Source organism: Malania oleifera, chromosome 2 (genome assembly GCF_029873635.1).
Source record: "Malania oleifera isolate guangnan ecotype guangnan chromosome 2, ASM2987363v1, whole genome shotgun sequence".
Lineage (NCBI taxonomy): Eukaryota > Viridiplantae > Streptophyta > Magnoliopsida > Santalales > Ximeniaceae > Malania > Malania oleifera.
In genome coordinates this window covers 89,028,726-89,100,814 of record NC_080418.1, presented here as the reverse complement: position 1 = coordinate 89,100,814, position 72,089 = coordinate 89,028,726, and the positions used below count along the sequence as shown (strand labels likewise).

Sequence of the window (72,089 nt, the reverse complement as noted above, 5' to 3'; positions counted from 1 at the left end):
TCAAAGGTAATGCAATAGGGGATCAATTATGAGGATGACACAACTTAAAATAAGTAATGAGTGTGTACAATACGAAACCTGGCCCTAAATCATGCAATTGCTCATAGTTACATGGACTTTGAATATTATAACATGATGATTAACCATCTGGGTCCTTCATGAAGTTCATATCCTAAGGTTAGGACCGAATGGTGTCCATGAACTAAGTTTCTCCTAGGTCTATAAAATGTGTACATGTTTTCAATTCGGCGCAATCAAATAGGATTTAACCTGCACTAATCTGTTTAATTATCTAGCAACTTAGGAAATGACATGAAGACGATTCATGTATTTTTAACTAAGGATGAAAATTAATATTCTTTTAGTTTTCACTCATCCTTTTAAAAATTATTTTGGCATGCATCATATCAAGTTGTTTTGGTGCACAATTTTGTTTTGGGAAAGTTCTGACGAAATTTTGGCAACATGTCGTCTGTAAATCGGACATTTTCCCATAAAACCTATACTTGATAGTTGGTTATTTTCAACAAATAAATCATATAAAGCATGCAACAACCTAAAAACCACTACCAGCATGCAATTCACATCACTTCATCCGCCATACAGGAGGCATTCTAGACTAAGCATTCAATCAAGTAGTATCAATTCATAAATAATAATCTATCTATTAAAGAATATAAAAACTAAAGAGCAGTGGATGGATTTGAGTTCAGTGCAGTTCTTATGAAGGCATATAGACATAAATGTTATAATATAATGAGAGCATTTTAATTTATATGACCATGAAAAATATATGATCCCCCTAAGTTATGCACTTAATCATTTTATGCCTTTTTCATCTCTAAATATTTTAGCCAAGGTACTTAAGATTTTCAATGGTTTAATCTTGGTGTTGATTGCATTAGGCTTATCGGACCAAAAGGTCACAATGAATATTAGTTAAGGTGATAAGACAATGTCTGCATTTTTTCTTATGAATCTCAATACGTGTGAGAGGCACAAGTTGGAATGGATTTTGATGTAAAATGCATATGCATAGGTTTACTTGAATTTTAAGCAATCATCTCGAGTGCAATCATATTAGTCATTCTACTTAATTTGAGGAAAATGAAGCTATATTGGTTTTCACTTGAAAGTTAAGAGCAATGTGTGAGAAGTATAGATTAAATACTTTTAAGGATTAAAATTTCTATTAAGTTTGAAGAGTATTCATTGTGAGAGGACATGATTCAAGATATAATTGAATATGTCCAACCGTTTAGGGAAAGAGCATTTATGAGTATATGAGTTTTCTTGAACAATACTCTTCAGAAAATGGAAAGTATCCTATAAATATAATAACAATTGTAAAGCAAAGATACGAACCAAGGGATAGGTGACTCTTTACCGAATATGATCATGGTATGTAAAGAGTTCCTATGCTGAAGAATGCTTCTATATAGATCAAAATTAGAGAATTTTTACATTTAAATCTCAAAGGGATTTTATTATTATAATTCGATGAACAGTTTGAATCCCTTCCAGGCTGCCTCTAATTTGATTAAGAAGGATGACTATTAATAAGCACTCGATGGAATGGGAACTTGATAATTATTAATGCTTAAGCCTAGAGTAATGACTGCTACATGTTCATGGCTTTTAACTTCAAGGATGGGTTTAGGATTAAATGATATATAGTGTGAGATGGATCCTCTAAACCACAAGTTTGAGTGATGGATAGTGTATGCTTAACTTAAGATTTTCTGAGTTAAGCAATAAGAATTATTTACCTAGCAAAGATGCCTAGTCCATTTGGAAGATATTTAGATTCTTAGTTTAACAAGATAGTATATAATGAATGTAAATATTAAGTTTTTACATTTTAAGTTGAACCACCTCCCAAGCCTTCAGTCATTACTACCCCTTATAGCTAATCCTATGCTCTAAGGAAGAATAATTATTTAATTTCAATTGGAAACCTTCCTTCCTCTTGTCTTATGGGATTAGTCTCCATAAATACCCACATCATTTCCTTATCTAAGCGTCTGGCATTTCTTGAAGAACAAGTGAGCTGAATGTGCCATTGCATTTTTCGACATAAGCAAATTTTGTATATCTGTGAAGGATCATGCATATTTGTTCTATTTTAGCTCGATGAGGCATTTTTATGATAGTGTGACTTATAATATGAACCCTTTTTGAAAATATTATTTCTTTTGACTCCTAGGGATTGATTTTGGTTATCTTTTTCATTTGTGGGTTTGAAAATCATCTCAAAATAGTCTTCAATTTTTCTTTTCAATGAAATGATTTTCAATACCTTCTTTATCTTTTTCTTCTCAAGGATAGCATGGTGTTCCTTTAAATCTTTTAATTGTTTAGCTAACCTTTTATTCTCATTTTTCAAAAATGTTTTCTGTTTATTCATCCTAACTAGAAGCTTATGTATTTTCGATAAAGCATTTTCCAATTTTTCACATGAAGGCATGCTTTCATTTATTCATTTAGCACATGATTCATCACTGGTGTTGGCCTAATAAGGCTTACAATTCTTATTTTGATGATAACAAATCAATGATGTGTTTAATATGGTCCAAATGAAAGTTTTTCAGGAAAGTGACAAAGCTCAAGTGCATAAGTAAAGCCTATGGATTACAAAGAATTCTTGAAGAACATAGTAAAGCTTATGGATTACAAAATGCATAAGGAATAAAGTTATATTGGTGAAAAGCTCAAAGAAAAGATTGAAACCACAAAGATGATGGAAGAACAAGATTGAAGATCAAAGAATTATATTCTTGAAGAACATAGTAAAACTTATGGATTACAAAGAGCATGAGGAATAAAGTTATATTGGTGAAAAACTCAAAGAAAAGATTGAAACCACAAAGATGATGGAAGAACAAGATTGAAGATCAAAGAATTATATTTTTAAAGGATGTTCTAAATGTAAGTACTTCAAAGTTAATTTTAAGTATAAAATTGGTTTGAAGCTCTTAGAAATTCAAAAATATCTTTTTATATATATACCCTAAAGAATATTTTTATAATCAATGAAAAGAAAAGTTTTTGAAAAAATTTTTTCTTTTCAAATATTGAAGGGTCACGCGACTGCCACATTAAGAAAGAGTTTTTTCAAAAAGTCAGTAGCTAGAGAGACGACTGCCACTCGAACGTTGGCATTAAATCTCTCAACGGGAAGATTTTTTAAACCACTTTTTTGGAAATAATTAATTTAAAATAATTGGAAATGATTTTTGGGAATCTTTGGGAGTAATGAATGGCTTCTAAACATCTATAAATAGCTCAAATCTTCAAAGTTTTTTTTGAACGATTAAGCAATATTCAAAGGTTTTTGAAATTAAGCAATCTTCAAGGGTTTTTCAGATCTAGCAATCTTAAAAAGGTTTTTAGATTAAGCAACCTTCAAAGGTTTTTAGATCAAGCAATCTTCAAGCATTCAAAATTCTCAAAAGATCTAAAACTCTCTTGTGTTCAAATTACTGATTTGCTACTGATTTATACTTTGAGGCAAAGTTTTCAAAAGTCAGAATCTCTCATCTTTTGAAAATTATATTGGTGATTCATTCTAAGTATTGAGCTTCAAATTCTTTTATATTTGAATTACCTTGAAGTATCATTGTGCTGATTATTGTACTAATCTACTCTGCTGTGAGAGTTTTTATTTTGTATACAAAATCTCTTTATCATCATTCTTAGATGATTCAGAGCTGGGATTACTGTTTGGAGAGGCGGGATCTAGCCTAACAGAAGGAGTGGTTGTAAACAGGTGTTGTTCCACCAGGTAACGGAACTAATATAGTGGAACCTTTTGGTGTTTTTTCCAAGGGCGAGGACGTAGGCTGTGTTGAAGCCGAACCTCGTAAAAATCTTGTGTCTTTCTCTCTATTTTACTTTATATTCTTTACTTGCTATTGTTGTATGGTTTAAAAGTGCAGGTTGCAGGTTTTTAAGTGAGAAAGAAACAAAGATACTTGATATTTAGAAATTAAATTTTGATTAATCATTTGAGGAAACCCAAAAGGGAGTACATTGGTCAATCTGCGGAAATCTTGATCAAGAGAAGTGCATACTAAAAGCTTACAGGGAAATCAAGCTCTAATATTCTTGGTTGAGTGATTGAATTACTTTGATTTCATTAATTGACTTGTGAATTTAAATTTCAGTATTTTTTAAGTGTGATTATCATTTATATATTTTGTTTTCTGGATATTAAAATCAAAAGCTTAAAAATCATTAAAATCTAAAAGAATCCAATTCACCCCCCCTCTTGGGAAGTTATTCTTTATTTCAACTGGAATTATTATAATCATTAACAAATGAATCATTGCATGCAGTAATATCATTAGAAACAATAGATGATTCATCATAAGTTATATCACAAATTTTTTTTAAGAATCATCACATGCATAATCAATAGAACTATCATTATATTCAATAGATGATTCAGAATATAATGTATCACATAATTCAGTAACAGAATCATCTACAGAGGTTGATATAAGATCATATATCTCTCTGTCTGTTAATGCAATTGTCCTATCATTTACCACTACCTGAGTGGTGGTCTCATTCTCCCAGGATTCTCCATATTTCCTTTCAAGTTCATCCTAGATTTCCCTCGCATTTTTACATGCCATAATTTCATGAAAAATATGAGAATCCAAAAAACAATATAATAATTCCATGGCATATGAATTCACATGCATTAACCTAATATCATTTTCATCCAAGGGCATACGAATTCCACTAACAATCACCTGCTAGACCATCCAATCCATTGATTTTATAAATACATTCATTCTAATTTTTAGTGGGTGTAATTGACACCACTAAATATAGGAGGCATAGAAGGTGATTGTCCCTCGCTGAATGGGGATATACCAATTTGAGTCATTGCGATCCTTTGCAAAAATACTTAAGTTTAGTGCAACGAGGCTCTGATACCAATTGTTGGAATTGATGTATTCCCAAGAGGGGGTGAATTGGGCATTTAAAATTATTTCTTCCTAGATATAACTAATCCAATTGCAGTAAACCAAAACCTAGGGTCTGTATAGAATACATACCAATTCAATAGATAAACTACTGAGCAGATATATAAGCAATTAAAGCAATCTCAGTATATAAAAAATTCAGAGCAATAAGTATTAACATACAGGTGCAAAAAGTAAATTGCAAAAAATAAAACTGACACCAGATTTGTTATCGAGGTTTTTCCAATATTGCTTAGGTCCCCATCTCAAGCTCACAAGTAAAAGGCTTCCACTAAAGCTCTCTTACGAGTGGAGTGACACCGAACACAACACCCTTTCCTTACTGGGCAAGGGAAACCCTATGTCAGATTAACAGGGCTGACCCAAACATTTAGAACACCTTACCAAGATGGTGCACCTAATTCTCTTAACCAAGTCTAAACCAATTTAGTGCTCACTTAATCGAGTCTGAGCAATTCAGGGTTATTCACAAGGCTAGTCTCCTTCTTCTGACCACCCATCGGGAATACAACAGATAATCAAATAATTTTTATGTACGGACAAATGTGCTTCTAAACTAAGATGATGATGTACAACAATATGCTCAATACACTCACGTATGATAAGGATTTATGCCCAAGTGAGATATGTGATTTTCTCAAAATTAATCCTTGAATAAAAATGAGTATAATGAGTGCTCAAATACATTATGCCCAGATAAAACTTTTTCTCCAACAATATTTTTCTAACTCACGTGCTAGAGAATCAAGGGTTTTGGCTCAAAGATATTTTTGCAAGCACAAGCAAGTGAGTCTTTGAATCTTACAATGAATGTGCAAGATTTACAAGCAAAGAAATAGTTTTTCTCCAAGGATATATATCAATAAATATATAGGGAAAAAAACTTTGATTTACTCTCAAAAAATAAGATATGAAACTTGAATAAGATATGAAAGTAAAAAGGATTTTGATTTGTAAAAAAAAAAATGCCCAAAGGATGTTTAAAATAAAGCTCTCTTGAAATATTTTTCAAAGTAATAGTAAAGAGAGGATAAATCTAAGCTTAGGAAGATGAAAAATGATATAAAAATTTGAGAATATTTTCTAACTAATCATTTTACTAATTTTGAGTTATGAGGGGGTATATACAGTTTTTACTCAAAATATAGTCGTTAGGGAGATAAAGGTCTTTTTAGAAAAAGATTAATGATTTTTAATCAAAATTAACCTCATTTACTTGCGGTAACAAATTTACCAACCCGAGAGGTTCGGTCGACTAAGGACAAAGTTCGGTCGACTGCGTTTATAAGTTTGGTTGACCAAGGTGAATTTGAACTACAAATTTGGTTGACCATCTTAGGGTGATTTTGAACCCTTCATGGGTGTTGACCAAGGCAAAGGTTGGTTGACCATTCATATAGATTCGGTCGACCAAGTCCAATTCTAATTACAAGGTTTGGTCGACCAAGTAGTTGGCATGTCCGACCCTTTATGGTTCAATTGACCTAGGAAGGTTAGCTCAAAAATAGGTCAGTCGACCAAGTCAAGTCAACTTGTTGACTTTTCCAAGGTTTGGTCGACCGAGATGATTAATATTGAAACTGGTCGGTTAACTAAGCTCAGTATCTTCCTCAGTTTAAGCCCTAATTTGACCCTAAAGCTATTCCAAAAATTTTTATAAGTTTTAAGTAATTTTGAAAAGTTTTTAGGCAAAGGGTTTGGTCGACTAAGACTTTTTAATTAAGCCCAAAAATCTAACATCGGTACACTTTCGGTCGACCGAAGCCTATCTATGGTATTTTGATTCCCCTATGGTCAAACTATGGCCTTTGAGCATAAACCTATCATACATGATATGCAAATATTACAGTCCATTATTACAAACCCAAAAAACAAAATGCATTTTACAATAAGAATAAATGTCGTCAGTCTTCTTGCTCATGTGACTGCATGGAATGAGCCAAATACATATAATCTCAGAGTTTCTTCTGGCTTCCAATTCCCTTGATTTTATGTGTGTTGAAATTTAGACATGTTCACATACTTAAATACAAATAAGATACTAGTGCGTTGTCAGCATTAAAACAGAGATTGGATTTAAAAAGTCAACATTCTACCAGTTGTAGTACCTAATGGAAACTCCATCTTGGAATGATCTTGGCGGGACAAACAAGAATTCAACCTTCACTACAAAAAAATAGGTTTTTAGTGACGAAAGTATTAGTGAGGTTTAAAAATCGTCACTAATAGTGTTGTATTAGTCACGATTTTTAAGAACCGTCATTAATAGTGTAATCATTAGTGACGGTTTTAGTAGCCGTCACTAATACAAAACTATTAGTGACGGTTTAGAACTGTCACTAATACTTTCGTCACTAAAAACTGCGTGGTAAACAATTTTTGCGCGAAAATTTTTTTTGAAAAATATTAGTGACGATTCTATGGTATTAGTGACGGACTAAATTTGTCACTAAAAGTCACTTATTAGTGACGATTAACAAACCGTCACTACTAATATTTATGAATATATAAAAAAAATTTAGTTAAGGGTATTAGTGACGGATCTCCCAATCCGTCACTAATAATGGTGTATTAGTGACGGTTTTGAAACTGTCACTACTAGTGCTTTTATTTTAAAAATATAAAAAAATTTAGTTAAGGGTATTAGTGACAGATTGGGAGATTCGTCACTAATAAGAGGATATTAGTGATGATTTTGAAACCGTCACTACTAGTTTTTTAATTTAAAAAATATAAAATAAAATTAGTTAAAGGTATTAGTGACGGTTTTGAAACAGTCACTAATAGTTCTTTTATTTAAAAAATATAAAATAAATTTAGTTTAGGGTATTAGTGACGAATTTGACAACCGTCACTAATAAAAAAATTTAAGTTCAGAGTATTAGTGACGAATTTGTAAATTTGTCACTATTGACCCCTTATTAGTGACGGATTGACAACCGTCACTAATACTTCCTGTTTTGAAAAAATTAAAAATTTTAAGTTTAAAGTATTAGTGGCGAATTTATAAATTCGTCACTATTTGCCCCTTATTAGTGACAAATTTGAGAAACGTCACTAATAATTCCTTTTTTAAAAAAAAAAATAAAAAAAAATTCAATTTAGAGTATTAGTGATGATGTTGTAAATTCCTCACTAATGAGGGACCAATAGTGACAAATTTTTAGATTCGTCACTAATACTTTCTTTTTAAAAATAAAAAATAAAAAAAATTAAGTTTAGAACCTTATTAGTGACGAATTTCTATATTCGTCACTACAAGAGCATTATTAGTGACAAATTTTGGACTGTCACTAATGCTTTGTTATTTATAAAAAAAACTAGACAGAGAGTAGTAGTGATGGTTTTGAAACCGTCACTAATGCCCAAAAACCCTTATTTCTTTCCACGGGATATTTTCCCACGCTTTCCCCTCTTTCTCTAGCTGGCCTCTTCCCCTTCGCCTCTCTCGCTGCTCTCAGCCGCAAGCCACCACTTTCCCATGCTTTCCCTCCTTCTCCAGCTCCTCCTCTTCCCCTCCTGCTCCTATGATCCTCTCTCCCTACTCTCGGCTAGAAGCCACCACTTTCCCACGCTTTCCCTCCTGGTCCAGCTCCTCCTTTTCTCCTCCTGCTTCCGCGATCCTCTCCCCCAGTCTACCCTTGTTCTCGCCCATAAGCCACTGCCTGCGAATCGCCATAGGCCGTCGCTCGGTTCCCCTGTGCCAAAAGTGACCATCTGTGAGTCACCAGATCGAGGTCATCGCCTGATTCCCCTCCATCATAAGTTGTCGCCTGACTCCCCTCCGCCGCAAACCAGTGCTTGTGAGCCGCAAGCCACACCCAGCAAGTTGTTGGAGTCCGTTGCTCTTCTCTGTAAGCTTCTCTTTCTTTGTATCTGTGCATTTGTCAATTTCTAGATTTTTATCAATTTTTGGAGTTTATATCATCGAACGTATATAGATAAATCATTTTATGCCATGTGTTTGGGTCCTAAATTTAAAATTTCATAAGCTTAGATAAAATTAATATTACATATTTTATGTTATATTTTAATTAAATTCACACAATAAATTCAAAGTTAAAAATTCAAGGAATTCATTATTTGTTGGTCTCAATTATTTGTTTATTGCTTGCAAGTAGGAGTCTAAGGTCATGTATGAGCTTGTTGTAGGGATTGATAGTTATCATTAAAAAGGGTATTATAGTGGTAAGTTGTTACCTACAAGTAGGGTCTAATGCAATTAACAATATGTTCCTTTTGCGTATGCACTTGTTAAGGGTGAAACCACGCAAACTTTGACTTGGTTCTTGATATTATTTAAGTGATGCTTCAAGTAAGAAGAAAAAATTAAATTGTAGTATTTAGTTAAATAAAGTCACCTACCACCAAAGCTAACTCTCATTCAAGTATCTTTGGGCATGCTGTTATTTTTATTGTGCAATTCCAAGAATTATGAGAATAGATGAAAGATTTTGGCTTAAATAGTTTAAATACTCTTCCTTCCAAATTAGGGAGAAAGGGACTGTAATGTTTAGGGCCAGGCCAACTCAACTTTATCTCTAGAACATATTTGTACCTTGAGAAAAAAATGTATGAATTCGAACAAACAAGTAATTGTGTGTGTTGGAGCTTAAGTTCTAACACCACCAACTCAAACCATCATTCACTAGGAATATCATTGAAGAGTCATTGTCAAGCCCTATAACATCAATGTAGAACACATAGATCACTTGGGGACATTCAAGGCACTAATGGTTCCATGAATCCCCAAGAAAAACTACATACATAGCATGCTACAACCTTGAAGAAATCTGCCAAATATAGTGTTCTAGCCTAAAGGCATCCTTGGTATGTTATTTTCACGCAATTCAGTGCTTTGTCTATTAACATTTTTATTAGCAATTAGAGGTTGTGGAAAACTCCACTAGCTTTGTGGAAATTAGGGGAAAATAAGTAAAAGGAGTATGTTACGTGTTCCAATTTTAAGGTGTGTGAAGTCCTAAACTTTGGCCATGGTGGCCATTACAACACTAAAAACATGTTGTGACCATCTAATTTAGCTTTTCTCTCTCTCCAAAAAAAAAAACTCCCAAAGTCAATGTTTAAGCTTTTGGGGCATAAAAATGATCATTGTAACATTAAGGAGACAATGCAAACCAAACCTTAAATGCCCCTTTCACACTTAAATTTCAAGTCAAAATATATGGACCAGAAAATTAAATAACAACTCACTTTATCAAATCTGAGAATGGGATTACAATCTCTAAAGATTTCTTTATAAAAAAGTATCTTTTGATCCTTCTCTTGTCAAGAAAATCTAGAAAGTACTTTATCAATGGTCAAGCCAATTTGCTTAATTGGGTTAGTGTTGTAACAAGATATTGTTGGAAGAGGTAGTATAAGCATACAAAAAAGTAGCTTTAGTAGATAATGTTGCTACTCCCTTTATCACAAAACTTTTGTAACAACACTTATACATATTATGAAGATGGGTATAAGACATATAAGTGATTGGCTTTAGTGCAAATAAGAAATTTTTAGTTGTATGCCATCAAAGCCAATTAGCTCCATAACACTTTTTTTTCTTGTATTTTCCCACATTATAATTAATAAAGGCAAGTTAATTACTCATTCCAAATAAATATCATATTTATTACATGAATAAGTCAATAAAATCTACATTGAGAATATAAGTTTTTGAAAAATCGACAATATGATACTTCTCAATACTTAATTTTTAAAGTATTCTTAGCCATTGGATTGTGAATTAAGCATTGAAAATCTAGAAAGACTTGAGTATGTCCTATCTGTCTTATAGGGTTACTTGTTAAAGAGTACGGTAAGCACAAACACGTTAAGGATATAAAAATTTAGTTACATTATCTACCAATTAGATATTCTCTTTAATAGTTATATGAGCAATCATTAAACTTTAGTATTCATTTTTTTTTTTTTTTGGGTATTTAAGCTTCTTACACATTTCGATTATATGATCAATATGTTATTTGAGATTGCCCTTCCAATGAAATTGGTTGAATTTCCAAGGTTCATATCTCTAATATCCCTTGTTGATACGCACTGTCTGTGGCCTAGAGTGCAAGAGAGACCTTTAAAGGGACCATCGTATTAAGATTGTACTGTGTTTTTGTTATCATGTCTTACAATTACTGAACACATCATGGAGCAACCAAAGTGAAGTGATCCTCGTGAGAAGATTTTGGGACATCCATGAGAAGCGTTTGAAACATCCTTCTTTTCCTTCGGTTGGACTGATATGCTAGGAATAAATTTCTATGGGTACGTAGGGTCCTAGTTTGACTTGTTCATAAACAATGCAATTATATGATATTTGTCTTTGACTTGGTCAAAATAATGATCTTTCTTTCCATTTCTACTATCTTATCTTTTTTAAGTAGCAAAGCTAATCACCATAACAAGCATGACGTGAGCTAGTGGGTGGGTATTAATCCGAATGAATAGGATCTCCTCCCTTTCTCCAACACACACAATTACTTTTATTTCATGTTTCACATTGTATTTAATTGTAGTATTTTACTTCAAGGTGATGGAATAATGCTATTTTATTGTGTTTAGTTCTATTGCTTGTGAAATTCTACTATTCCTCTATTTATATTTATATTTCTTGTACAATTCTACTAGTTTTTAGTATTTTGGCATTTCACTTTGGTGCGATATTCCCTTTTTGGATTTAGTAAAAATGAAAGCTATTCTCCATTCTAACTATTTTATATAAAAAATCCTTAAAAAAGGAAATGAGTTTACACCACTTTGAAAAAAAAATGTCATTTTAAGTCATCCATTGCATTAGATAAAATTGATCGTTCTTACACATATTATTAAAAAACAAATGCGTACATGCAATGCATAGATAAGTCTTATATTCCTCAAAACCAAAGCCTGAAATTGTAGACCCTTGCATGTTTTTTTTTTTTTTTTTTCAACTTCATGTATTCATTGAAGCTTAGACTCGTCCAAAGACGGTTACTATACATTCATTCCTAATCGTACATGTGAGACAAATCAATTGTTATATTTCAATTGATTATTAGTCATACTGTGTTGACTAATAATCACTTGAACGTGTTAATTATTTGTTTCACTTACGATTAGTAATTTTTGTATTTCAACCATTCTTGGATTGTCCAATGTGGACAATTCAGGAAGTTGTATTTACATTGTTGTCATCGTTCATGCTTTGTCAATTGCCATTATATATTTCAATCGCGTCTCTACTTGTGTTCTCTGGGTGCATAGTGGGGTGTCATGACAATTTGTTAGTGATGGAAAACTAGAAAAATTTTCACTTCCCCCATCTCCTGTACTTGGAGAGCCATGGGGAGATGCTGCTGAAATTTATAACGACTATGACGAAGGAATTTGAGCGATTGATTGTAATGTAAATGCAACATTCCTGAATGCGATAGGATCCGTACCCTTTAAAGTATGATGGTTGATAATAGGATTCACAATGCATGCATGATAAACATTATGAGAATATAATGAACACCATTTACTTGAACATATTATAGGGTAATTAATGAACATGGATAAGAGTTGGATGAACGCTCGAGGTAGGTTTTTTCCAAAATACGTGAAAGGGGTACATGATTTCATAGAGTTCGCGCGTCCTCGTGCAGAAAAAACCAGTAGAATAAGGTGTCCTTGCAAGAAATGCCAAAACATAACATTCAAACACATTGATCTAATCCATTCACATTTGTTAGGCTTTGGAATGGAGAAAAGGTACACAAGATGGGTGTTACACGGTGAAGATTACGCAGTTCAGAGCGATAATGATGACGATGAAGATGAGGGGGAAAATATAGTAGGTGGTGATACACGTTCAGAAGGGTTAATCGAAATGTTAGGTGACTTGCAAAGGGGGATTGCAGTGGACACGGGAGATGTCAATGTGTCGCATACTGGTGATGAAACTACTTCAGCGGGTACCATACCTTGCGATCCTAGTACGTTGAATCAACTCGGTAAACCATTTGTTAATCTCAAGAGGGACGCACAGGTGCCCCTATATCCAAACTGTAAAAATTTCTCAAAATTAGAGTTTCTGATAAAGTGACTCACTCATAAAAAATGAGCAGCTCGGAAGCCATCCCAAGTATAGGAGTTATGTCGTGTAATACTCAGCCCAAGGGCTAGATCGTCTCCTTAAGGAATGCATTTTATCTCAAATTTTACGTTCGTACAATCGAAAATAAAAATGCACTGAACTCAGTTCAGATTCGGGATCTCAAAGGTGTTTGATTTTACTTTTGACAAATTAAATAACATGCGAATTAAAACTCTAAACCTAGTATGCACTGAAATTGAGAGCAAAAATGGAAACTCTAATCTACTCAAGAAAACAATGAAACACGCGTTAATCAAAGATGGCAACCTAGAACATGGAATCAAAAATGCGCAATGAAAACTCAATCAAACACTCACGCGTGCAATAAAAACCGAACCTTTAACAAAACTACGAAATTGAAGTAAGCACCATAATTTAAACGCAAACATGAACTCACGAGAATTTAAAATATGCAAACAATAATGGAACACGATAAAAACACAAACTTTAATAAAATAGACCCTAACTAAATCGAATTTTGACAAAATGATTACTTTTTTAGAAAAATCCAACTAAGTTAAATTCTTTAAACAAAAACACTCTTTTTCTTTCTTTCTTTTTTATTTATATATTTATTTATTTCAGAACTAAACTGGATTTAATTAAGAAGGCTTAATTAAAATAACCATCAATTAGATAAACAAAGAAATTAATTCAACAAGAATGAAGTACCTAACAATATTCAACTAAAAAAAAAAACTCAAATAACATTAAAAAAAAACTAAACTTTCTTCAATATTCAAAGACTCGAAGAAAATTAAATAAAAGAAAGAAAGAAAGTAAAAGAGAGAGAGAGAGAGAGAGAGAGAGAGAGAGAGAGAGAGAGAGAGAGAGAGAGAGAGAGAGAGAGAGAGAGAGAGAGAGAGAGCAGGGGCTGCTGTGGAGGATCCTCTCGAGTTGATTTTGTTGGTGGCTATGGCCAAAGGATGTTGTAGATGAGGACACTTGTGTTGGCCTTAGAACAGCAGACTCCCAGCTGTATTGGAGTGGTTACTGGAACTTGGGTTGCAAGGAGGCTCATCGGAGTTGCTGTGTGGAGCTCGCTGCGAAGGCTGGCCGAGGAGAGCGGAGGGGTTCTGGTTGCTATGGCTTCGGCTGCTAGTAGAAGCAGTGGCTGGCTAGAGAGATAAAGAATAGAGAGGGGGAGTAGAGATAGGGCAGAAGAGAGAAAAGGGAAGAGAAGAGTTAGATAAGAGAGAAGGGAAAGAAGAAGAATGTAAAGAAAAAGATGGTTGAGAGCAAGGGCAAGAGAAGGAGCAAGCAAGAAGAGGAAGAAGAAGAAGAAGAAGGAAAGAAAGAGAAGAGAAGATGAATCAAAGAGAGGATGCGCTGGGGGTTTAAAAAGAAGGGAAAAAGTATGCCCCACCCAATTTATCCTACCCGAGTCGGCCATGCGTGGCTTCATGATCCTTTTATATATATATTTTTTATTTTCTCATTTTATTTGTTCTCCGCGTTCACAGCCTGTTTTGACCTCCTTGTAGCCTATTTCTCACAAAACTTAAAACATGAAAGTTGTATATAATCCATTTTTATTTCCCTAGAAATTTGAATCGTCTCGATCGAAGATTGGATGTAAAAGTTATACACGAAATACGAACAAGTGTCAATTTTGGTTCCTAGAATTTTCCTGCGATAAAAAATTACCAAAAAGTTCATAAATTATGCAATAAAGTTCAAGAATCATAAATATGGCACTTTATTAAAATATTTGACAAATTTGGACATTTAAAATATAAGCCATAAAAATTGGATTAAAGTGCCCAATTACGCAATTTTGACGCGTAATCATAAAGTTACTTCATGCAAGGACAATGCATGGGTTATCTCAGAGCGTATTCAACATGCATTTAAGCCTCATTAAGGTAGCACTGCCTGATGGTAAAACACTTCCCAAGTCTTTTTATGAGGCGAAGACATACATGCGTGAATTGGGTCTTGGTTACACTCTAATACATATGTGTAGGTATGATTGTGCACTCTTTTATGGTGAACATAAAAATGCGAACGAGTGCCCATAATGTGGTGAACCGAGGTATACAACTAATCAGAAGAACAATAAAAATATCCCCAAAAAATTTTTGTGATATTGTCCATTAATCCCGCGGCTGCAACGATTGTATATGTGCAAAAAGACTGCTACAAATATGAGATGGCATCAAGAGAGACGTCTTCAAGATGGAAACACCCTTAGCCATCCAGCGGACTCCGAAGCTTGGGCCAAATTTGATAAAATGCATTTGTGGTTTGTTAGTGATCCTCACAACATCAGACTTGGCCTTGCTTCATATGGGTTCAATCATTTTGGTAACATGACCAACCCATATAGCATGTGGCCAATTATGATGATGTCATGCAATATGCCGCCATGGCAATGTATGAAAGAATCTTTCATTTATATGTCTCTGCTGATTCCCGGATCGAGACCACCTGGTAATGATATTGATGTTTACTTGCATTTGTTAATTGACGAGTTGAAAGAATTATGGGAAAAAGGAGTGGAGACATTCGATGTGGAAACCGGGACAACATTTCGGATGCATGCTGCAGTCTTGTGGACAATTAATGATTTCCCTACATACGGCAACCTGTTAGGTTGGAGCTCAAAAGGTTACTTAGCATGCCTAGTACGTAATAAGGATGTTGGGTCCTTATCCTTAAAGCATGGCCGCAAGTTATGCTTTATGTGTCATCGCCGTTTTCTATGAACTGGACATCCTTGGAGGACTCGTGGCGTCAGAAGCTTCAATGGAAAACCTGAACGAAGGTCGTCGCCAAAGCGGCTAAGTGGGGAAGAGATATTAAACCAGCTAAGGTTGATCGAATATGTGAAATTTGGGAAACCACTGACTAGTAGAAAAAGAAAACGCGCTGAGTGGGAGTTGAATTGGACAAAGAGAAGCATCTTCTTCAAGTTGCCATACTGGAAAGATCTTCTACTACGCTACAACTTGGATGTCATGCACATCGAAAAGAACATTTGTGAGAATGTCATTGGTACATTGCTTGATATAAATGGGAAGACAAAGGACATCGCAAATACTCGCCGAGATATAGAAGATATGGGAATACGACCTGAGCTGCACCTGTTTCTTGATGGGGACGAAATTCTCATGCCATCAGCTTGTTACACATTTTTGATGGATGAGAAGAATAAATTCTTTGAATGGTTGAAATCAGTGATGTTCCCCGATGGATATGCATCGAACATAGCTCGATGCATAAACACGAAGGAAGGGAAGATGTTAGGAATGAAAAGTCATGACTGTCACGTCCTTCTACAACGGGTTCTATTCATTTTCCTTCATGGAAACTTGACTGAAGATGTTCGCTCGGTGCTAATTGAGCTGGGATTCTTTTTTCAGTAGTTGTGCTCAAAAAAATTGAGCGTAAACGTACTTGAACAGTTAGAGGATGACATCGTGATCATACTATGCAAGCTGGAGAAATTTTTTCTGCCAGCATTCTTCAATGTGATGGTCCACCTAGCTGTCCATTTACCAAGGGAGACCATAATTGGAGGACTGGTTCAATATCGTTGGATGTATCCTATTGAGAGGTAAAGTATAAAGTCCTAGTATAATAGTCACGTGATTTCCTTGTTTTTATTTTTTTTCTTTATTGTGTCTACAAGTCTATAATGCTACGTAAAATGCACAGGTTCTTGTCCACTTTGAAGGGGTACGTGCGTAATAAAGCACGACTGGAAGGTTCAATCATTGAGGCGTACATTGACAGTGAATGTCTTGCATTTCGCTCAACGTATCAACATGATATTGACACAATGTTCACTCATGATGAGCGAAATGCAGACGTTCATGCTACTAATGTTGAAGATAAAGATCCCAAGAGCTCTATATTTCGCGAAAATGTTCGACCTCAGTGCATGAGTTTATGATTTCATTGATATGGATGACGCAGAAAAGTCTCATTTTTACGTCCTCAACAATTGTGATGAAACTGTTCCATATATCGAGTACGTGGTTCCAAACTCCTTACTTTGCATTGTATTTACATATACATAATTATATACTTACTTGACATTAACATATACTATTGTTGCATATAGCGAACATAAAGCTGAACTCCTGCCCAAAATGAACGGAATGTTGACAAAAGACATAAGAAGGAATTTATCAATTGGTTTGGGAGTCGTGTAAGTAACAAAAACTGTTTGAGTGAGAAGCAATGTATGTTTTCACTATTGATGGTTTATTCTTCTAAACTCACATTTATTTAATAGATGAAAGTCATGTATTACAATAAGGAACCAACGACAAGTAAAGATTTGTACACGTTGGCATGTGGCCCCGATCAACGAATTAACCGCTACAATGGTTGCATTGTCAATGGGTTACGATTTCATACAAAGTCCCTCAAACTGCATTGAAGAACCCGAAATTGTGGGGTTGCGGTGCTAGGTATAGAAGGAGATGAAAAAATTGACTACTTTGGTGTGCTGGATGACATTATAGAGCTTAGCTATGGAGCAAACAGAGTCATCCACCTATTCAAGTGTACCTAGTGGGACATCAGCAATAAAAAGACTGGGATAAACACCGATGCCTACTTCACCAGTGTCAATTTTTGCAAGACTTGGTATCAAAATGACCCTTTCATGCTTGCGATGCAGTCAAAACAAGTGTTTTATCTTAAAGACACCAAATTGAAGGGTGAATGGCATGTGGCCCAAAAGATTCCTCCCTGAAGTTTGTACGCTATTGCAGAAGTTGCAGAGAGAGATAAGTTCCAGTGAGACTGCATTCTAAGAAGATGAGCCATCTGTCCATTCAGCAATGCAATTTGCTGCAGATGTTGTCGAAGAAGGCGCTGACCCTATACCATTGCATAGGGATGGTGCCACAGAGAACACATAGGGACTGCTAACATTACAACTGAACCTTCTGTAAATGTTCACTTCATCGACGATGAGGAAACAGATGGGGAAGATGAAACAGGGGTCGAGTATTGTAGTGAAGAGGAAGACACTTTAGAAAGTGAGGATGATACCGATATGGAGGATGTATAGGAGGGGTAAGCATGTTATTTTTGTCACTATGTATCTGACATGTGTAAATAACTTTAAAATAGATGTATACTGCATCCATCTAATATTCGTATTTCTTATATGTACTTTTCTACTAATTTGCAGATTTGGCACCAGGAGGCCGACATTGGAGACATCCTTTCAAGCACACAAGTACATCACATGAGGATGATCTGACATCCTCAAGACCGGAGGACCCCGTCGGTCCTGAGGTGGCGGCACCATTGTCGTCTGGCCATCAGACCTCAACTATACAATGGATACCACTTTCGACTGACACGCGTTGAGTTGCTGACCAGGGATGAGCAATGTGTGGTATGGATATCAATGTCCTTTATTACATGTCACAATTGATGATAGTTATTCCATTAGAGTGATAAATGTCTTTCTTATTTAAACATTAACTTTCAGCCATCTACGTCACGGTTCTAGCAAGCCGTGGTGCAAGCGAAGAATTTGCTGAAGACACCTGGATAGCACACACCTCGGATTCAATTGAGATTCCTCCAATGATACACTGCCCACTGGCCGCCCCGCTAATGATTGGGTGCACACGCAAGGACGGAGGGAGCTCTCGCATTATAGCCATCAGTATGCTCCAGTCACTCATTCAGTTTGGTCGTAGGTGACTCGAGTGGCGCATGGTTCTTTAACTGTGCATTTTGGTAAGTGTCCGCCAAACCCTATACAGTGTGTTTTTAATTAAATGTTTTTTTAACTTTTATGAGACGAACGAGCCAATGAACAACTGTCTAACATTGTAATAGATTACGTATATATGCAGGAGATTTTGATATGCCATCCTCACGGAGGACCATGTGAGGAAGGGCGGTCGATGTCAATGTGTAATAATATTTAATCTATTGCTAAAAAAGGGCGGACTCCCATTTTCGAGTAGGGGAGATGAGCAAAGCGCGGTCGTATATAAATTCCCAAGAGGATTAGGAGGTGGGGTGTCCCATTGTCCGGACCCACACTAGCAGGGATGTGTTTGTATGAGAATCACCAGGTTGCAACAGGAGGTCGCAATGAGTCGGTCATTAAATCTTCCTTGTGGCCATATGTGAAACATGCGGTGAACGCAGCAACACCCTACGCGCAGTGTGGTGGAGCGAGGCTATTCATAATCAGCATCGCCAGGGAATGACTAGATATGAAGTAGCTAACCATTACATGACATAATACAATGCTGGGCTTATAGGATAATGGAAGCATGATCTCGAACTGGAGCAGAGGAGCCCTGCCGAATTTGTATCTAAGACAGCCACGAACGGCGATCGACGGGAGTGGGGCGGGGTGCACAGACAGACAGGTAAGTGAAGGCAAAAGAGTTATTTATTACGTCAGGCCAAACAGCAAGGTGTAGTTTACTTATTCCTTTTTTAATCTTTTCATGATTGAAATTGGCTGGATGGTCAACTAAGGGATGCAACCTGTTTCGAGGGAAGTCCGCACTTACAATTTTGAGATCACTTTCCCAGGTGATGGTGCAACGAGGCGGGGGCTGGGTAAAAGTCTTGGAAGTGGATCCATCACCCCATAGCATCATCATCCTAGGTGTGCGGCTCGTGCAGAGATGGAACACTAGCGTTGAGAGGGCCGAGCACATAAGCAGGAGCTGGCTCCAGTGTATGCATATTTTTTGAGGGAATGGAGAACGCGCCATTGAGAACGGATGTCCTCTAGTTTTTCGGATCCCAGTTCAAGCTAGGATGGAAGGCCAAACGCAGTTAGAGGAAAGGATGCGCCAATCTCCTGGACCAGTGATGGCGGGTGGCTCCTCTGAGTAATTATAGTTATTATGATCACAAATTGAGTGTCTGTTTAATTATATTTTTATACTTATATGGTAATAGAGCTTACAATGATATGAAAGGAGTAATCAAGATAATTCGGAGGCATGGTTATTATTTTTGTATATAGTACGATAGTGGCAAAGCAGATTCATGTCTTTGTGGGTGAGATTTGACATGAGATGTGGTTCTTGTTCATGCTCTATTCGGGTCTCCAATCGAGTTTCATATCTAGTTAGAATCAATTAAAAGCTTTTTAATGACATATTATTTCCCCCCCGGATGATTGAGATGCCATTTTTTTCTTAATATTCTAAAATTAAGATAATGGTTAATATGTATTACGTCCCCGTGAAATGCTACAATGATTACATGCTTAGTCTATAATTCCCTCTTGCATGCAATGCGTTGATGTGTTTGCCATGTTGGTAGTGGATATAGGTTCGCGTTGCCTTTAACTGTCTTATCAATTGTTTTGTTTAAAACCTATCAGCTGCAGGTTTTATAGGAAAACATCCAATTTACAGATGACATGCTGCCGAAATTGCGTTAAAATTTTCCCAATCAAAAAGAAAAGATAGGCTTACTTTAATGTTAAAATATTTTTGAAAGGATGAGTGAAACTTAGGAATCATATAAATGGGTAATTAGACCTTAGTTTAATTTAGAACGGAACATTCCATTTATAATGTTTTTGGTCTGGTAAGCTTAAACATTCATTGTCGTGCCGAAATCATTAAAAAGATTAATATACACTTGGCTGAGGATTTGAAAATTTGGAAAGGCAAAGTGAATATATACATACATCCAGGCGGGCATCATTTTCATAATTATTTAATTAAATGCTCCAGCACTCAAAACGTTCATTCCAAATTTCCTGAATGCATAACCATACACTACACTAAACCCATACGATCCACTGTTCCCTGTTTTTTTATATTGAATTTAAGATACGTTCATGTTTATACTGGCCATAATATGTTACATGATTGCATGCTAGTCTAGAATGCCTCCTGCATGGCGGATACAGTTGATGTGTATTGCATGCTGGTAGTGGATATAGGTTCTCGTGTGCCTTCAATTTCTTATAAATGATCTGTTTGAACCTATCATGTGCAGATTTTATGGGAAAACGTCCAATTTGCATACAACATGCTGCCGAAATTGCGTTAAAAGTTTCCTAAACAAAAAGAAAAGATAGGCTTAGTTTAATGTTAAAATATTTTTGAAAGGATGAGTGAAACTTAAGAATCATAATAAATGAGGCAACGTAGACTTAGTTCATTTAGAACGAACATTCATTTATGTGTTTTTGGTCTAGTAAGCTTAAACCATTCATTGTCGTGCTGAAATCATTGAAAATATTATATAAACTTGGCTAAGGATTTGAAAATTTGGAAAAGGCATAAGTTGAATATATACAAAAAAAGACGGACCGACGAGGAAAGAGAACAAAGCAGGGAAAAAAGGACACGAAAGAAAGATAGGAAAAAACCGGAGGAGAAAAAAGACATGACCGAAAAGGGATCTCTGAGTCAGGGCGGGAAAAAAGAAAAGGAGGAAACTAAGAGCAAAGGAGGATAAACAGCACAAGACACTCTTCCAGATCGTCTCCCACTCCTGCGAAACGAGCGAAGAGGGGGTTGGGTGCCGCACGAAGAAGCACGCCTGCGATCCACTGCCCGCGTCCCCCAAGCTGGAGTAAGCAAAGCGTCCTCCTCCCCCACAAAAAAGAGAACTAACTCTCCGCGGGGGACTGGCGCTCTCCAGCCCCCAAAGGAGGGAAGAAAGGGGGCAAAGCGAGTTGAGAAAGACGTCTCGCTCCCCCTACCTCCCTCCTTTCACTCCCCTCACCATCCTCTATCCCAGAGGGGGGGGGAAGAAAAACTGAGGGGAGGGAAGGCATAGAGGGGCGAAGTGGAGAGGTAGTCCGTCAAATCAGCCCCCCCAGCCACTCCCGGGATCTTCTCCCCGCTCTCCCCGCTCCCCCTGCTTCAAATCCCTGCTTGATGCCCAGGACGAAGAAACCTTCCCCTCTCCCGCGTAGCAGGTCCTCAGCCCCAGAGGAGAAGTAACAAGGCAAGAGAAAACTCGGAGAGAGGGGAAAAGAAGGACACAGAGAGGGAAGTCCTCGAGGGGAACAAGAGAAGCAAAAAAAAGAGAAAAGAGGGGGGGAAAAAGAAAAAGAGGGGCAGCGAAAAACAGGCGCTGCGGACCCTCCTCCTCTCCCCGGAAGAGAAAAATGGTGGAGACTCTAAAACCCACCCCCACCCATGGCAGAGACTCCAGATCACAGTAGAACGGAAACAGCCGGAAAAAAGGGCAGGGGAGGGGGAAGGGGGAGAGGAAGACGAAGGAAACCCAAGCGGGGGGTAAAATGTGGGGCAGAAGGGGAAAACAGGAGGGAGAAAAGGGCCAGGAAGAGGGAAAAGTGGAATGACGAGGGGAAAGAGAAAAGACCAAGGGGTGAAGCAGAGAGGGAGGGGCAAGGGGGGGGGGTCGAGAGGCATCCAAAACCCGGGATCAAGACCTCCCATACAATAACACCCCTACCAAAGCCTCCCTCCTCCTCTCTCCACGGCGAGGCTGACGAGGGAGCACAAACCCGAAGCAACGCGCATGGAAGGGGGGGGCGCACGCTCAAAAGAGGCAAAAGCCCAGACGACGACCCCCGCCACAAAGCCTAACGATCCGTCCTCTTGGACTGCCTCTCCTCGCCCCATCTCCTCACCCATCCTCCCTCCCTTCTTTCTCCCCCTCTCTTGGCTCCCTCCCTCTCCCCTCAATCTCTCTACTGTTCCCTCCCGCTCTCGAAAATTCTGCTTCTCCCCCCAAAAGTCCCCTTTCCTCCTTTTTCATAATTATTTAAATTAAATGCTCTCATCATCTCATAACGTTCATGTCCAAATGCCTGGATGAATAACAATACTACGCTGAACCCAATACTATCCACTGTTCCCTGCTATTTATATTCTGAATTTAAGATATGGTTACATGTATTACTGTCGTGAATATGCTACATGATTGCATGCTAGTTTAGAATGTCTCCTGCATGGCTGATGCAGTTGATGTGTATTGAATGCTGGTAGTGGATATAGGTTCTCGTGTGCCTTCAACTTCTTATAAATGATCTGTTTGAACCTATTAGGTGCAGGTTTTATGGAAAAACGTCCAATTTACAGATGACATGCTGCCAAAATTGCGTTAAAATTTTCCCAAATAAAAAGAAAAGATAGGCTTAGTTTAATGTTAAAATATTTTTGAAAGGATGAGTGAAACTAAGGAATCATAATAAATGAGGCAATGTAGACTCAGTTCATTTAAAACGGACATTCATTTATATGTTTTTGGTCTGGTAAGCTTAAACCATTCATTGTCGTGCCGAAATCTTTGAAATTTTATATACACTTGGCTGAGGATTTGAAAATTTGGAAAAGGCATAAGTTGAATATATACATAACTCACAGGGAGCATTATTTTCATAATTATTTAAAAAAGGCATAATTAGTGATTCGTTTGGACATATGGGTTGCAATGTCACTGTAGAAAAGAAAAAAAAAGTGGAAAAAAATTGTCCATGCACGAGATCATCGAGGAAAGCGCCTAAGGCATATTTTATTTTCCATGATTTTCTCAGCTACCAAATAAATGACCAATTTCATGTCCATTTGACTGACATATTTTGCTTAGTTCTAATATTTTCTCATTAAGACTTGAAAAGATACACACTTGCTCATGCCAGTTCATGACCTTTTTCTCTATGAATATTCCCATTTCCCTCCTCCGCAAACCCCACAATCACTGTTTAGAATTTAATTTCAAGTAGAGCAATAATGCTTGTCTACGAAACAGTAAAGCATGCTAATTGGACACGTTTCCCTGGCTTGATTTATTCCCTACATCCCCTTCCCCACGCAATGCTAATACCTCATTGAGTCATTGTGCAAATCCCCCATAAACTAATCTCATGTTGTGTTCCAGAGTATGCATTTTACATCTTAAGTTTAGATTTAAATAGACTTTAATAAATTTCAATATAATTTTATGCTGCTAGTGTTTCGAGACACTTTGGACTTGAATTTACATTGAATTTAAATAAAATGTAATATTAAATTGTATTAAAATTTGTCCAAATCCATTCAAAATGTTCGAAATCTATGCTCTCGAACGCAATGTTACTTTTTTCATTATTGATATTACTACCGTACAAATTATGTAATATGCATGATTATGAAATCTTTGCCAATTTGTTATATCATATAATTACTTTTCCTGATTATACTTAGCGTCAGCTCTCCTCGATTTGGTAAACTAAATTTTTCTTAATGACTCTTAATTTGTAGGATTCGCGGCTGTCATAACATCAGCATGATGTCATGCATGCATGCACTATAGTTATCAAATGCAACTTTTGACTATTTCTTTATAATTTTTATTGTTATTTGAGCAAATAAAGTTTTTGTATTTTAATTTGAATTTGTATTAGTATTTGTATTTGAATTTTGAATATTTATAAATAATTTTTGTTATCTGAACATATGTTATTTCTTCATTTTAATTGAATTTGTATTTAAATTCGAAATTTTGAATGATTTACGAATTTTGTAGTAATTATAGTTTCAGTTTATATATTCGAAAATGTAATTATAGATTTTTATATAAGAATTCATGATTAAATAAAATTACTATAAAAGGTTGTTTAATTTTTCTAATTATTAGTGAAGGATTCAAATTCGTCACTAATACCCTACTATTAATGATGAATTTCTAATTCGTCACTAATACTGCTCCTATTAATGACGAATTTCTGATTTGCCAATAATACCACACTAGTAGTGACGAATTTCTAATTCGTCACTAATACCATACTATTAGTCACGAATTTCTAATTCGTCAATAATATCATACTAGTAGTGATAAATATTTAAGTCGTCAATAATACCCTGCTAGTAGTGACGAATTATAAATTCGTCACTAATAGTAGGGGTATTAGTGACAAATTTCTATCTTGTCATTAATACCCCTACTATTAGTGACGAATTTGAGTTGAACTATTATATACTATATAGTGACGGTGTTAGGGTTTTAGTGACTGATTTAATCCGTTACTAATACTCCATTATTAGTGACGAAAGTTAAATTCGTCACAAAAAGTTAGTAGTAACGGCACATATAGCAACTATTTTAAAACCATCACTAATATCCTGATTTTTTGTAGTGTTTCTCCCAACTAAATTCAAGCAAGAAAATTTGCCTGTAAGTTCTTGATCTATTCTGAATTGTTATTCATTTTAGTTTTTCAAGAACATAAAAAAACATAAACTAGCTAAATTTGCATTTTTATAACATTTATATAAGATAAATAAACAACAATAAACAATTTTCACACTATATGGTTATGGAATTTTTTTTTTAAAACTTTTTTGCTGTTGAAAATAGTTTTTATTTCAAAATTTTCAAATTTATATATAAAATTTAGAAAATATTTTTTAATAATTTTATAGATTTCTAACTCGTACATTGTGAATGGGACGAAAAAATTTAGATTTTGGATTTTAATTATATTGACCATATGTAATTATATTGAAATCCATAAATAAAAAAGTTTTTAAAAATATTCTATACATTTAACCCAAACTCTTGATTTCTAAAATTTTAATAAGAATCTTTTTAAAAAATTTTAAAAACAAAAAAGTTCATTTCTTTTTACAAATTTTTAAAAAAGTAAAAATAAAAATATTTTAAACAATTAAACGAGTCCTGTGTGTGTGTGTGTGTGCACGCGTGCGCGCGTGTGTGGGTAGAGTGAAGAGCACGTTTGAAAGTGAGGGGTTTGATGTGATAGTGGTAAGGCTCTCTTCCACTTCTAAACCATCACAGTTTTTCTAAACCGTCATTAATACAATTAAATAAATTATTTTTATATTTTTAAATAAAAAACCCTATTAGCGATGGTTTTGATAAACTGTCGCTAATAATACACTATTAGTGATGGTTTCCTTAAACCGTCACTACTAATAGACTATAAGTGACGATTTTTCTAAACTGTTACTAATATAGTTAAATAAATTATTTTTATATATTTTTAAACAAAAAACACTATTAGCGACGGTTTTGATAAATGTCGCTAATAATAGACTATAAGTGAGGATTTGTATAAATCATCACTAATATAGTTAAATAAATTCTTTTTATATTTTTTAAATAAAAAACACTATTAGTGAAGGTTTAGAAAATTTGTCGCTAATAACAGACTATTAGTGACAATTTTTGTAAACCGTCACTAATATAGTTAAATAAATTATTTTTATATTTTGTAAATAAAAAAAACTATCAGTGACGGTTTTGATAAACCGTTGCTAATAATAGACTATTAATGATGGTTTCCTTAAACCCTCACTAATAACAAACTATGAGTAACGATTTTTATAAACCATCACTAATATAATTAAATAATTTTTTAAAAAATTTTTTAAATAAAAAATAATATTAGTGACGATTTTGATAAACCGCTGCTAATAATAGACTATTAGTAATGGTTTTCATAAACTGTCACTAATAATAGACTATTAGTGATGGTTTTTTTAAACCGTCACTAATATAGTTAAATAAATTATTTTTATATTTTTAAAATAAAAACACTTTTAGTGACAGTTTTCATAAAACGTTGCTAATAATAGACCTTTAGTAACGATTTTCATAAACTGTCGCTAATAACAGACTATCAATGACGGTTTTTCTAAACTATCACTAATATATTTAAATAAACCTCTTTATATTTTTTAAATAAAAGCCAATATTAGTGACGATCTTTATAAACCGTTGCTAATAATAGACTATTAGTGACGGTTTTCATAAACCACCGCTAATAACAAACTATTAGTGACGGTTTTTCTAAAGCATCACTAATATAGTTAAATAAAATTTTTTATATTTTTTAAATAAAAAACACTATTAGTGATGGTTTAAAAAATTCGTCGCTACTAATAGACTATTATTGACGGTTTAGAAAAACCGTTAGTTATGCATTATTAGTGACGGTTTCTATGAACCATCACTAATATTGTTAACTTTGTCTACTAAAACAATATTATTAGTGACGGTTAATAAATCATCACTAATGAGTGTCTTTTAGTGATGCCTTGAAATCATCACTAATACCTCAAAAAATGTCGCTAATATTTTCCCAGGATAGGTTTCATGCGAAAAGTGGCTTCCCGCGATAGTTTGAGCAGGAAAATTAGTTTTTAGTGACAAAAGTATTAGTGAGGGTTTTTAAAAACCATCACTAATACATACTTTTAGTGATGAAATTCAAACCGTCACTAATACTTTTGTCACTAAAAACCAATTCTTTTGAAGTGGGTTGTGGCATCTAAGGTTTGGAAACCTCAACTTTGAAAGCTTGAAGCAATTAGGAAGCAAGAAGATGGTGAATGGCTTACCCAACATCCAGCATCCGAATGAGATACGTGAAAGTTGTGTTCTGAGCAAGTAACACGGAAACAACTTTGGAAAGTAAGCCGATTGGAGATCTACCACTCCCACTCCAACTACTACACACAGACGCGGGTGGTTCATTGAACCTATTTTCAAATGGACAAAATCGATACTTCCTCAACTTCACTATCGATTATAGTAGAAAGACTTGGGTTTACTTCCTGAAAAGGAAGTCATAAGTGTTTGACAAATTCAAAGAGTTCAAAACTCTCAAAGAGAAGCAGAGTGACTATCATATCAAGTCACTTCGATCAGACCAAGGAAGAGAGTATAAGGCAGAAGCTTTCCAGGAATTCCTTAGGAAAAAAGGTATTCAAAACCAATTCACACCGGCCTACACTCCCCAGTTGAACGGTATAGTTGAGAGAAAGATCTGCACGATCCTTAACATGACCAAGAGCATGTTAAAGGATAAGAATGCGCCCAAAAGTTTTTGGGTAGAAGCAGTGTTATGTGTAGTCTATCTGCTCAATAGGTGTCCTACAAAGAGTCTTGATGCAAAGACACCACATGAAGTTTGGAATACTCAGAAGCCCAGTGTGAGTCATTTTAGAGTGTTTGGCTCCATAGCCTACACCAAGATCTTAGATGTGAGAAGGATAAAGTTGGAAGACAAATGAGAGAAGTGCATCCTTGTTGGATATGGCGACAACACCATAGGATATCGACTTTACAATCCCATCAATAAGAAAGTCATTTTAAGCTGGGATGTTATTTTTGAAGAAAATGAATCTCAGAAGTGGGACCAGGTTGAATCTTCCAAAGATTTAGAATTAACGCTTGAAGGCGAAAAACCCACATAGACAAGAGAAGTAGCTATTGAGTTATAAGTTCCTGTTCTGCAGACACCTCCACATGGTTTCCATTCACCACAGAGGAATGGAGCTCCATCACCAATTAAGAAAAAAATATCAGACATGAAGCCTAGAGGAGCCCATACCCTAGCTAATTTGTATGAAAATATAGAACCTATAGAAGAGTATGTTACTTTATACTATCTATTGTTGACTAGCGAGCTAGTTAGCTTTGAGGAGGCTAACGAAGATGAAAAATGGGGAAAAACGATGAATGAGGATATTCAATCCATCAAGAAGAACAAGACTTGGGAGTTGACAAATCTCCCGAAGGGCCACAAGACCATTGGTGTGAAATGGGTCTACAATACCAAGAAGAATGCTCAAGAAGAAGTCTAGAGATATAAAGCAAGACTTGTCACCAAGGGCTACAAGCAGAAAGAAGGGATTGATTCTAAAGAAATCTTTGCCTCGGTTGTCAGGCTTGAGACTATCAAATTACTAATTTCACTTTCTGTACGAAATGGATAGAAGATTTACCAGCTAGACGTGAAATTAGCATTTCTGAATGGTTTTCTAGAAGAAGAGATCTATATCGATTAGCCACTTGGATATGCGAAGAAGGGCAAAGAATATAGAGTGTAAAAGCTGAAGAAAGTACTTTATGCCTTCAAACAGACACCTCGTGCGTGGAACATGAGGATTGATGACTATTTCTAGAAGAATGGATTTGAGAAGTATCCCTACGAGCATGCGCTATACATGAAGATGGAGATAGGCGGAAGCATGCTGATTGCCTACCTATATGTTGATGATATGATCTTCACCAGTAACAATCCAAAGATGTTTGCCATTTTCAAAAGGAGCAAGGTCAAAGATTTCGAAATGATGAATATTGGCCAGATAGCTTATTTCCCTAGCATAGAATTCGTGCAAAGCAAGAAGGGAATCTTCATCTTCTAGAGCCACTATGCAAAAGAAATGCCGAAGATGTTTGGGATGGACAACTATAACCCTGTGACAACTCCGCTTAAAACAAGATTGGAGTTGAGAAAAAATGAGCAAGGAGATGTTGACTCCACATATTTCAAGAATCTGATTGGAAGCTTGAGGTATTTGACATGCACCAGACCAGACATACTCTATGGAGTTGGACTTGTCAACAGGTACATGGAGACTCCTGACTAGTCCCATCTGAATGCAGTGAAAAGGATACTTTGCTATATCAAGGGTACCTTCACTGATGGTATGTTTTATTCATCAAGAAGTGATTGTAAACTTATTGGCTATTCAGATAGTGATTGGGGAAGAGATCTTGATGAAAGAAAAAACACAACTGGATTCGCATTCTTTATGGGAGATATAGTGTTTACATGGTCATCAAAGAAGCAACCCATCGTAACGCTATCATCATGTGAAGGTGAGTATGTTACTGCCAGCTCAACTATTTGTCATGGTACATGGATCAGGAATGTACGAAAGTATTTGGAATTTCTCCAAGATGACCCCACAAAAGTCTACATCGACAACCGATCAGCTATTGCACTTGCGAAGAATCCAGTCTTTCATGAAAAAAGCAAGCATATTGATACTCAATATCATTTTATCAGGGAGCATGTCAAGAAGAAAAAAGTTGAACTAATGTCTTGCAGAATGAATGATTAGATTGCTGATGTTTTCACGAAGCCACTCAAGCATGACATTTTTGCAAGACTTAATACAATGCTTCGAATGATAAAGTCAGGAGAGTGAAGTTTAAGGGAGGATGTTTAATATTAAACTTGATGGGGCTCATATTATTACATAAATAATAAAAAATGAAAAAGATGAAGAAAGTGAGATGAAGAAGGTGAAGAAGGATGAAGAAGAAGTCAAAGAAGCAAGTATAGGAAATGGACACATTTCCTATGCAGAAGAAAATTTGCAGACATCACCTCCGCAAATCATGTAGACCAATCCTCAACGTTTACCACTTTTTCTCTTATAAATTGGTGTTCATTTTTTATGTGCAGTATGTCGTGGAGAAGAGGAAGAGTAACCAGTGAGCGAAGAAGGAATTGTGTATTTCGAGAGTTTTTTTTTTTTTTTTTTTTTAAGATTATTATTGAAATAAAAAAGTGTTTGTGCGCAATTGAATGTTTTCTTACTGAATTTAAATTACAACCAGTAATTGATCGAGTCCCCTCCAACTATCAGTTGTCTTCTTATATCTGGTCTCATTGGAGCCGCATTCTCATATAGACTCATTGATCGTGAAACATTGCATTTTTTCTATAGTCCCATTGCATAAATTATTGCTGCCACTCCACTAAAAGTTGGGTCGTGCAATTACCTTACTGTGTAGGTGATGCGTCTCTACGCTGCAATCTTATTCTATGGCCGCAGGTTTCTTGTTGGTAGTGTCTCATCTTCTTCAAGCTGCAAACAGTCTTAGACTACTATTGGTCGTGGCTATGTTTTTCCACCATAAATTCCCCAGTTAGTTTAATTATTGCAATTGTTATTAGTTTCATTTTGAAGGTTAAAATGATCATTGGTTGCTATTATTAACCATGTTAACAACCCTAAATACTTTTATGTGGTGGTGGATTTTGTTTAGTGGGGGCATTGTGTGGCTAGAATTTTGTATGGGAGGATTTTATGCATTTTAACTTAAAATAAAATGACTAGGTGAATTTGAAATATAATTAAAATAAAAACATTTACAAATTTAAAATTTTTAAAATACTATAAAAAAGACACTTACACATTCTTATTACTTTTCAATTGACTATTTCTTTGTAAAGAAAGAATGAAGATGAATTTAATAATTGTAAGTCATGTTCAAGGCATATTATGAGCTAATTATTTATGATACTAATATTTTCCAATATTAATTGAAGGAAATTCTCAATAATTATTTTTAAAAATTTTAATACAGTATTCAGGATAAGTAATGGACTTTCTCTCTTGATAGAAGATCGCCGTATATGAGCCGGGTTGAGTTGGTCATCGTTTTAATTTTTTTAAAAAAGAAGCTCATAGATTACGCCTGCACAATACGTTATTAATTGTGGAAAAATCATCAATCCCTAGCTCATTTCCATTCAAGATTCAAATGTAAAGCCTTTAACGTTAAAATAACAATAAACACACGTATGATATGAGGAGGGCAGATAAATATTAACTCAAACCAGTATTGCCTGCAAAAGTATATAAATGAAATGAGGAGAAAAATAAGCTTAGCAATGAAATTAATGAATTTCATCAATATTCATCATGAGCATATCTTTTCGGCCCCGAGAAAACAAAGAACTATATAATGCATCGCATGCAGCACGGGTCAATCAATGATATAATAATGAATTATGGAAGCGGTCAACCAAAGTGCATGTTGGAGTACTTCTGTCCCCACAAGTACTTCAGCGTGAACTGCTTGTTCTTGTGGTTGAGTAGGGAGATGCCGTTGTCTTCAGCCTTGTAGTCGCAGTGGTTCCTGCCGCACGCCCTCTTGGTGGCGGAGTCGCTGACGGGGAAGACGGTGGTGGTGTCGCCGTGGCGGAGGTGGCAGCTGTAGAGCATGGTGCGGTTGGCGTCGTAGGAGAACTCGTACTTCTCGTTGGGCAACAGAATGTGAAGGCCCAGGTCGATGTAGGGATTCAAATTCTTGCAGTTCACGTCCAGCACCTTGTTCTGAAGGTTGTTGGTGAAGCTGAGGTATTGTTTCCTCGAGCGGGGGGCTGCACTCGCGGCGCTACTGACGCCGACCAAGGCGAGGAAGAGCGCGGCGCAGAGGACTTGGCGATTCATTTTCAAACGAAGATGGAATGTGCTGTTTATTATTTATGAACTATCCTCTGCTCTATCAAATTATTTCCAGCGCTGGTTTTGGTCGAGGGTTTCCTCTTGCTTTTATAGGGCTTTTTGGGGGGAAGGACGGTCTCGTCGCTTCCCTCGCATTTCGGGGTAAAACTGGGGAGGCCGGTCCCCAATCGGGAAACACAGTTGTCTCCATTTAACGTGCATGAAATGATGGCTAGGCTTGGTCAAAATCTGGCATGCAGTACACGTACGCACGGCCCATGCTTCCTGGCGTCCAATATTAACTACTGGTGATGGTTTCATCTGCGACGGAGCTCTTTTTTAGGTACACCTACAGGATTTGGTCAAACGACAAATTTTAAATTCCAATTTAATAAGGACAGTTTTGAATTTATTACCTTGGAACCTTATAGAGGGAGTATAAACCTCCTATCTTAAATTTGAATTTGAGTAAATTTAATAATTTTTACGTCTTAACCAAATCTAAATCTACAACCTCTCCAATCAATTTAGTTCATTGGCAAGTTTACGTGTGATATTTTGACTTGTATTTTATTTTCTTATGCAAATAGTGAGGATTTGAGAAATATTTTATATATTATATATGTGTGCGAGTGCATGCAAAACCAAGTTATTTTAAAAAATAGTTATAAATAAAATTTATGACAAAACAATTAATTAATGTACAAATCCACTTTGTTTTACGTCTAGCAATTGTGTAGTAACTCCCGATATAACAGAAAAAGCAAGACGTGTAAATAGATTGATTCATCAAGTTCCCATTGAAATAGGATCCACACAAGAAAAAGCACTTATCGTTCGCTGGTTATTAGGGGCATCCCGAAAATGTTTGGGTAAAAATATGGCTATCAAACACTACAAAAAAATAAAAAAAAGGTTTTTAGTGACGAAACTAAAATTGTCACTATTAATGAGTCATTAGTGACGAAAATAAAATTCGTCACTAATAGTCAACATATTAGTGATAGTTTTTAAAATCATCACTAATAATACATTTAGTGATGAAAATGAAATCGCCACTAATGCTTTCGTCACTAAAAGAGGATTTCCCGCTCATATATTGCGGGAAAATAATACCAACATTTTTTTTATGTAATAGTGACGAGAATTTTCATTACTAATAGTGGACTATTAGTGATGGTTTTTGAAACCGTCACTAAAACCCTTACCCATAACTCTTATTTCCCTTTCGCACTGAAATCCCAAATCCCCTTCTTTGTGTTGAAATCCCAAACCCTTACCCTGCACGATTGAACCCTCCTCTATGTCCTCCCTACACAATCAAAGCCAACTGCCGCCACTCCAACACCGGACGCACCTCCGGGCTACCCTTGGACGCAACACCGTTGCCGCACCACCACTGTATGCACCGCTACCCATCTCCTCCTGCAAGAAGGCATGCCTCCTCCTCCTCCTCTGTTGAGATTGCAGGTATGGAGTCATCGGCAGCAACACCTTCCCCGCAACTTATGTTGAAATGGAGACCTGTAGTAAATGGAGACCAACAACACTCCACCAACCTTGCCTACCATGGTTGACATTAAGCCACTGTGTTTGAATTTTTGCTAACCATTCCACCTCCCCATGGCTATATATAGCAGTGTGCTATGTTGTAGTGTGTGTAGTGGGAGAAGTGTGTGTGTTGTGTGTAATGCATAGAGCAGAGTTGTGTGCAGAGAGTGTGATGTGAGAAAGAAAGAGAGAGAGAGAGAGAGAGAGAGAGAGAGAGAGAGAGAGAGAGAGAGAGAGAGAGAAGAGTTAAGTTGAAGGCAGTAGCCTTCTCCTCCTTGTATTGTTCTGCTGGTTATAGTTAAGTGGTGTATACTCCATGAACGTAGGTCGATTCGACCGAACCATGTAAATTCGATGTTCCATTTTGTTTGTTTATTTTAGCCGTGTGTGATTGTTGCTTCTAGATCCACCCCAACAATTGGTATCAGAGCGATATTGGAGCAAAATCGCCAAATCAAAGAAAAAATTCCCCAATTGGAGCCTATGTCCAGTAGCCCAAAACTTAGTTTTGAGCCCACCAACGTGTTCCTCTCATCAAGACGAAGCCAATGGTGGTAGACGGAGCTCGAAATAAGCTCAGAAGGCACCGCACAAACCTGCACGCGCCGCCAAAGTACAAATGACGTTTCCACGCACCTTCACACGCTGGCCAGTGATTGGCAAGTCATTCCACGCATGGCCACGCGCCAGAGAATACCTGACGAAGTAGTGAAAGGAAGGAGACGATGTGACATTAGCGCCACGTCACCCGTCCATGTCAGCGCAAGGTTAGCCAAGCCCCGCGCTTCGTCAGCGTGCCGCGTCAACACCCAGTCAGCCCCACGGCAACACCCCATCAGTGGTCGAGTCAGCCACCACGCCACCCCAGGCCTATGCCACGTTAGTAGCTAGGACCCACAGTCGGCCCCACAGTAACATGCCAGCAGGTGGGCCCACAGAGCCACGTCAGCACTGGGCCCTATGCTGCCACATCAATGAATGGCATCATTTAACGGCGTCAATAACACCGTTAGGAATATTTCATTAGTTAGGGGAATATTCCGTTATAGCTGACCAGATTTGACCAAATCTTTGACCGGGCTTTTCGAAGGCAGTTCGGGTCCATTTTTCAAACAACTTTAACCATTTCTAAGGTTTCAACCATTTCGGATCCAACTGTGCTGTTCGTTTGCTTTAATTCCATCTCTAAATTAGAGAATCAAGGTGTTGAATGAAAAGAGCTCATAAATCGAGATGTTTGACGGCACGAATTTTGGTTTCTAGAAAATGCAGATTGAAGACTACTTGTTTGGTATTGAGTTGTGCTTACCATTGAAGGAGAAGCTAGAATCCATGGAGGAGAGTGAGTGGGAGTTTCTTGACCTAAAAGCTCTTGGAGCTATTAAAATGACGTTGGCAAAGTCTTTTGCCTTCAACATCAAGCACTTGACAACCACCAAGTCCCTTATGGATGTGTTATCTAATATGTATGAGCAGCCATCAGCCGTGAATAAGGTATACTTGATGAAAATATTATTTACCATGAGTATGTCTTTAGGTGAAAGTTTTAGCAGACACCTGAATAATTTCAATGAGCTATCAGATCAACTCACCTCGGTTGTAATTACATTTGACAATGAGATCCATGCCCTACTGATTCTCAGTCAGCTACCTGAGAGTTGAAAAGGTATTATTACTGCAATCAGTAGCTTCGCAGGAAAATCGAAGCTAAAGTATGACGAGGTCATCAGTATGATTTTGACAGAAGAGATCAAAATGCAGTCGAACAATATCTCCACTTCAAGTTTAGCCTTGAATGTGGAAAGCCAATGTTGACCTTATAGGTCACATTGACCTTATAGGTCACACCCAGTTTTGATAATGACAAATACTCTAATATTTGATGGCTTTCAAGTTTGTGTGCAGGTTTATATTAGTAAATTAATTTATAGCACATAAAGTAAAGCCTGAAGACTCAGAAGATCTGTCTTGTGTTGTAATTCATATTATGTTTATCATTGGGACTGTAATAGTAATTAGGGCTTATGTCTTGTAATAATTGCATGCATCACCTGCATGATCTAATAGGTGAGCTCTAACCAACTCAAAATGAAAATGACCTTAGACAGACCTTAGGGAACACCCCTTCAGTCGACCGAAGGTCGACCGACACCGGACTTTTTCGGTGTCTTCAAAATTGGACCCCAAGTGACCTTAGGACACTCACTTTTGCACTTGCATACATTAGGCACTTGAATAGGGTTTGTATATTTCGAAATGGGACCGAAATGCACACTTGGTGCACTTTCGGTCGATTGGCCAAGATAGTTCATTTTGGCCTGGTCGACCGAACCAGACCTGGGTCAATTGTTGACCAAGGCCCTGGTCGACCGAACCAGAATAGTTCAAAAGTCCCGATCGACCAAAACCCTCTATGGTCAACATTTTGACCACCTGGTCGACCGAACTGACTCACTCAAAAAATGAGCAGCTCGGAAGCTATCCCAAGTATAGGAGTTCTGTCGTGTAATATTAAGCCCAAGGGCTAGATCGTCTCCTCAAGGAATGCGTTTAATCTCAGATTTAACGTTCTTGCAATCAAAATTAAATTGCACTAAACTCAGTTCAGATTCAGAGTTTTTAAGGTTGTTTAATTTTATTTCTGATAAATTAAATGGCACGTAATTTAAAAACCCTAAAACTAACATTCACTCAATAAAAAAAAAAAACAAGTTTGGAAATCCTAGTTTACTTAAGGAAATACCTAAACACGCATTATTAAAGATGGCAACTACAAATAAGGAATTAAAACATGCAATGGAAACTCAATCAAACACACACACGCACTAAAAATCAAACCTTTAATATGGATCAATAATTCAAACCAAGAACTCGAACAAAAATGCAAACACATAAAAAATCTAAACTTTGAATGATACCGAAAAATAAAAATACGAACTTTAACAAAACTGAAAAATATGAACTTTGACGAAACTGACCCTAACTAAATTAATTAAATAACTTGGAACATTAAACTAATCTACGGAAAAAAATTTAATCGGAAGAGAATAAAAAAAAAAAACAATTAAACTTCAATAATAATGAAACACCGCAAATAATGTTCAAAATCTAAAAATAACAATAAACTCAAATAAAAAGTTAACAATATTGAACTGATTAATTAGTAATAATAAAAGAAAGAGAAGAGATAAAAGAGAGAGAGAGAGAGTGAGAGTGAACATCCATGGGAGGCTATGGATGAGAGAGCCTCGGCTAGCAGCAGAGGAGGTCTGCTCTCGGGTCTGCTGTTCCTGCTATGGTTGGTTGCAGATGCAGGAGAAGGGAGAAACCACAAGTCTGTTGTGGAAGACCTGGATGTGGAGCTGTGCAGTGGAAGCTGATCTGGACTTGCTGTGACTCTCAGGTAACTACTGCAGCAGTTGGGCAGGAAAAGAACCACAGGTCTGCTGGTGCACTTGGCCGAGGAATGTTGGCTGAGATCTGTTGTGGAGTCGGCTAGCCGTGAGAGAGCTTCAGCAGGATGGGCAGAGAGAAGGAATAAAGGTTGCAGCAGAGGATGAACTGGTGCCACCGGAGATCTGCTGGTGTTGTTGCGGCTGCCGGAGCAGGAAGATGGCAGGGAGCAGAGGGTCTGATGGAGGACTGGAACAAAGGAGGCTGTGGAGGCTGATGGTGCTGCTGGAGCAGAGAAGAGGATAACCGAGAAAAGGGAAAAGGCAGAGAACTGAAAAGTTGGAAATACGAGAGAGTAGAAGAGAGAAAAAAACAGGGGAATAGAACGGAAGAATGGGCAAGAGAGAGGGCAAAGAGAAGCTAAGGGAAAAAGAAGGGACAGGAGAAGAGAAGAGGAAGAAGAAGAAGAGAGGAGAAGATGACAGCCGGCGTGTGGTGCGCAGGAAAAAAAAAGATTTAAAGGGTAGGGGGGCGGTGCCCTAGGACCCAAGACCCGGATAGGAGTTTTGACCCATTTAGAGGACCTGAATTATTATATTTTTTTTATTTTTTTTCATTTTCTATTCATCGCAAATTTGACTCTTCTGGAGCTAGTTTCTCACAAAACTCAAAACACAAAAGTTGTAGATAATCCTTTCCTCTTTCTCCAAAAATTTGAATCGTCTCGATCGAAGCTTGGACGGAAAAGTTATACACGAAATACGAACAGGTGTCGGTTTTGGTTTCCGAGATTTTTCCTGCAACAAAAAATTACCAAAACTTCATAAATAATGCAATAAAGTTCAAGAATGATGATTTTGGCACTTTATTAAAATATTAAAAAATTTTGGACATTTAATTAAAAATATAAACCATAAAGTCCGGGTCAAGATGCCCAATTACGTAATTTTGACGCGTAATCACACCCCCCAACTAACGTTTTGCTAGTCTCTAGCAAATGACGTGAATGAATCTCAGGGTGGTGTCTACAACTACATACTCCGGTGATCATGAAATCAATGCACATACGACATAACTATACCACTTCACATACAAGAACATAACTGAATTTCACACAAGCTCGTTCATATTCAATGCACACGACTCCAAAGCACGTCACTCATGCAAGTTTCATCGTTTATATGTGATTTGAAAGTAGTATACTCACATGAAGTTAACCAGTGGCACATTCAGAGTTAATGAAATCATATAAGTTCGAGTATAAACAGGTAAACTCTCTATGTGTGTGTGATGTGTGTAACTTAGTACACCTAGGATACTAGTGGATACCTACAGAACGATTGATTTGACTCGGCTTAACTGGTATACCCTCAAAAACACTCAAAAGGAATGGGTTCACTCGTCATATGTGAGGAGGAGTGTCGCGATCAAACATCCCACATATTAAAAGGAACAACGCTAAGTATATGGAGTGGACTAGTCTGGAAAGGATCTAGCCTATCTATGAGGTGTCAAGTCCTTCACCCTAGCATCTTCTCACCTACTCGCCATATCCAACCGAGACCACCCTAGATCAACTTACTCATAAACTTGTCGTGAATACATCTGAGGCATTAATTGGTTAAAGAATCTTCATACGTGGAAAATATGTGTCATGTCCTTGTGATATGTATTTGGACCAGCATTGACTTTTTATTTCATGCGCATGTGTATTGCTTATTCTTTATTTTGCTCATTCTTCATTTTCTGTCTTTTCTTGATCAATTAGGACAATTATAACACTTCTTTTGTAATCTTCATACCATCAATGGGAATTGAGCTCAAATAAGAGTTCATGAATTAAGTCTATCTCTAGGGGTGACTCAGCCTTCACATTTTGAGTAGGCTACAAGACCTAGGTTTCTATCTCCCCACTAGGTGTCACCTCTAGGCTAGCAAATCAAAAACAAAGACTAGTGTACAAAGGAATCATCCAGAAAAAGAGAATTGAGTTCCATGAGCTCTGATTTGATATTAATGCTCAAAAGGACGATAAATAGCTCAAGGATATCTCACAAGGTGTCATAGTCGCCACGGGTGCTCTCTCAGTGCTCACAGGAAACCCTAAGTGCAATGAATCATGTAAATGTGTTTATTCAGCCTCATGAGATGCCGTGTAAATACAGGAAATTATATAATCAAATTAACACGAATGTACTACCAATCAATTCTTCATGGAGTCATAAGATCATATAAAGAGAAAACTACACATGATTGACTCAAGTGTGTCATTCTTAAGTTATACGCGAGTATGTGAAAGGTATACGCAATGTTAAGCATAGCATAGTGCAATGTAATTCCTTCAGTACTCCTCCTTTATTTCTCTCCTTTTTTTTTCTGATGATTTTTTTTTAAAATGACAATATGAAACTTGGTACATGTACGTGCACAGTGTCACATGTGAATGCTCACCCCCCAACTAAAGTGGAACATTGTCCTCAATGTGAAAGCACAGGGGAAATAAAATTTTGCACGGTAAACAACTAATGGAAAAGTACTACTGACTAATGTAACAAAAAAGAAAAGGGAAAAACACAACTAAAACAGATAAACGAAAAAAATAAAAATAAAAATAAAAATAAAAATAAAAATAAAACAGTAGCATAGAAAGGTCAGAGGACTCCCCTAGGGTCTTGCAAAAGCAAGACCTCTTTGTCGACATCGAAAGGGGTCATGAAAGGCTTTAGACGCTGTCCATTGATTGTGAAGCGATTGCCATTCTTCGGATCTACAATCTCTACCGCACCATGAGAATGAACTTTTTCAACAATATACGGACCACCCCACCGGGATTTCAATTTCCCAGGAAACACATGCAGTCGGGAGTCATAGAGTAGCACTTGATGAGAAGGGAAAAGTTGTTTTTCTTTGATGTTCCTATCATGTAGCAACTTCATCCGCTCCTTAGCCAAACGAGCATTATTATAAGTGTCCCTTCGAGATTCTTCAAGCTCGCATACCTGCAATTTTCTTAAACCTGTGGCATCATCAAGTGAAAGGTTAATCTATTTGATAGCCCATAAAGCACGATGCTGAATTTCAACAGGTAAATGACATGCCTTACCGTATACTAACCTGTAGGGAGACATCCCTAAGTTTGTCTTGAAAGCTGTTCGATAGGCCCAAAGTGCGTCAACAAGTTTTTCTGACCAGTCCTTATGGTTAGGACGCACAGTTTTCTCAAGTATCGTTTTGATCTCTCTATTGGCCAATTCAGCTTGACCATTGGTCTGAGGGTGGTAAGGGGCAGAGACTTTGTGGGTTACACCATATTTTTGCATGAGTTTTTCAAAAGGTTTGTTACAGAAATGGGACCCTCCATCATTAATGATTGCCTTGGGCATGACAAAGCGTGCAAATAACTCTTTGAGAAAACGTATGACAACCTTGTGGTCATTGGTTCGACAAGGTATTGCCTCCACCCATTAAGAAACATAGTCCACAGCGACCAAAATGTAAGAATGCCCGAAAGAAATGGGGAAAGGTCCCATTAAATCAATACCCCAACAATCAAAAATCTCAAGAGTCAATATGGGGGACATAGGCATTTCATTCTTGGCAGTAATTTTTCCTAATTTTTGACAGACCTCACATGCTTTACAAAAATTTTCAACATCTTTAAACATGGTAGGTTAGTAGAGTCCACTTTGTAATATTTTGAAACAGTTTTCTTAGCAGCAAAGTGGCCTCCATATGTCCCACCATGGCAAAAATGCATCATAGAACTAAATTCATCATCTGGAACACATCTACGCACCAACTGGTCAGAACAATATTTGAACAGGTATGGATTATCAAAATAATAATGTCTTACCTCAGCTAGGAGCTTACGCTTGTCTTGGGTGAGCCAATGGTCTGGCATTCGGTCGGTGACGAGATAATTCACAATGTCGGCGAACCATGGAGCGCGTGACACAGCAAAGAGACGTTCATCAGGAAAGTCGTCATTCAAGGGAGGGGACACCGGTACCTCGGGTAGCTGCAACCGAGAAAGATGGTCAGTTATAACGTTTTCCACGCCCTTTTATCGCGTATGGTGATATCGAATTCCTGGAGGAGTAGAATCCACCTGATCAACCTGGGCTTGGCGTCCTTCTTTACTAATAAATATTTCAAAGCAGAGTGGTCAGTAAAAATAATGACAGGTGCACCAATGACATAAAAGCGAAATTTTTCTAAAGAAAAAACAACAGCTAGCAATTCCTTCTCAGTGGTAGTATAATTTCTCTGAGCATCATTCAAAGTTCGACTGGCATAATAAATAACCGACAGCTTGTTATCAATTCGTTGACCTAGAACAGCACCAAGAGCGTAGTCGCTAGCGTTGGTCATGATCTCAAATGGCAAGTCCCACCGAGGAGGTTGCATGATAGCTGCAATAGTCAAATATCGCTTTAGTGTTTCAAAGACCTATTGACAATCATCAGTCCACACAAATTTAGTTTCATTTTGCAACAAGGTACATAATGGTTTAGCAATACAACTGAAACCCTCAATAAAATGTCTATAGAACCCGGCATGACCAAGGAAGGAGCGAATATCTCGGACTGTCTTAGGTACAGGTAACTGAGAAATCAGCTCTACCTTGGCCCTATCAACTTCTATACCAGGCTCAGAAACCAAATGTCCACGTACTAAACCACTACGTACCATAAATTGACATTTTTCCCAGTTTAAAAGTAAATTCTTTTCCTCACATCTTTTCAAAATCGCAATTGAATGTGTCAAACAATGATCAAAAGACTTACCAAACACAATAAAGTCATCCATAAAATTTTGCATATATCATCTAACATATCAGAGAAAATACTCATCATAGAACGTTGGAAAGTAGCAAGGGCATTGCATAGACCGAATGGCATTCTGCGGAAAGCAAAGGTACCGAAGGGACAAGTGAAGGTAGTCTTCTCTTGGTTCTCAGGTGCTATGGCAATTTGATAGTAATCAGAAAATCCATCCAAGAAACAATAAAAAAAATTACCAGCTACTTTCTCTAATATCTGATCTAGGAAAGGTAACGGGAAATGATCTTTTCAGCTAGCCAAATTCAATTTACGATAATCAATACACATTCTCCAACCCGTTACTTTCCTAGATGGGATCAATTCTCCATTAGCATTTTCAATGACAATCAAACCAAATTTTTTTGGAACTACCTGTGTTGGGCTTACCCATTTGCTGTCGGAGATTGGATATATGATGTCAGCAGCTAATAATTTCAGCACTTCGTTTTTTACCACCTCTTTCATGGCTGGATTCAGCCTCCTTTGTGCATCTCGAATTGGTTTAGCGTCTCCTTCAAGGAAGATGTTATGAGTGCAAATGGAAGGGTGGATACCCTTGATGTCAGCAATAGTCCGTCCAATCGCTCCTCGATGCTCTCGAAGTACCTGCAATAATTTAGTTTCCTGTTCATGAGTAAGGTGTGAAGAAATTACCACAGGGAATGTGCCGTCTACTGGACCCAAGAAGGCATATTTCAGCTCGGCAGGCAATGGTTTCAACTCAAGTGTTAGAATTTCTTCTGCGGATGACTTTAGAATTTCTATTAGGTCAATGGCCTCAAATGTAGGCTTACGCCAACTACTTGTATAACTCGCATCAAACATATGAGGAACACTATCTAGGATTTGCTCCTCTGATTCTAGCGATAATTCATCAATCCCTTTAAACTGCGCAAAAGAGTCATTTTCAAGTGCAGCATCGATGTCGAGTACCGACAGTAGCTCTGAAGTGTCTAAGTCATCTATCACATCGACTGCATGAGTATTTGCATCATCACACCCACTTGACATCCTATGAGCATTAAAAACATTCATTTCCAGTGACATGTTCCCAAATGTGAGCTTGAGGACTCCGCTTTGACAGTTAATCAGGGCGTTTGAAGTAGCAAGGAATGGTCGCCCCAAAATGACAGGAGCCTGATATATGGTGGAAACAGGCTGCTGCATATCCAAAACAACGAAATCCACAGGATAGTAAAATTTGTCAACCTGAACCAAAACATTCTCAACAATACCTCGTGGAGCCTTTACAGATCTTTCTTCCAACTGTAGCATCATAGTAGTTCTCTTCAATTCACCTAAACCCAGCTGGTCATATAACAAAGACGGAAGCAGATTCACACTACTCCCAAGGTCAAGTAAAGCTCTCCCAATACGAGATTCTCCGATCATGATTGGTATCCTAGGGGAGCCAGGATCTCTAAGTTTCTGTGGAGTCTGACTAAGAATCAATGCACTGACCTGCTCAGTTAAGAAAGCCTTTTTCTTCACGTTCAGTTTCCTTTTTACGGTACATAGGTCTTTCAGAAATTTTGCATATGCAGGGATCTGCTGTATGGCATCTAAGAGTGGAATATTGATTTTTACCTGCTTGAATATCTCTTGAATCTCCGTATAATACTTGTTCTTTTGTCCAGATGTCAAACACTGAGGGTATGGGACCACCGGCTGGTATTCCTTAACTGGCTCATCTTCCTTCTTATCGGGCGTTGTAGAACTCGAGCTAGCCTCATCTGATTTTTTCTTTCCTTTATCTATCTCATCTACCGCCTCAAGTGTCAGCGCAGCTAGCTATTGATCAGTAGGTAATTCAAGAAGGGAAACTTCTTTTCCACTTTGCAAAGTAATAACTTCTTTTGCTGACTCATACGCATCCCCTGAAACATTGTGGACTAACTGTTGTTGCTGTCTGTATACCTGGGGATTAGGCTGAGGCTGTGCGGGGAATTTTCCTTTTTCCAGGGTATTAAGCTGTGTGCTCATCTTGCTTATGGCATCTTTCAGTTCTCCATTGGTCGTAACTTGCAATTGCATGAATTGCTGGAGCATGGTTGCCACCTGTGCTACACTATCATCAGAAGCTTTCTTTACTAGAATGGGGACTAACGCTGATTGGAATCCTGGTGGTGCGTAGCTCCGAGAAAACTATTGCGGTTGGTACTGCGGTTGAGGAGCTATGACTGGATTGTATGTCGGTTACAGAGGCGGTGCATATGATTGAGGTGCCTGCTGATACCGTGAAGATGATGGACCAGGCTGATCATTTCTCCATTGAAGGTTTGGATGATTCCGCCACCCAGGGTTGTAAGTGTTTGAGAGCAGCTAATTCTGCGTCTTGTTGACCCAATTTGCCGATAACACCTGATCAGATCAGCTCTCTTGCAACACAGGTAAGAATTGACAATCCTGAGGTCTGTGGTCTGAAATCTCACAAATCGTGCAAATCTCAGCTTTCGACTTTTCAGATTCCATGACTTCCAATTTCTTAGATAACGCAGCTACAAGGGCCTGTAAGCTAGTGTCCTCTTTGACCTCATATCTGCCCCCGCCACTGATTGCTCGGATAGGTTGGGCAGCTATCGGCACCCGTTTAGGTCGTGCGTTCCACTGCTGGGCACTTTCAGCGAGATAGTCTAAAAATGATAAGCCCTCATCTAGTTCCTTATGGAAGAACATCCCATTGCACATAGACTTGACAAATTGTTTGCACACAGGGGTTAAAGTAGTAAAAAAATAGTTCACTAACCTCCATGATTCGAAACCATGGTGCGGGCATATGTTCATCAGGTCCTTGAATCTCTCCCAACATGCCTGGAATGTCTCGCCATCTTTTTGCATGAACTGACTGATCTGCTCCTGCAGGTACTGAGTTCTCTGAAGAGGAAAAAACTTATGTAAGAACTCACGCTGCATTTCAACCCAGCTAGTAATAGAGTTAAGGTGCAAAGAATTAAACCAAAATTTTGCCCTGTCTTTCAGAGAAAATGGAAACAAACGCAATTTAATGTATTCATCAGTCCCAGCCCTATTAATGAAAGTGGTGCAAACCATCTCAAAGTCTGTCAAGTGTTGGTACGGACTCTCAGAGTTCATCCCATGCTTAAGAGTGAAATTCGGTGCATCTTGTGGTGACACAATGCATTAAGGTGTAGATGTGCATAAAGGTTGTAGAAAATCTTCAAGTGTACGTGGTGCATGTGCATCCATAGCTTCTTCAAAATAATGACCAAACAGATTATTCAGCTCAAATTCAGAATCACTTGTAGGACTAATAGGTGAACAGTCAGACCCGGTGCTATGTGTATCCCTACTGGTGCTAGGTGAAAGTCTACACAATCGATTCGAATTATCTCAAACCCAGGGCATCAAACATCACAATAGCCAGCAGAAATCCACTAACACGGCAACAAACAAATTTTTTCAATTTTTCAATTTTCAATTTTTTTCATTTTTTTTCTATTTATTTGAAGAAAACAAAAAATAATTGGGAAAATGCATAATTCGAAATTAAAACTGGCAATTCCTCGGCAACGGCGCCAAAAACTTGACTCACTCGAAAAATGAGCAGCTTGGAAGCTATCCCAAGTATAGGAGTTCTGTCGTGTAATATTAAGCACAAGGGCTAGATCGTCTCCTTAGGGAATGCGTTTAATCTCAGATTTAACGTTTTTCTAATCAAAATTAAATTGCACTGAACTCAGTTCAGATTCAGAGTTTTCAAGGTTGTTCAATTTTACTTCTGATAAATTAAATGACACGTAATTTAAAAACCCTAAAACTAACATTCACTCAATAAAAAAAAAACAAGTTTGGAAATCCTAGTTTACTTAAGGAAATACCTAAACAAGCATTATTAAAGATGGCAACTACAAATAAGGAATTAAAACATGCAATGGAAACTTAATCAAACACACACACGCACTAAAAATCAAACCTTTAATATGGATCAATAATTCAAACCAAGAACTCGAACAAAAATGCAAACACATAAAAAATCTAAACTTTGAATGATACCGAAAAATAAAAATACGAACTTTAACAAAACTGAAAAATATGAACTTTGACGAAACTGACCCTAACTAAATTAATTAAATAACTTGGAACATTAAACTAATCTATGGAAAAAAATTTAACCGGAAGAGAATAAAAAAAAACAATTAAACTTCAATAATAATGAAACACCCCAAATAATGTTCAAAATCTAAAAATAACAATAAACACAAATAAAAAGTTAACAATATTGAACTGATTAATTAGTAATAATAAAAGAAAGAGAAGAGATAAAAGAGAGAGAGAGAGAGTGAGAGTGAACATCCATGGGAAGCTGTGGATGAGAGAGCCTCGGCTGGCAGCAGAGGAGGTCTGCTCTTTGGTCTGCTGTTCCTGCTATGGTTGGTTGCAGATGCAGAAGGGAGAAACCACAGGTCTATTGTGGAAGACCTGGATGTGGAGCTGTGCAGTGGAAGCTGATCTGGACCTGCTGTGACTCTCGAGTAACTGCTGCAGCGGTTGGGCAGGAAAAGAACCGCAGGTCTGCTGGTGCACTTGGCCAAGGAATGTTGGCTGAGATCTGCTGTGGAGTCGGCTAGCCGTGGGAGAGCTTCAGCAGGCTGGGCAGAGGGAAGGAACAAAGGTTGCAGCAGAGGATGAACTGGTGCCACTGAAGATCTGTTGGTGTTGTTGCGGCTACCGGAGTAGGAAGATGGCAGGGAGCAGAGGGTCTGATGGAGGACTAGAACAAAGGAGGCTGATGGTAAAGCTGGAGTAGAGAAGAGGATAACTGAGAAAAGGGAAAAGGCAGAGAACTGAAAATCTAGAAATACGAGAGAGTGGAAGAGAGAAAAAAACAGGGGAATAGAACAGGAGAATGGGCAAGAGCGAGGGCAGAGAGAAGCTCAGGGAAAAAGAAGGGACAGGAGAAGAGAAGAAGAAGAAGAAGAAGAAGAAGAAGAAGAAGAAGAAGAAGAAGAAGAAGAAGAAAAAGAAGAAGAAGAGAGGAGAAGATGACAGCTGGCATGTGGTGCACAGGAAAAAAAAAGATTTAAAGGGTAGGGGGGCGGTGCCCTAGGACCCAAGACCCAGATAGGAGTTTTGACCAATTTAGAGGACCTGAATTATTATATTTTTTTATTTTTTTTTCATTCTCTATTCATCACAAATCTGACTCTTTTGGAGGTGGTTTCTCAGAAAACTTAAAACACAAAAGTTGTAGATAATCCTTTCCTCTTTCTCTAAAAATTTGAGTCATCTCGATCGAAGCTAGGACGAAAAAGTTATGCACAATATACGAACAGGTGTCGGTTTGGGTTTCCTAGATTTTTCTTGCAACAAAAAATTACCAAAACTTCATAAATAATGTAATAAAGTTGAAGAATGATGATTTTGGCACTTTATTAAAATATTGAAAAATTTTGGACATTTAATTAAAAATATAAACTGTAAAGCTCGGGTTAAGATGCCCAATTACGCAGTTTTGATGCGTAATCACGAACCAGGTAGTTCAAAAAGCCCTAGTCGACCGAAACCTCCCTAGGTCAAAAGTTTGACCATCTGGTCGATCGACCTTTTTTGTACTCCAACTACTTGGTCGATCGAAGGGTCCTCGGGAAAATTCCCAGCGGTCTGGTCGACCGAACCAACCAGTTCAAAATGGCCTGGTCGATTGAACCTCGAAAAATTGAGAAATCGCCCTCTCCTGGTCGACCAAGCCTTCAGTTCAAAAGTCCCCTAGTCGACCGAATCATATAAGACTTGGTCGACCAAACTTGTTCTAGTCGACCGGACCTCTCGAGTTGCCCTGATTTTTACCGCGTTTAAACTTATTTTTATTAGGGTTAAAATATTCAAAACATCATTAATATTTTCTAATATTCCCAATTATATCCCTAACAGTCATATTTTAGGGGTACTCTATTTATACCCCTTCATTTGGGAAGATTAGAAACTTGATTAACCTACTTGATTAAAAATTCTCTCTTAAGTTCAAATATCCATCATACTCAGATCTAAGCCCCATTCACTCATACTTACTTGCTACTATTGTCTAAACCCTCTGTGAGTCGATTGAGTGTTTGTTTTGAAAAGGTTTGTTCTCCTTGTTCTATTTGATTGACACAATTTTATTGAGAGCCAAACCTAAGGATTCTTAGGGGACTTTGTTGATAAGTCTATCCTAAGAAGACTTTGATAGATCTTCTAAGCTTGCACCTTCATTGTAATATCTTGAGAAGACTGTATTTGTTCTTAGTTGAAAAATATTTTCAAATACTTTCAAATATCTATCGTGCTTTATCTTTATAAATATTTAAAGAGATATTTGTTTGTGTGAGAAAAATCTTTGTTGTTATATTCATTGATTTATATCTTTAGTTGAATACAAAAGATTAATCTCATTTTGCAAACTAAATCCACATACTACTTGAACTTCATATACATATATGTATTGAGAAAACTTGTTGATTGAAATATATGAAGTGTGGCTAATATCTTTGCTTGAGCATTTAGATTGAATATCTAGTGATACAAAGATCATATAGGTTTGTACTCTCACGCACCAATTACATCGATAGAAAATCTATTTGAGAGTAGACATCTTAAGACCATATTAAGCTTACATATTATATCATTATTATTGCGCGCATTTGGGTACATATTTGCTTTACACGAAAGCACAATCATTGTACCATCTGATTATATACACTTTTTTTGTATATCCAGGCATGGGCCTGAAGAGGGAGACTAGCCCTGGAATAGTCCCGGATTGGCTTAGACCCGGTTAGGAAAGCTAGGTGCGTCGTCATGTTAAGGCGTGTAGGTTGAGATCAGCCCCGCTAATTGACCTGGTTAAGGTTGAGGTCAGCCCTATGTTAATTGGACCTGGTTGTAAACGGTGCTGCTCCACCCTTAAGTGAGCTATTAGTGGAATCCTCTGGCTTGCGAGCTAGAGGTGGGGACGTAGGTACAGTTGGCCGAACCCCGATAACATATCGTGCGTGTTCTTTACATTTCTGAAATTTACTTACTGCACGTGTATGTTATATTGTGAATGATTAGGTTTACATATGCATAGATAGACCCTAGGTTAAGTAATACTATTTATCTAGTTTAACCTAGGCGATAAGTTTTAAATACCCAATTCACCCCCTTTTGGGATTGCACCAAAGCTAACAGCCAAAATAAAGGAAGCGAGCATGGACGATCAAACAATCGCGGCAGATCTAGGACCAGGCGGTCTAGATCTAGAAATCCTAGAGGTTCCTAGGGCACAAAGAACGTTGGGTGCTGGAACTGTGGAAAGGCCGGGCATTTCAGAAACCAATGCAAAAGTCCGAGAAAGGAATCTGAGGCGAAGACAGAAGCAAATCTCACCTCTTCCTCAGGAGAAAAAGATGCATTGATATGCTCTCTGGAGAGCAAGCAAGAGTCTTGAGTCTTAGACTCCAGAGCCTCATTTCATGCCCACTTGCAGCAGAGATTGCCTAGAGGAGTACACACTAGGTAATTTTAGTAAGTTGTACTTGGCGACGATAAACCTTGCGACATAACCGGAAAGAGAGTTGTAAATATCAAGATAAATGGGTCAGTATGGAAGCCGAAGGATGTCAGATATATTCCAGACTTGAGAAAGAACTTGATCTCAGTTGGTCAACTGGTAGATGAGGGATACATGACGACATTCATTGGTGATCAATGGAAGGTTTCAAATGGTGTACTAACGATTGCGCGAGGTAAGAAAGTGGAACACTTTATCTAACTTCCAATACCTTCATGTCTATTTCAATTACTACAAGAAATGAAGACATCAACATTTGGCACCAATGACCAGGTCATATGAGTGAGAAAGGACTCAAGGTGATGCACTCAAAGGGAAAATTGAGTAGCCTACAGTCAGTTAAGATTGACATATGTGAGGATTGCATATTCAGGAAACAGAAGAGAGTTAGTTTCCAGAAAAACACCCGTGCCCCAAAGAAGAAGAGACTAGAACTAGTCCACTTAGATGTATGGGGACCGATGCCCGTCTCACCCATAGGCGAAAGGAATTACTTCGTCTCGTTCATTGACGATCATTCTCAGAAGGTATTGGTTTACTTTTTGAAGTATAAGTCAAAAGTATTTGATGCTTCCAGGGTATGAAAATCTATGGTTGAAAAAGAAACTGGTTTGAGAATCAAGAAGCTGAGAACAGACAACAATGGTGAGTATCAAGACACCGGGTTCAAGAAATTCTACTATGAGCATGATATCAGGATGGAAAGAACTATGTCAGGTACGCCTCAACACAACAATGTAGTAGAGCAGATGAATCAAATGTTGACTGAAAGAGTAAGAAGCATACGTATATAGTCGGGCTTACCATTGCAGTTCTGGGTAGAAGCAGTCGGCACTGCAACGTACTTGAATAACAGGGGTCCATCAGTACCATTGGACCACTGTATACTAGAAGAGGTATGGAGTGAAAAAAAGGTGAGACTTTCACATATGAATGTTTTGGTTGTGTTGCATATGTACATATCAGTGATCATGTCAGAAACAAGCTTGATCCTGAGTCTCTAAAATGCACCTTCGTCGATTATAGTGAAGAAGAATATGGGTATCACATTTGGGATGATGAAAACAAGAAGTTGATCAGAAGCAGAGATGTGATTTAAAAGAAAAAAAAAAAAAGGTGATGTACAAAGACAGGTACACGTCAGAATCCACTGAACCAGTTCATAGAGGGTCAACCTATGTAGATATGGATGATGTCCCAAAAGGTGTCAGGACGCAACAACAAGAATGTCGAGAATCCTTAGGCAAAGGAACCAGTTGAGCCTGCCTCCTACTCTAGCTCCAGAGCTTAGGAGATCTTCTCGACCGATGTACCAAATAGAAGGTATATAGATTATTTACTTCTTACAAATGGAGGAGAGCCCGAACGCTATGATAAAGCATGTTAGGTGGCAGATGTGGGCAAGTAGGAGCTTGCGATGAAGGATGAGATGAAGTCCCTCACCTCCAACAAAACATGGGAACTAATTGAGTTGCCCTAAGGTAAGAAGGCCTTTCACAACAAGTGGGTGTACAGGATCAAAGAGAAGCATGACGACTCCAAGAGGTACAAGGCTCGATTGGTAGTCAAAGGCTTCGAGCAGAAGGAAGAAATTGACTACATTGACATTTTTGCACTAGTTATGAAGCTGACAACTATCAGATCGGTCTTGAACATTGTTGCGTCAGAGGGCCTATATCTCGAGCAGTTAGATGTGAAGATGACATTTCTTCATGGTGATCTTGATAAGGAAATTTACATGCATCAACCAGAAGGATTCTTAGAGAAAGGTAAAGAGAATCTAGTGTGTAGGTTAAAGAAAAGCTTGTATGGTCTCAAATAAGCTCCCAGACAATGGTACCGAAAATTTAATGGCTTTATGCACAAGAATGATTTTCTAAAGTGCAACGCTGACCACTATTTCTACTTCAAAAGGTAGTAGTATAGTTATATCATTCTATTGTTATATGTGGATGACATGCTAATCGCAGGACCAGATATAGAAGAGATCAGGAAATTGAAGTAGCAATTTTCAAAAGAGTTTGACATGAAGGACTTAGGCTCAATGAAGTAGATACTTGGAATACGGATCTCTAGAGATAAGCGATAGGGAACGTTGCAGTTATCTCAGTTAGAGTACTTTAGTTGTGTTTTACAGAGGTTTAACATAAGCAGTGCCAAAGCAACAAGTACACCATTGGTAAGACATTTTCGCCTCTCCAAGATCAAGTTTCCCAGATAGATGAAGAGAAGGACTTCATGGCTAAGGTACCTTACGCCTTAGCCATTGGAAGTCTCATGTATGCCATGGTTTGTGTAACAACCCAAAGAATTTTAATTATTTAAAATAATAAGAAAAATAATAAAAGGAAAAGAGAAAATAAAAGAAAGGAAAAAGAAATTTTAAACAGGGTAACAAGCAGGTTCCCGTCGTCGATGAGCAGGATTTTTCTTGTCGATGAGAGATCTTGGGGGCCTCGTCACCGAGTATGCATATCTTGTTGACGAGAATTAACTGAGAGGGTTTGCAATATTTTGAAACTCGTCGACAAGCTCATGGTATTGTCGGCGAGTGTTCTTTAGTGGTTCGTTGACAAGTCCTGTCTTCTCGTCGACAAGCCTATGTGGCAACACAGGGTATGTAAAGATCTAAGGTTTCTTTCTTGTGAAGGAAATCAATTTTTCCTTTAGCTTTCTCTATCTAGACGGTTCCTCTACCTTCTTTCTAGCTTTCCAGCCTGAATTTAGCCTGAATCGACGATCGGAGGTCGCTACGGTGTTCTAGGGAAGATTCTCTACACATCTAGCAGATCAGTTTTCTAAACTGGGCTTTTTGGGAAACATCCCAAAATTAGGGTAAGTGAATTATCTTGAAGTTTTCTTAACAAATATTGTTTTGGAGCCTAGGAAGTATTAAATGGGTATTTTTCTAGGATTTGAGTAAGTTGGGGGTTTTGGAATACAGGGTCCGGGTGAGCATCACAGGTATCTTTTGGGGATCCCTATTGACGTAGTTCAAGGATTCAAGTAAGGAGAAATTATATATTAAATCAGGGTTTTATGAATTAAATGAAAATGGACTATGTTATATATATGTATATATGTTTTCATGTGGGTATAAAATGCCAACCATGTAAATTATGTTTTCTGAACTTAGGGCTGCTTATTTAGCTATGTATATGTGAAAATAAACTGATGAAAGTGGATATTTTTCAGGATAATTATGTAAGAAATGAAGGTATATTTTCAGTATATAAATATTAAATGTTGGTTGGCTTATTTTACAGGCAAAATATGAATTTTACTGCTAAATTGTGTAGCATGAGTAGATGGTAATACAGTGTAAACATATGTTATATGTATGAGAAGCAGGCTATGTAAGAAATGCATTGATAATGAAATGTTATATAGACTATGTTACTTGAGCTTGATAATGCAACCATGTATACAATGACAGCTAAAAGGAGTTGTAGACTAATTGATGACAGCTAAAAGGTGATGTGTTAGCAGATTTAGCGCATATCTATGTGGACTAATTGATGTACAGCTAAAAGGAGCTATAGTACGAATGAATAAAATGAAAATGAAATGGATATGAAATATGAAATGCGAACAATGTAAAAGATGAAAGGCTACGTAAAGTGAAATGCTATGAAATGCTAAAGTTATGAACATGAATAGTTATGAATGGTTGAATAACGACATATAGAATAATGTATTATGGTATTATCAGTATTATGCTAGTAGAACATGTTACGTTAGGGCGGGGCAAACTCTTCGTCTGAGGACTTGCTGAGAAAGGTGAGTGCACTTGTAGTATCAGATGTAGTAGTAGGCTGCATAATGTACTAGGGCAAAGGGAAACTATTTGTATGGGTGGGTAGATTTCCCTATTCTTGGGGGCCTTTGCAGGTAAACTTTGTAGGAACTACGTGAGTATGAGATTAATCTATCACTTGAGGGCTTACTGAATTAGGTGAGTGCCTTGGCATGCTTCAGTTGTGACCTTTGGGTTGCCTAATGTATTAGAGCAAAGGGGTGCTACTTGTATGGGTAGGTAATCACCCCTATCCTTGAGTAGTCTCATGGGTAAATATTTTGCATGTGTATGATTAGGTTCAGAAAATGATTTCAGAATTATGTTAATGGTTTGCAAATGATATTAATATGTTATATATGAATCTCATGTTCGCCACACACTGTTTTTAATATATATGTTTCTTCTCTCATTGAGATGTGTCTCACCCGAATACGAATTTATCTCTTTTAGGACCTCCACATAATCGAGCTTAGAGGGCTCGAGTTTGATAGCATTTTTAGGGTTATAGATAAAGAAAGTGTATAAACATTTGATGATATTTTGGGATGTATATAAGTTATTTTTATGTTTTTATGTTTTAAATCTTCTGTGATATGGATGGTTGTGGAATATATAGGGGATGAATGGTTATTATAGGTTATGGATAGAAGTAGTAAACTATGGTATTTATTTTTATGATTGAGGATCATAGTTATGTTTTCCGCTACGTACATGGTATTTATTTATGGATTATCAGGATTTATTCAAGTATAACACACCAGACCGGGTTTAAGGGTTCGGGGCGTTACAATTTGGTATCAGAGCAATAGGTTTTGGGATTTTGTAAACTTAGTGATGATTTATACCAGAGTATAGGAATTAGTTAGGATAAGGATACTAGATATATAGGTTAGGTGTTGAGAAGTAGGTTTGGTGTAGAGAAGTATAAGATTTTGTTTTGTAGTTTAGAGGCGAAAGTATGTTGACGATTTCCTGTGTTTTTTCTGAAGTAGTCGACGGCCTAAAAAAAGCCACGATAAACCTTAAAAGATTTCTTTTCTGAGCTGTGAGACTGGTTCTTATATGGAGAACTTGGATGTATGTTGGATTTAAATTATATAATTGTGTTTTGGAGTTATGGAATTCTTATCTCTTTTCTATCCTATTTTTAAGATGGATCATAGAGATAAGGACGTAAAGGCTAAAGGAAGGGCAGGTTCAAATACTTTTAGTGAATAGGAAATTGATACCTCCAAGGTGCTGTGGGGTATAGCCCGCTAGGTTAAGGCAGAGATGAAGAAGGATCCTAAAGAACAGAACTGTCCACCCGCAAGTCAAGGCTGCAGCATTAAGAAGTTTATGAGGATGAACCCTCCAGCTTTTGTAGGAGGACCTCATCCAGTGGCTACAGATAATTGTGTACAGGAAATAGAGGATGTTAATTCAAGTGTAATCCTAAGAAGGGGGTGAATTGGGTATTTTAAAAATATTTAAGATTATTTTACCACTTAATCCCTATTTCTATATTTAACAAATTAATTGCAGGAGTTTGAAATTAATTCCAATTATTATCTCAATAAATTCTATTTTACCTAATTAATTAACAAGTGTGTGTGAGGTTATTCAATATACACACATGCATGATAGGCAATGAAATGCGTTGCAGAAATTAAAAGGAGTAAAGGAAGAGAGAAGGCAAACACAATTTTTACGAGGTTCATCCAACTCGGCCTACGTCCTCGCCTTGAGCAACCCACTCAAGGATTCCATTAAATCCATGCTCCTTTAACCAGGATGGAGCTTCCCTTACATCCACTACTTACAAGAGGCACAACTTCTTCCTCACCCGGTTCACAACCCGAACTGTGATTACAATATAACTGTTATGCAAAAACTCAATATTGCTTCTACACAAGCTGGGAGTACAATAGAAATTCCTAACACATATTCATATGATAAAACTTGAAGCTCAATGAGTGTATGTAGTGTGGTCAATAAAATCTCTGAATAATCTTTGGTTTAAAAGAATATGACTATTTCGCTTCAAATATTGAATCCAACCAAATGATCTCAATACAAATATGTAATTCAGTTTTGCTCCAAAAATCTAGATCAATCAGTTTTGTTCCAAATATCCAAAACACATTATGATCTTTGTATATGAATATGTATATATATAATATGGGTTCCAAAGATCAAAAACCTAATATAATATTTTTCAGAAAATATCCCTCAATAATATATATATATATATATATATATATATTTATGATCTCTTAAGATATTTAATTAAGTAGTTTTGTAATATCGAAAATATCTAGTCTTTAAATGAATAAACACTTGAATAAAAAATATTCAGCCATGGGCAAAACTTTTTCTCAAGTAGTGATCTTTTCAAAACAATCTATATATATATATAAGTACACTCATGATCAATCTCTCAAATAATATTCAATGATAAAATTTTGAGATGAAAAACTGTTTGAGAATAAGTAGTAACAAATAGATCGATTTATCAAACCTCAATACCAAGTTGAATACACAACAATCACTAGAATGCCTTTTGAAAATCAATGTAGCCTTAGCTCAGATTTGACGTATATGCTTTGAAATCCCAAGCAAGTATTCAACAGTGTGTTCAATGCTCTCCCAAGTTGTGCTAACCTTTCACGACACCCAATCTCACGCCAAAGGTTAAGCACTAGGGCTTAGAGGTTGGTTATATAGGTAATCTCGACCTTAGAACAAGTCTTGACCATTGGATCGATTTAATCGAGTGTATAACCCATGTGTTCTCTCGCTAAAGATCAAATTTTTAAATTTCACGCAGGTTTATACTACTAAAGATTCGGGTTCAGACGTCTGATGTTCATTAAAGTTTTGAAAAATTAGTTTTGACACAAGGTCAGACGACTGAACTATGGGTTCAGTCTTCTGAAGTCCTAGTTCAGATGACTGAACTTGATGGTTCAGACGTCTGAAGGTGTTCTTCCTATTCTGTGTTTCATAATTAATTCTTTAGACGACTGAACTAATTTTTCAGTCTTCTGAGGAAATTCTTCAAACTTCTGAAGTAAAACTTCAGTCGTCTGAAGTTGCATCTTCAGACATCTGAGGGTAATCCTCCGTCATCTGGGCAGTCCAACTTCAGTTTATTTAAAAAAAAAAAAAACCATTTTTGATTTCTTGATTTGCTTCTTCATAAAACATTTTTTTGGGGTTTTAAATAGAGTCTCCAAGTCAATGAATAACCCCTAAAAGATTTTCTTGAGATGCATGAGTCCTAAGGTCAGTCTAGGGTATATTTTGAGTTTTGAATTAAATCATATGAAATATGTATATACATTCAGTTCTAAATACCCATTCCCATGACAATCTTGAACTTGACGCTTGCATCTTCATTCTTCTACTCTTTTAGTTCTATAGATTGTGCCAAGATGTATATATACTTTAATCCTCATGGCTTCCATGATTTTCTAACCTTCCGAGCATGCTAAATATTGTTTCTGTTCACAATCTCAATGCACAAATCAAATACAAAGTGATTTGTCATTATCAAAATAGGATTGGACTCATAGAGTCAGCAATCTTCCCCTTTTTTATGATGACAAATACACGAGCAAAAATATAAAATGGGTTACGCCTAACAAGGCTCCCCCACAAATAATGCATAATCAAATATTCAGCAATATGAAATATGCTCATACACAATTGAAAATGGGCAATAGTTTTGCGCATATAACTCATGTACTTATGTACTTTTTCCAATTACTTTTTCTATAACCTTATATTCTTCTTCCCCTTTTTGACATCAACAAAAATGCATATAACAAAAATGTTCGGACATAATTAAATCTCAAATTTTAAAATACAACCTTCAAATTTCAAAATTTGTACTGTGAAATATGTTGACTCACTCGAAAAATGAGCAGCTCGGAAGCTATCCTAAGTATAAGAGTTCTGTCGTGTAAAATTTAGCCTAAAAGCTAGATCGTCGAATGTGGTTTAATCTCAAATTTTACGTTTTTCCAATTGAAATTAATAAGTTACTGAACTCAGTTTAGATTTGGGATTTTCAAGATTGTTTGAGGTCTCTTTTGAAAAATTAAATGAACATGCAATTTAAACCCTGATCCTAGCATGCACTGAGTTAAATAAAGAGATCAGAAAACCTACATCTAATTAGGCAGACATTGAAACACGCGTTAAACTTCGAAATAGAAACTAAAGATGGTAACTTTAACACGTAATTAAAACACGCAATAATGGAAACTCAATCAAACACATACGTGAACAATAAAAACTGAACCTTTAACAAAATCAAGAACTTGAAGCAAAATCAAAATTTAAAGGCAAACACGAACTCAATAAAAATTTAATGCTTTAACAACCTAAACGATAACTAAATACGATAAAAATAAAAATTTTAATAAGGCCAGCCCTAAACTAAATCAATCTTCAACAAAAATTAAATTTTAAAAAGGACAACTAATTTAATTTCTAAAAACATAAACATTTTTTTTTTATTTTTGTATTTTATTCTTTTTTTTAGAACCAAACTGGACCTTACTAAATTAATTAAATAACTCCAAGCATTAATTAAATCTATCGCTAAATTTAATTGAGAGAAAGTAAATAAATAAATAAATTTCAATAATAATAAAACATCCTAAACAATATTAAAAGTCTAAAATTTCAAATAAACTTCAATACAAATTTAACAATATTCAACTAACTAATAATAAATAAAAAAGAAAAGATGAGAGAGAGAGAGAGAGAGAGAGAGAGAGAGAGAGAGAGAGAGAGAGAGAGAGAGAGCCATGAATGTGTTGCAGCTTTTGTAGGAGGGAGCAGCAAGGTGGTGGCTGGAAGGCTGGTGCTGTGGCTGGTTCAGCAAGGGCCTGGTCTTGGTTGGCAGCAGCAGAGGTTGTGGTTGCAGAGGGGTAGCTCTCGGAATGGCTTCAGTGTGACTAGCTAGTTGTAGCAGTGTTGTGGTGTGGCTGGCCAACAGACAGAAGAGCAGGGGATAGCTGGAGCAACAAGAAGTCTTCGAGTGGAGAGGGAGTGTAGTAGAGGTAGCCAAGGATGATGGAACATCAAAGGGACTGCTCGTGGTGACTGGAAGAAGAAGACATGGAGGACTGAGGGAGAAGGAGATTAAGGGAGAAGGTGCTCAGGACTGAGAAAGAAGAGGGAGAGAATGGAGAGTTAGGGAGAATGAGAGAGGGAAGGGAAGGAGGTGCCAAGAGGGAGAGAGGGAAAGAAAGAGTGAGGGAGAGAGCCCGGGGGCTTGCCTTAAAGAAGAGAGAAAGAAAAAAAATAAATGGGGAAAGGGGGGGCTGCCCTACTCAGCGACCAAATCCGACCTGGCTGCATGGCCGGATCACATCAAGCTTTTTTTTTTTTTTTTTCTTTTTTTTTTGTTTCTTAGCGAACAAATGTGATTTTGACCCTTTTAGAGCCCATTTCTCTTAAAGATCAAAACACAGAAGTTGTAGATAATCTCCTCATCTATTTCCAAAATTTTGAATCTTCTTGATCAGAGTTCGGATGGAAAAGTTATGCGTGAGTTACAAACTAATGCCGGTTTTAGCTCCTGATAATTTTTTTGCGATAAAAAAATACCAAAAATTCATAAATTGCTCAATAAAACCCAGAGATTATAAACATGACACCTTGTTAAAATATTGAGAGTAATTAGGCATTTAATTAAAAATATAAGCCCTAATGCTTGAATTAAAATGCCTAATTACGCAGTTTAAGCGCATAATCAAACATGCACAGTGTGTCAAATTTCATAGACATGGATAAGCAAAAACAATCACTAAAGTTCAAAGGTTATGTGAGGATTAACATGTGTTAGTTAACATGCACTCATCATGATATGAGTTTAATACCAAATGTGAACAAATGTGATACCAAATGGGAACAAATGAGCCGAGTTTGAAATTTTTAACCAATTGTGAATATTAAGCAATGTTGCTCCCCCTGAATTATGTCATCTAATATAATTCTAGGCAACTTCTCGACTATGCATCAGGCCTAATTCATGTCTAATTTGGATAAACCTATCCTCTGCAAGTGGTTTCATGAATATGTCTGCCCATTGTTCATCTGTGCATACAAACTCAAGTGTCACATCTCCTTTTTGCACATGATCATGAAGAAAATGATGTCTAATTTCTATATGTTTAGTTCGTGAATGTAATATAGGATTCTTTAAGATGTTTATTGCACTAGTATTGTTGCACCTTATAGGAACTATATCATGGCATAATCCAAAATCCATAAGTTGTTGCTTCATGTATAATGTTTGAGCATAACAACTCCTTGCTGCTATGTATTCTGCCTCAGCTGTGGAAAAAGAAACTGAATTCTGCTTCTTGGAAAACCAAGAGACTAAAGAATGTCTTAAGAAATGACATGTGCCACTCGTGCTCTTCCTATCCATTTTGCTACCAGCAAAGTTAGCATCTGAATAGCTAATAATCTCAAAGAATGTATACTTAGGATACCATAACCCCAGTTCAATAGTTCCTATCAGGTATCTAAGTATTCGTTTTACGGCTAACAAATGTGACTCTTTTGGTGTAGCTTGAAATTTGTGCACAAACATACGCTGAACATTATGTCAGGTCTGTTGGAAGTCAGATATAGTAAGCTATCGATCATTCCACGATAGAGCTTGACATCTACTGATATACCTTGTTCTTCTTTGTCTAATTTCGGGAAGAGCTCATAGGTGTCCCTAGTATTTTCCATCTTCCATATTAAACTTTTTGAGTAGATCTCTAATGTACTTCAATTGATTTATAAAAATTCAATGTTTTGCTTGTTTGATATGAAGTTTTAGGAAGAAATTTAGTTCACTCATCATGCTCATCTCAAGTTCATTTTGCGTAGTGCTTGCAAACTCATTGCACAAGTCTTTATTTGTTGCTCCAAATATGATATCATCTATGTATACTTGAACTAGGAGCATGTCATCTTTCTCAAAGTTTATGAAAAGTGTTGTGTCTATCCTCCCTCTGATAAATCCATTATCTGGTAAAAAACCACTTAGCCTTTCATACCAACCTCTAAGAGCTTGCTTTAAACCGTACTAGGCTTTAGTTAGTCTATAAACATGTTTTGGATACTTATGGTTTTCAAAACCCAGGGGTTGTTCTACATATACCTCTTCACTTATGTAATCATTTAAAAATGCGATTTTGACATTCATTTGATACAACTTGAAATCCTTAAAAGTAGCATAGGCTAAAAGCATTCGAATGGCTTCCATTCTAGCTATAGGTGTAAAGGTTTCTTCAAAATCTATTCCTTCTTAGTCTTGCCTTATTTCTAACAACTATCTCATGTTTATCTTTCTTGTTCTTATATATCCATTTTGTTCCAATAATTGTATTATCCTCAGGTCTAGGAACTAATGTCCATACTTCATTTCTCTCAAACTGGTTTAACTCTTCTTGCTTGGACATCACCTAAGATTCATCCTCAATTGCTTTACTCACATTCCTAGGTTCTTCTTGAAACAGAAAAGCAAAATGACTAATCATATTCCTAAGTGAGGATCATGTGGCTACTCCACGTAATGGTTCACCTATTATTTGATAATTGGGATGACTCTTTATGTACTTCCATTCTCTAGGTAGTTTATTAACCTCATTTTCAATTTGATTAGTTTCAGTAGATGGTTCCTTAATTTCATTTCTCTTTTCTGAATCATTTTGAATAGACAGCTTTTCAAATTCCTTATTTATCTCAATTTCATCTTCATCGGTTCTTTTAGAGAATGATTTGACTCATCGAATGCTACATGAATAGATTCTATAATGGTTAATGTTCATTTATTATATACTCTATAGGCTTTACTATCTAAGGCATACCCTAGGAAGATACCTTCATCTGATTTCACATCAAACTTTCCTAAATGTTCATTGTCTCTAAGCACAAAACATTTATAGCCAAAAAAATGAAAATATGATATGTTTGGTCTATGGCCATTCCATAATTCGCAAGGAGTCTTATTTAGAGATGATCTAATCAAAACTCTATTTAGAACATAATAGGTTGTATTTACTGCCTCAACCCAGAAGTACTTAGGTAGTTTATATTCATTAAGCATAGTTTTGGCCATTTCTTGTATGGACCTATTATTTCTTTCAACTACACCATTCTGCTGTGGTGGTCTAGGAGCCAAAATAATTATGAGCTATTCCTAATGAATTGCAGTAGTCTTTCATGCCTTGATTTTTAAATTCTTTACCCCTTTACTTCGGATTTTAGTGACAGTATAACCCTTTTCATTTTTGAATTTTCTTACATAGATTTATAAATTGTTCACATGCTTCATCTTTGTGACCTAAAAATAGTACCCATTTATATCTTGAAAATCATCAACTATGAAAAATGCGTATGATTTTCCTCCTAAACTCTGAGTTGGGTTTGGACCAAATAAATCTAAGTGTACCATTTGAAGTGGCCTAGTAGTAGATGTTACTTTCTTCTTCTTAAAGCTAGTTCTTGCTAGTTTTCCTAGTTAGCATGCATAACAAATTTTATCTTTCATGAATTTAGTTTGAGGGAATCCCTTAACTAATTCTCCCTTAACAAGTTTAGATATTAAGTCCATGTTTGCATGTCCTAGTCTCCTATGTGCTAGAATTAGTGTATTCCCAAGAGGGGGGTGAATTGAAATTTTAAAATTTATCTCCTAGGTTAAATGAAATACCCGTATAATACAACTTAGGGTCTTTCTATGCAATTTCAAATGCGCCAATAATATAATGTGTAGAAATTTAAATCAAGCATATCATTCACACCTTAACATACATGTGCAGTAAATATAAAGTGCAGAAATATAAACAAGGCACACGATATGTTATTGGGGTTCGATCAACAGTGCCTACGTCCTCGCCTCTAGCTCGCAAGTCCGAGGATTCCACTAAAGGCTCACTCAATGGGTGGAGCGGTACCAATTATAATCAGGTCAATTAGCGTAGGGCTGACCTCAACCTACACCTTAACAGGATGGTGCACCTAACTTTCCTAACCGAGTTTAAGCCAATCCGAGACTATTTCAAAGGGCTAGTGTCCCTCTTCAAGTCCGTGCCTAGAAATACAATAGTATTTTTCTCAGTCAAGTTGGTACAGTGATTGTGCTTTCATGTAAAGCAGATTTGTACCCAGTACGTGCAATCACATACACCACCAAATGATATAGCATGTAAGCTCAGTATGGTTTAACATATGCTCTTAAATAAATATTTTCTATCAATGTAATCAATGCATGAGAGTGCAAACCAGTACGATCTTTCTATCACAAGATGTTCAATCAATGTGCTCAAATAAAGATATCAATCAAATCTCAAATATATCAACTCGCAAGTTATCTCAATAGAGTAAAGCTCAAGTAATGTATGTGATTGGTTTGCAAAAGAAGTTTTAATCTTTGTATTCAGCAAATAATATATGAATTAATGAATATTGCAACAAAGATTCTTATCACATAAACAAATATCTTTTCGAAGGAATGTCAAGATAAATCTCACAAGATATTTGGAAATGTTTTGAAAATATTTTACAATCCAAAACAAATACAAACTTCACAAGATATTGCAATGAATATGCAATATTCAGAGGTTTAATAGGAGTCTTCTTATGAGAGACTTATTTACAAAATCCCCTAAGAATACTTGGGTTTGGCTCTCAAAAAAAATCATCACATGCAATCACAACACTTGGGAGAGCAACCCTTAGCAACACTCAAATCAACTTACAAATGACTTTTAGCAATATGGGAAGGTAAGAGTGAGCGTTTGGAGCTTAAAAATGAGTAATATGGATTTTGGGAATTTCTCTTAATCAAGATTTTTAATCCTATGCTAATTATTCCAAATGAGGGGGTATTTATAGACTTCCAGTTCAGTCGATCAAGCCAACAATGAAATGCCCGTTCGGTTGATTTTTCAATATTTCCGAGGTTCGGTTGACCAGGATCTATTTGAACTAGACTGGTCGGTCGACCAGACCGTTGGGTTCCCACACATAGGAACTCGGTCAACCAGGTTAGTGGAATTCAATTTTCTCTCGATCAACCAGGAAGTCAAAATGTTGACCTCCTAAGAGGCTCAGTCGACTGGGGCCAACTGAACTTCATAGTTCGGTCAATCGGGCCGTGGTCAATCGGTTGACTCGGACCTAGTTCAGTCGACCGGGCTGAAAATATACTTGAAAGGTCGGTTGACCGAAGGTACACATTTTGTGCATTTCGGTCCTATTTTATTCAACAAGCACCCTATTCAAAAGTCTAGTACATAGGGTGCTTGTTGAATGAAATAGGACCGAAATGCACAAAATGTGTACCTTCAGTCGACCGACCTTTCAAGTATATTTTCAGCCTGGTCGACTGAACCTGGTCCTTTGAAGACACCGAAAAAATCCTGCGTCGGTCAACCCCTAAGGTCTTTCTAAGGTCATTTTCATTTTGAGGTTACCTATTAAATCATGCAAGTGATGCATACAATTATTACAAACCATAGAACCTAATTACTATTACAGACCCTTTGCATGAGAATGAAATATAATACAATAGAAATTGGGTCTTCAACTTCAATCTTCTCTTTGTGCATTATGATCAGTCAATTTGAGTTCCTGCACATAACCTCAAACAACCATTAAATATAACAGGTACTTGTCATTATCAAAACTAGGCATGACCTAAAAGGTCAACATTCTCTCCCTTTTTGATGATGACAAATACACCTAACAAAAATATGGGTATAAGCCTAAGAAGGCTCCCCCTTTCAATATGCATTAAGGAGAATTAATTTTTAACCCCACTACTTTTGGCTCTCTATCTCCCCCTTTTGGCAACAACAAAAAGGGCCATAAGAATTATAAACTCTAGGCATTGGATAAATACCATATTTATACATTAGAAGTTTTGGAAAGTTTCTGAAAAATTTCGGCAGAGTGCCATTTGAAAATAGGACTTTCCAAACCAAATCTTGTATAAATAACGACCTGTTTGAGTTTATAAATCCTAACAATTTATCCACAACTACTCAAATGGTTCTAGCATGATCAAAAACAGCAAACAGGAGTATAATTATCAACATGCAAGAGATATGATAGTCATGCATTTCAAAACATAAACAGATTCACAAAGCATGAAATATAGCAATGAGGCACACAAACTGTATAACTGGTCATTAAAAGGTTCAAATGACATAACAAACATGATTAGATCATGAATATACACAAACCATTGCAATTGAAACATATCATAAGACCCATGAAAGATTTAAGTTAAAAGCACACAACATATGATACCAAATAATAGGTTTGAGCATAAAAGCGATCTAACTAGTTCGCATGCATTTTCATGTAATATGATAGCACAAGTCATGAAATCCTTTAGCACACAAGCAAGAACTAAAACATATTTAATTTAAAAGCATTTCTTGTTATACTACAGCATATATATATATATATATATATATATAGGTATTAAAAATATATCCCCTTTGATATTTGTAGAAAGTGTCGGGGGTTGCTTGCTAGAAAAATAAGATTTTAATTTAAAGCAAGCAAGTACAAGTTTTCTAGTTTTTCAATTGAGCACACAAACATAGATATAACCAGAAAACCAAAACCAATATAATCCTAAAAAAAATTCAACAATCACATTCAAGATCATATGGCAAACACAAACAACATATGGCAAGGAAATATATATCAACTTAAGATTTTCACAAAGATCATTTTGGTTAAGCACATGCCACAGTGAGTTCACAATAGATCTAAACTAAAAATATTTGTGAGAAAAACAAGATAGGAATTTATGTCTAGATGTTACCCCTTTCAATTTGAGTACGTGCTTAGATTCTTTAACTACTTATACTAACCAAAGATTAATTTCATTATACTTAGTAGTATAAGCCATCAATCCAAATCTTTAAAATCAACTATACTGAGTATTTGTCAATTGTGTTTGTCACTTGATTAGTATAGTTGTCCCTATAGATCATAGATGTATCAGAGAGTATATATTAAGGCATGCAAACATGTTCATGACCCAAGAACATTCCATATCAAATCATTAGCCTTTAAGTGCTGGATATAATGTTTAGGGTATTCTCAAGAGCCTCGATATTTCAGTGGATGAAAGTGATGCACATGGATTCTTTAAGTTCTTTCTGTAGGGATGGAGCTGGGCTCCCCTAATTATTTGATGATTATGCAAGGATGAATTTTAATTTTCTATTTGATTTCACTCATCCTTTCAAAAATGTTTTAACATTAATTTTATCATAATCATCTTTAGCACAAGGTTTTATTTTAGAAAAATTCCTGTCGAAATTTCGGCAGCATGTTGCTTTTTTACATCGGACATTTTTCCCATAAAACCTATACCTGATAGGTTCAATTAAGCAATTTACAAGTTCAAGGCACACGAGAACCTATATTAGCTACAAGCATGCAATACACATCAACTGCATCCGCCATGCAGGAGGCTTTCAATATAAGCATCCAATCTTGTAGTAATCAACAACTTAACAAAATATAATCCATCCATCAATGAATATAAATCATAGAAAGCAGAGGATAGATTTGAGTTCAGCGTAGGCTATTATTCATTAAGGCATTCAAGCATGCAGTATAATTATGAGAGCATTTAGTTAATATGACAATCAAAGAAAGATGCTCTGTAATGACCTGTTTACCTTATCATATATTAAAACATAATTAATAAAATAGTCAACCTGAAACTCGTGGGTAACGGGGACACTTGTCATACACAGCGGAACCTAGGCAGCAGTAAATGTAAATCATCATTCTTATAACCACAAAATATATAATACCAGAGTTAGATATAATCCAAAACACTATTTTTATATACAATGTCCCAAAAATACAAAAATGTCTCTAGGATCCCACATCATAATTTCCTGATCCTAGTTCAAACTTACCCTCCTAATGGGGTAACTCAACTGACTCAATGACGGCCTCGATTCGTTGGTCTTTCTGGGTTTCCTAAAAATTATTTAATGTTCGGGGGTGAGACACTTCTTAGTAAGGGAAAATAAACTAAATATAACTATGTGACAACATGAATATTTCGTGCTATAATACATATACAGTACATTTCATAACCCGAAAAACATTCATCATAACATACTGAATAATTGTATATTTTCACAGTTTCTAATAATTCATACTGATCATGAAATATCTCACATAATTATAATATTGAAATTTACTCAGGATGTATAGCTAGCTGATGTCAGGTACTACCCCCCATGACGGGTTGTGCAGCCCGAAGGCGGGACCCAATAATGGCTGGCCGACCACTGCCGAGTCAAAAATGTCTGTAAGTACGATGGGTCTGCCACACTCTGGTTTGGACTGCTAGGTGGACATCTACAATTCTACACTGAAAGCCACATCGACTATCCATCTCCCACCCCCCTGTGGGGTGGTTAGCACAAGTCTGAACATAGATATCTGATCTGTATAGCAACGGTAGCGTGCTCCTGAAACTAAACTAAACTAACATCCGAGTTTTGATAACATATAAAACATGATAATATAACATTTAACATAAATGGATTGATAGCATTTTCTATAATTTCATAAATACGACCTTGCGCCGAATATTTCATAAATACGGCCTTGCGCCGGCTATCAATCACGGTCGTGCACCGAATGTCTCAAACATATCATTCTAAATAAATAAATTAATTATCATGTATTTCAAAATCATATTATACTGTATTATTTCATAATTCCTGAAAACATGCTTTACTCGTAAAATTTGCCATAACATAATACTTATCATGTAAAACCATATTCATGCCACACAATGCTGAGTAAAATCATATATTTTATTCTAAAATCCCAAATATGCATTTTCTCAAAAATATTCAAATATAATACATGCTTTCCTGGAAATTAATTTGCTGATAAATAATAATAATTTGCATGGAAAATAACTGCTTTAGTTTATTCACTTACCTGACATTGAAAAGAAACCCCCTAAAATACTGGTCCTACACTCGCTGGGTTCCCCATTCAACTCCTTGAAAACAATAACTCTCAGAACTAAATTTAAGTATTTTTCCGTGAATAACATTTCCTATAACTACGGTAAGACCAAATTTAGCATAAAAAGCCTTACCTTAAACTAGGAATGAATTCCAACTCTATCCCACCAACAATCCGCTTCGGCAGACTTGGAAAGAACTTCTCTAGGAGCGTCGTGGTGGCCTCAGATCATCGATCTAGTGGCTAATGGAGCTGAAATCGAAGACAAAGGAGAGAGAAATCGTAGGGAGGAGAGAGAGAGAGTGTGAGGTTTTTTTATTTTTCTGCGTAAAAATCTGAGTTTTGCACTATTTATGCTATAGCATTCGTCGTCGAGCCACATCACCTCGTCAACAAGGTTAAGAGGCAATTCGTCGACAAAATTCAGAGTGGCCCAAAAACCTCCTCTCAGTATCTTCTTGTCGACAAGGCACACCTTTGTCGACGAGCCTATACCACCACGTCATCGACGACCACTAGCCTGCTGCCTCCCTTTATTGCTGTTTCCATTTTCCCCTTTCTCTATTATTTAAATACCATTATTCTTCGGATCATTACATTCTCCCCTCTTTATAAAATTTCGTCCTCGAAATTTACTATTCATATAATTCAACATCCCTTAAAGGAAAAATGGTCTATTATTTTATTACTTACCCTCACTTATGGCGGAGGAATATCGTAGTTACATTCCGAGTCCTGGGAGATTACATATACTAAAAGAAAATTTCTCCCAAAACTAAAATACTACTTACTAACTAAAGTATTACATGTACCTGAAAAAAGAAATAGTGCACATTTAGTTACATTTCCTAATTACATATGAACTTCTTAGAACAATTGTGGGTATTTTTGTCTGATATATTCCTCGAGCTCCCAAGAAACCTCTTCTATTGCATGATTCCTCTATAAAACCATTACCAGAGGAATCTTCTTACTATGTAGTTCTTGTTCTCTTCTATCCAGAATCTGCACAGGTACCTCCTCATAGACTAGTGAATCTCTGAGCTCTAATTCACCATAACTGATAATATGAGAAGGGTCTGGGATGTATTTCCTTAACATAGAAACATGGAATACGTCATGAATTCTAGATAACACAGGCAGTAAAGCTAACCTGTAGGCAACCGGTCCCACTTTCTCTAGGATCTAAAATGGACCGATAAACCTAGGGCTAAGTTTACCCTTTCTTACAAACCTCATGAGTCCTTTTAACGGAGCTATCTTCAAAAATACATGACCACCAACATCAAATTCTAATTTACTGCGGCAATTAGTGGCATAAATCTTCTGTCGGCTTTGAGTTGCATTAATTCTATCCCTGATAAGCCGAACCTTATCGTACGCTTGCTGTACGAGCTCTGGTCCCACAACTCGCCGCTTACCTATCTCATCCCAATACAAAGGAGATCGATATCTTCTACCGTAAAAAGCCTCAAACGGTGTCATGCCAATCCTGGCCTGATAACTATTATTATACGCTAACTCTACTAGCGACATGAACTGAGTCCAACTACCCCCAAAATCCAATACGCATGCCTGGAGCATATCTTCCAATATCTGTATCGTCCTCTCAGTCTGCCTATCTGGCCAAGGATGGAATGTCGTGCTAAATAATAACTGAGACCCTAAAGCTTCCTTCAAGCTTCTTTGAAAATGTGACATGAAACGTGGGTCTCGATTTGACACTATAGATTCTAACGCCCCATCAGAATGAACTACCTCTTGAATGTAAATCTCTAACAAATGGCTGAGGGAATAGCTGATCTTGATAAGGAGGAAATGGGTGGTCTTAGTCAACCGATCTACAATCACCCAAATTGCATTCTGGCCATGCGATGTCAATGACAGTCCTAAAACAAAATCCATAGATATATGGTCCCACTTCCACTCTAGGATAAATAGTGGCTACAACGGATCTTCTGTTCTCTGGTGCTCAGCTTTTATCTACTGGCATGTCAAACACTGGACTACAGACTCGATGATTTCCTTCTTCATACCACTCCACCAGTAAAACTCTCGCAGATCTTTGTACATTTTCGTACTGCCAGGATAAATTGTATACAAAGATCGGTGAGCCTCTTCCAAAATAGTCGTCCTGATGTCAGCATCAGCAGAAACACACAATCTGTACTAGAATCGTAAAGCTCCGTCATCAAATTTTCAAAATTCCTCTCCCTGACTAGTTTGTACCCTAATTATTACCTCTGTTAATTCTAGATCTTCCTTCTGAGCAACTTTAATCCTCTCCTGCAGAGTTGTTGCACTACTAAACTAGCGATACATACTGGAGGATCACTCTCTACCAACTCTATGCTGAGTCTCTCCAGATCCATCATGATCGGATACTAGATCTCCATAACTGCCAATGCTGATTGCCTAAATTTCCTACTCAATGCATCAACTACCACATTTGCTTTCCCTGGGTGATAACTGATGGTATAATCGAAATCTTTAATTAATTCTAACCACCTTCTCTGTCTTATATTCAGTTCCTTCTGAGTGAAAAAATACTTCAAACTCTTGTGGTCAGAGAAAATCTCATATCGCTCGCCATACAGGTAATGCCTTCAAATCTTCAATGCGTGTACCACTGCAGCCAGTTCAAGATCATGAGTAGGGTAGTTCTTCTTATATTCTTTCAAATTTTTGGATGCATACGCCACTACCCTACCATGCTGCATCAATACACAGCCAAGTCCCTTCAAGGACGCATCACTATAAATAACGTAGCCCTCACCCCCTGATGGGATGATCAATACAGGCGTTGTGACTAGCCTCTGCTTCAGTTCCTGAAAACTCTACTCGCAGCTGTCGTTCAATTCAAATCTAGCATTCTTTCTAGTCAGTCGTTTCAGAGGCCCTGATAAAGCTGGGAATCCCTCAACAAAACGACGGTAATATCCAACTAACCCCAAGAAACTCCTGATCTCCTAGATGTTCCTCGGCCTAGCCCAATTTACTACCGCATAAATTTTACTGGGATCCACATAAATCTTGTCTTCTGAGATAACGTGCCCCAAAAACACAACTTTTTTGAGCTAGAATTCACATTTTCTGTACTTTGTATACAACTTCTTTTCCCTGAGCATCTGTAAGACCTGCCTCAAATGTATCTCGTGCTCCTCATAGATCATCGAATAAACCAGTACATCATTAATAAAAACAACAACAAAGTGATCTAAATATGGATGAAAATCCTATTCATCAAATCCATAAATATTGTAGGAGCAATCGTCAGACCAAAAGGCATAACAAGGAACTCGTAATGCCCATATCTAGTCTTGAAGGCCATCTTCGTTACATCTTCTGCCCTTACCTTTACTTGATGGTAGCTTGATTTGAGGTCGATCTTAGAATATACCCATGTACCCTAGAGCTGATCAAACAAGTCATTAATACGAGGTAGAGGATACTTGTTCTTGATTGTTACTTTATTAATCTCCATGTAATCTATACACATTCTCATAGACTCGTCCTTCTTCATCACAAATAGTACTAGAGCTCCCCACGGAGATACATTAGGTCGTATCAAACCCTTATCAAGTAAATCCTGCAACTGATCTTTCAATTCTACTAACTCTACCGGTGCCATTCAATATGGGGCTTTAGAGATCAGCGTTGTACCTGGAAGTAGATCAATAGGAAAATCTAACTCACGATCAGGTGGAAAACTTGATAATTCATCTGGGAACACATCGGTAAACTGCTTTACTACTGGCGTACTAGTGAGCTTCACTTCATTCCCTGTTGTTTCCTTTATGAAGGCCACAAATCCCTAACAACCACCCAGGAGGAGTCTCCTCGCCTAGATAGTTGAGATCATCTGAGGTAGAGATTGCACTCGTGATCCTGTAAATCTGAATTCTGGTCTCCCTAGAGGTCTGAATATCACTTCCCTCATACAACAATCTATGCTAGCAAAGTTAGCTACTAGCCAATCCATGCCAAAAATGATTTCAAACCCATGCATGTCCAGCACCATCAAATCAGAAAATAAAATTCTCCCCTGAACATCAACTGGACAACCACAGAGCATTCTACTACACCTCACTACTGACCCAGTCGGTGTAGCTACTAATAATTCAACATCTAATGTTTGTGTTTCAGCCCCACAAAATTTAACACATTCCACAGATGCAAATAAGTGTGTGGCCCTTGAGTCAAATAATACAATAACTTTAAATGATAACATATTAATCGTACCTGTCACCACGTCACCGGCTGTCTCAGCATCACCCGGCGTCACAGCAAAAACCCTAGCTGGAGCCATGTTCCTCTGCTGGCCTCCACGTGGCGCTTGGTAGCCTCCTCAAGCAAGTCTACGAGCAGGAGCAGCACCAATCTGAGCCTGACAATCCCTCTTCATATGCCCTGGCTCCCCACACCGGTAGTAAACACCTTGCCCAGCACGACACTTCCCTGGGTTTCTCTTCCCACAAGTTAGGCAAGTTGGAAGTGGTTGCGTACCCAAAAATCCACAACTCCCGATCTCCTGCCTCGAGTCTTTGTAGTAGCCACCTCTCTTCCATGAACCACAGTCGACTCCTTGTTGAGAACTAGAAGGCGCGAATCTCTTCTTCTGTTTTTGCTCCTCTGCCTCCAACCGCTCCCCAACCTTTGCTATAATGGCCCTATCTACCACCTCAGCAAAATCTTGCAACTTCAATATTGACACTTGCTTATATATTCCCCTCCTCAGGCCTCTTTCAAACTACCGTACCTTTTTCGCCTCATCTAGAATAATGTACGAGGTGAAGCGAGATAATTTGATGAACCTTTCCGCATACTGCTATACAGTCTGCTGTCCCTGCTTCAAATTCAAGAACTCTTCAATCTTAGCTTCCCTGGATGAGGCTGGA

At 37.0% G+C, this 72,089-nt stretch overlaps 1 protein-coding gene across 1 annotated transcript; it reads right to left on the bottom strand.

Annotated features, from left to right (window-relative positions):
- Nucleotides 1–31,619: 31,619 nt before the first annotated feature.
- Nucleotides 31,620–32,051, bottom strand: LOC131148279 (S-protein homolog 8-like). Its single transcript, XM_058097999.1, has one exon. It carries the CDS (start codon nt 32,049–32,051, stop codon nt 31,620–31,622), a length of 432 nt encoding a protein of 143 aa, XP_057953982.1.
- Nucleotides 32,052–72,089: the final 40,038 nt, after the last annotated feature.

Excerpts from the sequence above, each read along its gene's own strand:
- LOC131148279 (XM_058097999.1), bottom strand. The coding sequence starts at position 32,051 with ATGAATCGCCAAGTCCTCTGCGCCGCGCTCTTCCTCGCCTTGGTCGGC.